Source organism: Arachis duranensis, chromosome 4 (genome assembly GCF_000817695.3).
Source record: "Arachis duranensis cultivar V14167 chromosome 4, aradu.V14167.gnm2.J7QH, whole genome shotgun sequence".
Taxonomy (NCBI): Eukaryota; Viridiplantae; Streptophyta; class Magnoliopsida; order Fabales; family Fabaceae; genus Arachis; species Arachis duranensis.
Window position 1 is genome coordinate 1 of NC_029775.3, and position 59,791 is coordinate 59,791.

The following is a 59,791-nucleotide window of genomic DNA, read 5'->3' on the forward strand; positions in this document are numbered from 1 at the left end:
GAAAAACCATAGAAAACCCTAAAAATCCTAGAAAATCCTAGAAAAAGCCTTGAAAACTGTAGAAAACCTTTAAAAACCCTCGAAAACCCTAGAAAATCCTAAGAAAACCTTATAAAACCGTATAAATCCATAGAAAATCCTAGAAAAATCTAGAAAAACCCTAGAAAATCCTAGAAAATTGTAGAAAACCATTAAAGACCCTAGAAAACCCTAGAAAACTCCTAGAAAAACCTAGAAAAACCTTAGAGATCCCTAGAAAATGCTAGAAAACCCAAGAAAATCGTAGAAAACCCTTGGAAATCCTAGAAAACCCAAGAAAACCCTAGAAAACCCTAGAAATTCCTAGAAAACCTTTAGAACTCCCTACAAAACCGTAAAAAACCCAAAAAAACCCAAGAAAATCTTAGAAAAACCAAAGAAAACCCTAGAAAACCTTAGAAAATTATAGAAAAACCCTCGAAAATAATAAAAAACTCTCGAAAACCCGAAGAAAATCTTAGAAAACCCTAGAAATTCATTGAAAACTCTAGAAAACCCTAGAAACACCATAGAAAATCCTAGAAAACCCTAGAAAATGCCAGAAAACCCTTGGAAATCCCTAGAAAAATCTAGAAAACCATTAGAAATTCCTAGAAAACCCTAGAAAATCCAAGAAAACCCTAGAAAACCGTAGAAAATCCTAGAAAAACTCCAAAAAACTCAAGAAAATCCTAGAAAATCCTAGAAAAACCCTTGAAAACCCTTAAAAACCCTCGAAAACCCTGAAAAACCTTAAGAAAATTTTAGAAAACCGTATAAATGCATAGAAAACTCTAGAAAAATCTAGAAAAACCCTAGAAAATCCTAGAGAATTGTAGAAAACCCTAAAAAACCTAGAAAACTCCAAGAAAAACCTAGAAAACCCTCAGAAATCCCTAGAAAATCTTAGAAAACCCAAGAAAATCCTTGAAAACCCTTGAAAATCCTAGAAACCCTAGAAAATCCTAGAAAAAAACCTAGAAATCCCTAGAAAACCCTTAGAAATTCCAAGAAAACCCTAGAAAATCTGAGAAAAACCCTTGAAAACCATAGAAAACCCTAAGAAAATCATAGAAAACCCTATAAATCCATAGAAAACCCTAAAAAATTCTAGAAAATCCTAGAAGAACCCCAGAAAATCCTAGAAAATCATTGAAAACCATAGAAAACCCTAGAAAATCCTAGAAAACTCCTAGAAAAACTAAGAAAATCCTAGAATACCCTTAGAAATCTCTAGAAAACCTTAGAAAACCCAAGAAAATCCTAGAAAACCCTAGAAAATGCTTAGAAATCCCTAGAAAACCGTAGAAAATTCAAAAAACCCTAGAAAACGCAAGAAAATCCTAAAAAACACTAGAAAATCCTAGAAAAACCACAGAAAACCATAGAAAATCCTAGAAAATTATAGAAAAACCCTAGAAAACATAGAAAACCCTAAAAAACTCTCGAAAACCCTAGAAAATCGTAAGAAAATCTTAGAAAACTATAGAAATCCCTAGAAAACTCTAGAAAACCCTAGAAAATTCCTAAAAATCCTATAAAATCCTAGAAAAACCTAGAAACCCTTAGAAAATTCCTGGAAAATCCCAAGAAAAATCTAGAAAACCCTTAGAAATTTCTAGAAAACTCTAGAAAATCCAAGAAAATCCAAGAAAACCGTAGAATATCCTAGAAAAACCCTAAAAAATTGTAGAAAATCCTGGAAAATCCTAGAAAAATCCTTGAAAATCGTAGAAAACCCTTAAAAACCCTCAAAAACTCTAAGAAAACCTTAGAAAATCGTATAAATCCATAAAAAACCCTAGAAAAAACTTTAAAAACCCTAGAAAATCCTAGAAAATCGTAGAAAACCATAAAAACCCTAGAAAACCCTAGAGAATCCTAGAAAACTCTTAGAAAAACCTGGAAAACCCTCAGAGATCTCTAGAAAACGCTAGAAAAACCCAAGAAAATCCTTAAAAATCCTAGAAAACCCTAGAAAAACCTTAGAAATTCTTAGAAAACCCTTAAAAATCCTTAGAAAATCATAGAAAACCCAAAATAACCCTAAAAATCCAAGAAAATCCTAGAAAACCCGAGAAAATCTTAGAAAAACCACAAAAAACCCTAGAAATCCTTAGAAAATTATAGACAAACCCTCGACAACCATAGAAAACCATAAAAGAAACTCTCGAAAACTCTAGAAAACCCTAAGAAAATCTTAGAAAAACCCTAAAAATCCCTAGAAAATTCTATAAAACCTTAGAAAATCCCTAGAAAATCCTAGAAAACCCTAGAAAACTACTGAAAATCCCTAGAAAAATCTAGAAAACCATTAGAAATTCCTAGAAAACCCTAGAAAATCCAAGAAAACCCTAAAAACTGTAGAAAATCCTAGAAAACCCTCAGAAAACCCTAGAAAATCCTAGAAAAATATTTGAAAACCGTAGAAAACCCTTAAAAACCCTCGAAAATCCTAGAAAACCCTAAAAAAACCTTAGAAAACCATATAAATGCATAGAAAACCATAGAAAAACCTAGAAAAACCTTAGAAAATCTTAGAAAATCATAGAAGATCATAAAAAAACCTTAGACCCCTAGAAAACTCCTAAAAAAACCTAGAAAACCTTAGAAAACCCAAGAAAATCTTAGAAAACTCTTGAAAATCCTAGAACACCTTAGAAAACTCTATAAAACCCTTATAAATCCTTAGAAAATCCTAGAAAACCCGAGAAAATCCTAGAAAATCCCAGAAAACCCTAGAAAATCCTAGAAAATCCTAGAAAAACCTTAGAAAATCCTAGAAAATCGTAGAAAACCATAGAAAATCCTAGAAACCTCCTAGAAAAACCTAGAAAATCCTAGAATAATCATAGAAATCCCTATAAAACCTTAGAAAACCCAAGAAAATCCTAGAAAACCCTAGAAAATCCTAGAAAAACCCTCGAAAACTATAGAAAATTATAGAAGAACCTTAGAAAACCCTAAAAAACTCTTGAAAACCCTAGAAAATCGTAAGAAAATCTTAGAAAACCAAAACAAATCTCTAGAAAACTCTAGAAAATCCTAGAAAATTCTTCGAAAATCCTATAAAATCCTAGAAAACCCTAGAAAACCCCTAGAAAACCCCTGAAAATCCCTAGAAAAATCTAGAAAACCCTTAGAAATTCCTAGAAAACCCTAAAAAATCCAAGAAAACCCTAGAAAACCGTAGAAAATCCTAGAAAAACCTTATAAAACTGTAGAAAATCCTAGAAAAATCATTGAAAATCGTAGAAAACCCTTAAAAATCCTCGAAAACCCTAGAAAACCCTAAGAAAACCTTAGAAAACTGTATAAATCCATAGAAAACCCTAAAAAAATCTAGAAAAACCCTAGAAAATCCTAGAAAGTTGTAGAAAACCATAAAAAACCCTAGAAAACCCTAGAAAACTCCTAGAAAACCCTAGAAAACTCTAGAAAAACACTAGTAATCCCTAGAAAACCCTTAGAGATCCTTAGAAAATCATAGAAAACCCAAAATAACCCTAAAAAACCCAAGAAAATCCGAGAAAACCCGAGAAAACCCTACAAAAATCACAGAAAACCCTAGAAAACCTTAGAAAATTTTAGGAAAACCCTCGAAAACCATAGAAAACCATAAAAAAACCCTCGAAAACCATATAAAACCATAAAAAAACTCTCGAAAACCCTAGAAAATCCTAAGAAAATCTATGAAAAACCCTAGAAATCCCAAGAAAATTGTAGAAAATCCTAGAAAGTTCCTAGAAAACCTTAGAAAACCCCAGAAAACCCCTGAAAATCCCTAGAAAAATCTAGAAAACCATTAGAAATTTTCTAGAAAACCCTAGAAAATCCAAGAAAACCCTAGAAAACCGTAGAAAATCTTAGAAAAACCCCAGAAAACCCTAGAAAATCCTAGAAAGACATTTAAAAACTGTAGAAAAACCCTTAAAAACCCTCGAAAATCCTAGAAAATAGTAAGAAAACCTTAGAAAACACTATAAATCCATAGAAAATCCGAGAAAACCCTTAGAAATTCCTAGGAAATTGTAGAAAACCAAAAAAACCGTAGAAAACCCAAGAAAACCCTAGAAAACCATAGAAAATCCTAGAAAAGCCATAGAAAACCCTAGAAAATTATAGAAAAACCTAGAAAACCTTAAAAAAATATTAGAAAACCATAGAAATCCCTATAAAACTCTAGAAAACCCTAGAAAATTCCTAGAAAATCCTATAAAATCATAGAAAAACCTAGAAAACCCCTAGAAATTCCCTAGAAATCCCTAGAAAAATCTAGAAAACCCATAGAAATTCAAAGAAAACCCTAGAAAATCCAAAAAATTCCTAGAAACCAAAGAAAATCCTAGAAAAACCCTAGAAAACCCTAGAATATCCTATAAAATCCTAGAAAAACCCTTGAAAATCGTAGAAAACCAAAAAAACCCTAGAAAACCCAGGAAAATCCTAGAAAACCTGAGAAAATCCTAGAAAAACTACAGAAAACCCTAAAAAACCTTGGAAAATTATAGAAAACCCTTAAAAACTATAGATAACCATTAAAAACTCTCGAAAACCCTTGAAACCCTAAGAAAATGTTAGAAAAACCCTAAAAATCCCTTGAAAACTCTAGAAAACCCTAGAAAATCTCTAGAGAATCCTAGAAAACCCTAGAAATCCTAGAAAACCCTTGGAAATCCCTAGAAATATCTAGAAAACCATTAAAAATTCCTAGAAAACCCTAGAAAACCATAGAAAATCCTAGAAAAACCCAGGAAAACCCTAGAAAATCCTAGAAAATCCTAGAAAAACCCTTGAAAACCGTAGAAAACCCTTAAAATCCCTCGAAAACCTTGGAAAATCCTAAGAAAACCTTAGAAAACCGAATAAATGCATAGAAAACACTAGAAAAACCTATAAAAACCCTAAAGAATCCTAGAAAATCGTAGAAAACCATAAAAAAAACCCTAGAAAACCCTAGAAAACTCCTAGAAAAACCCTCAAAAATCCCTAGAAAACCAAAGAAAATCTTAGAAAACCCTTGAATATCCTAGAAAACCCTTAGAAATCCATAGAAAACTCTAGAAAAACCCTAGAAATCCCTAGAAAACCCTTAGAAATCCATAGAAAACCGTAGAAAATCTAAGAAAACCCTAGAAAACCCTAAAAAATCCTAGAAAAACCCTCAAAAACCATAGAAAATCCTAAGAAAACCATAGAAAACCCTATAAATCCATAGAAAACCCTAAAAAATCCTAGAAAATTCTAGAAAAACCCTAGAAAATCCTAGAAAATCGTGGAAAATCATAGAAAACCCTAGAAAACTCCTAGAAAAACCTAGAAAATCCTAGAATACACTTAGAAATCCCTAGAAAATCCTAGAAAACCCAAGTAAATCCTAGAAAACCCTAGAAAATCCTAAAAAATCCCTAGAAAACCGTAGAAAATCCAAAAACCCTAGAAAACCTAAAAAAACCTAGAAATCCCTAGAAAATCCTAGAAAACCATAAAAAACCATAGAAAACCCTAGAAAATTATAGAAAAACTCTCAAAAACCATAGAAAACTCTAAAAAACCCTCGAAAACCCTAGACAACCTTAAGAAAATCTTAGAAAACCATAGAAATCCCTAGAAAACTATAGAAAACCCTAGAAAATTCCTAAAAAAATCCTATAAAATCCTAGAAAATCCTAGAAAATCCCTAGAAAACCCTAGAAAATCCAAGAAAACCCTAGAAAATCCTAGAAAAATCGTAGAAAACCGTAGAAAAACCTAGAAAATCCTAGAAAAACTCTTGAAAACCGTAAAAAACCCTTAAAACCTCGAAAACCCTAGAAAACCCTAAGAAAACCTTAGAAAACCATATAAATCCATAGAAAACCCTAGAAAAACCTAGAAAAACCCTAGAAAATCCTAAAAAATCATAGAAAATCATAGAAAACCCTAGCAAACCCTAGAAAACTCCTAGAAAAACATGAAAAACCCTCAGAGATCCCTAGAAAACGCTAGAAAACCCAAAAAATCCCTAAAAAACCCTTAAAAATCCTAGAAAACCGTTGAAAACCCTAGAAAAATCCTAGAAATCTCTAGAAAACCCTTAGAAATACTTAGAAAATTGTAGAAAACCCAAAATAACCCTAGAAACCCCAAGAAACCCCTAGAAAAACCTGAGAAAATCCTAGAAAAACCACAGAAAACCCTAGAAAACCTTAGAAAATTATAGAAAAACCCTTAAAAACTATAGAAAACCATTAAAAACTCTCGAAAACCCTTGAAACCCTAAGAAAATGTTAGAAAAACCCTAAAAATCCCTTGAAAACTCTAGAAAACCCTAGAAAATCTCTGGAGAATCCTAGAAAACCCTAGAAAATCCCAGAAAACCCTTGAAAATCCATAGAAATATCTAGAAAACCATTAAAAATTTCAAGAAAACCCTAGAAAATCGTAGAAAATCCTAGAAAAACCTAGAAAATCCTAGAAAAACCCTTGAAAACTGTAGAAAACCCTGGAAAATCCTAGGAAAACCTTAGATAACCGAATAAATGCATCGAAAACGCTAGAAAGACCTATAAAAACCCTAGAAAATCCTAGAAAATCGTAGAAAACCATAAAAAAACCCTAGAAAACCATAGAAAACTCCTAGAAAAACCCTCAAAAGTCCCTAGAAAACCAAAGAAAATCTTAGAAAACCCTTGAAAATCCTAGAAAACCCAAGAAAACCCTAGAAAAACCCTAGAAATCCCTAGAAAATCCTTAGAAATCCATAGAAAACCCTAGAAAATCCAAGAAAACCCTAGAAAACCCTAAAAAAACCCCAGAAAACCCTAAAAAATCCTAGAAAAACCCTCCAAAACCATAGAAAATCCTAAGAAAACCATAGAAAACCCTATAAATCCATAGAAAATCCTAGAAAATTCTAGAAAAAACCCTAAAAAATCCTAGAAAATCGTAGAAAATCATAGAAAACCCTAGAAAACCCTAGAAAACTCCTAGAAAAACCTAGAAAATCCAAGAATACCCTCAGAAATCCCTAGAAAACTCCAGAAAACCCAAGAAAATCCTAGAAAATCCTAGAAAATCCCTAGAAAATCGTAGAAAATCCAAAAAACCTAGAAAACCTCAAAAAACCCTAGAAAACCCTAGAAAATCCTAGAAAACCCATAGAAAACCATAGAAAACCCTAGAAAATTATAGAAAAACTCTCAAAAACCATAGAAATCCCTAGAAAACTATAGAAAACCCTAGAAAATTCCTAAAAAATCCTATAAAATCCTAGAAAACCCTAGAAAACCCTTGGAAATCCATAGAAAAATCTAGAAAACCCTAGAAAATCCAAGAAAACCCTAGAAAACCGTAGAAAATCCTAAAAAAACCGTAGAAAACCGTAGAAAAACCTAGAAAATCCTAGAAAAACTCTTGAAAACCGTAAAAAACCCTTAAAAACCCTCGAAAACCCTAGAAAACCCTAAGAAAACCTTAGAAAACCATAAAAATCCATAGAAAAACCTAGAAAAATCCTAGAAAAACATGGAAAACCGTCAGAGATCCCTAGAAAACGCTAGAAAACCCAAGAAAATCCTAAAAAACCCTTGAAAATCCTAGAAAACCCTTGAAAACCCTAGAAAAATCCTAGAAATCTCTAGAAAACATTTAGAAATACTTAGAAAATTGTAGAAAACCCAAAATAACCCTAGAAACCACAAGAAAACCCTAGAAAAACCTAGAAAATCCTAGAAAAACCACAAAAAACCTAGAAAACCTTAGAAAATTATAGAAAAACCCTCGAAAACCATAGAAAACCATAAAACACTCTCGAAAACTCTAGAAAACCCTAAGAAAATCTTAGAAAAACCCTAGAAATCCCTAAAAAACTCTAGAAATCCCTAGAAAATCCTAGAAAACCCTAGAAAACCCCAGAAAATCCCTGGAAATCCCTAAAAAATCTAGAAAACCATTAGAAATTCCTAGAAAAGCCTAGAGAGTCCAAGAAAACCCTAGAAAATCCTAGAAAAATCCAAGAAAACCCTAAAAAATCCTAGAAAATCCTAGAAAAACTTTTGAAAACCGTAGAAAACCCTCGAAAACCCTAGAAAACCCTAAAAAAAGTTAGAAAATCGTATAAATGCATAGAAAACCCTAGAAAAACCTAGAAAAACCCAAGAAATCCTAGAAAATCGTGGAAAACCATAAAAAATCCTCGAAAACCCTAGAAAACCCTTAGAAATCCCTAGAAAATCTTAGAAAACCCAAAAAAATACTAGAAAACCCTTGAAAATCCTAGAAAATCCTAGAAAACCCTAGAAAAACCCTAGAAATCTCTAGAAAACCCTTATAAATCCATAGAAAACCCTAGAAAACCCGAGAAAACCCTAGAAAACCCTAGAAAATCCCCAGAAAACCCTCGAAAATCCTAGAAAAACCTTCGAAAATCCTATAAATCCATAGAAGACCCTAAAAAAACCTAAAAAATTCTAGAAAACCCTAGAAAATCCTAGAAAATCGTTGAAAACTCCTAGAAAACCTAGAAAATACTAGATTACCCTCATAAATTCCTAGAAAACCTTAGAAAACCCAATAAAATCCTAGAAAATACTAGAAAATCCTAGAAAAACCCTCGAATCCATAGAAAACCCTAAAAAACACTCGAAAACCCTCAAAAAACTATAGAAAATACTAGAAAAACCCTAAAAAACCCTCGAAAACCCTAGAAAAATCCTAGAAAACCCTAGAAAATCGTAGAAAACCATAGAAAATCCTAAAAAATCCTAGAAAACTCATAGAAAAACCTAAAAAACCCTAGAATACCCTCAAAAATCTCTAAAAAACCCTGAAAAACCCAAGAAAATCCTAGAAAATCCTGGAAAATCCTAGAAAAAACCTCAATAATTACAGAAAACCCTAAATAACCCTTCAAAACCCTAGAAAAACCTTAGAAAACACTAAAAATGCTATAAAAACCCTAAAAAACCTTGAAAACCCTGAAAATCCTAAAAAAACCCTAGAAAAACTTAGAAAATCCTAAAAAACTCTTAAAATCCCTAGAAAACTAAAAAAACCCTAAAAAACCCAATTAAACCCTAAAAACCCTAAAAAATCCTAGAAAAACCACAAAAAATCCTAGAAAACCTTAGAAAATTTTAGAAAAACCCTCGAAAACCATAGAAAACAAAAAAAAAAACCCTAGAAAATCCCTAGAAAATCCTAGAAAATCCTAAAAAACCATAGAAAACCCAAGAAAACCCCTGGAAATCACTAGAAAAATCTAGAAAACCCTTATAAATTACTAGAAAACCCAAAAAATCCTAGAAAACCCTAGAAAATCCTAGAAAAATCCCAGAAAACCCTAGAAAATCCTAAAAAAATCCTTGAAAACCGTTGAAAACCCTAAAAAAACTTCGAAAATCCTAGAAAACAGTAAGAAAGCCTTAGAAAACACTATAAATACATAGAAAACCCTTAGAAATTCCTAGAAAACCGTAGATAATCCAAAAAACCTATAAAACTCTAGAAAACCCAAGAAAACCCCTGAAAATCCCTAGAAAAATCTAGAAAACCCTAGAAAACCCAAGAAAGTCCTAGAAAACCCTAGAAAAACCTAGAAAAGCCCAAGAAAATTCTAGAAAATCCCAGAAAAACCTTTGAAAACCGTTGAAAACCCTAAACAACCCTCGAAAACCCTAGAAAACAGTAAGAAAACCTTATAAAACGCTATAAATACATAGAAAACCCAAGAAAACTCTAGAAAACCCTAGAAAATCCTAGAAAAACCACAGAAAACTATAGAAAACTCTAAAAAATTATAGAAAAACATTCAAAAACCATATAAAACCCTAGAAAACCTTAAGAAAATCTTAGAAAACCATAGAAATCCCGAGAAAACTCTAGAAAACCCTAGAAAATTCTTAGAAAATCCTATAAAATCCTAGAAAAACCCTAGAAAACCCCTGAAAATCCGTAGAAAAATCTAGAAAACCCTTATAAATTCCTAGAAAACCGTAGAAAATCCAAGAAAACCCTAGAAAACCATAGAAAATCCTAGAAAAACCCTAGAAAACCGTAGAATGTCCTAGAAAAACCCTTGAAAACCGTAGAAAACCCTTAAAAACCCTAGAAAACCCTAGAAATTCCTAAGAAAACTTTAGAAAACCGTATAAATCCATAAAAAACCCTAGAAAAATCTAGAAAAACCCTAGAAAATCTTAGAGAATCGTAAAAAACCATAAAAAACCTAGAAAACCCTAGAAAACTCCTAGAAAAACTTGGAAAACCCTCAGAGATTTCTAGAAAACACTAGAAAACCCAATAAAATCCGAGGAAAACACTTAAAAATCCTAGAAAACCCTAGAAAAATCCTAGAAATCCCTAGAAAAAACTTAGAAATCCTTAAAAAATCGTAGAAAATCCAAAATAACCCTAGAAAACCCGAAAAAATCCTAGAAAAACCACATAAAACCCTAGAAAACCTTAGAAAATTATAGAAAAACCCTCGAAAACCATAGAAAACCATAAAAAACTCTTAAAAACCCTAGAAAACATTAAGAAAATCTTAGAAAAACCCTAGAAATCCCTAGAAAACCCTAGAAAATCCCTAGAAAATCTTAGAAAATCCTAGAAAAATCTAGAAAACCATTAGAAATTCCTAAAAAATCCAAGAAAACCCTAAAAAACCATAGAAAATCCTTGAAAAAACCCAGAAAATCCTAGAAAATAGTAGAAAATCATTTGAAAACTGTAGAATACCCTTAAAAACCCTCAAAACCCCTAGAAAACCCTAAGAAAACCTTAGAAAACCGTATAAAACCCTAGAAAACCATAAAAAATCCTAGAAAACCCTAGGAAACTCCTAGAAAAACCTAGAAAACCCTGAGAAATCCTAGAAAACCCTAGAAAACCAAGAAAACCCCTAAAAATCCCAAGAAAAATCTAGAAAACCCTTAGAAATTCCTAGAAAACCCTAGAAAACTCAAGAAAACCTTAGAAATTCCTAGAAACCCCAAGAAAACCTTAGAAAATCATAGAAAACCTAAGAAAACCCCTGAAAATCCCTAGAAAAATCTAGAAAACCCTTAGAAATTCCTAGAAAACCCTAGAAAACCCAAGAAAACCCTAGAAAACATTAGAAAATCCTAGAAAAACCAAAGAAAACACTAAAATATCCTAAAAAAAACCCTTGAAACCCATAGAAAACACTAAAAAATCCTCGAAAACCCAAGAAAACGGTAAGAAAACCTTAGAAAACACTATAAATCCATAGAAAACCCTTGAAAACCTTTAGAAATCCCTAGAAAATCGTAGAAAACCTAAAAACCCTAGAAAACCCAAGAAAACCCTAGAAAATCCTAGAAAAACCACAGAAAACTATAGAAATTCCTAGAAAATTATAGAAAAACCCTCGAAAATCATAGAAAACCCTAAAAAAACTCTCGAAAACTCTAGAAAACCTAAAAAAATCTTAGAAAACCATAGAAATCTCTAGAAAACTCTAGAAAACCCTAGAAAATTCCTAGAAAATCCTATAAAATCCAAGAAAACCGCTAGAAAACCCGTGGAAATCTGTAGAAAAATCTAGAAAATCCTTAGAAATTCCTAGAAAACCGTAGAAAATCCAAGAATACCCTAGAAAACTGTAGAAAATCCTAGAAAAACCATAGAAAACCTAAGAATCCTAGAAAAACCCTTGAAAACTGTAGAAAACCTTTAAAAACCCTCGAAAACCCTAGAAAATCCTAAGAAAACCTTATAAAACCGTATAAATCCATAGAAAACCCTAGAAAAACCTAGAAAAATCCTAGAAAATCCTAGAAAATTGTAGAAAACCATTCAAAACCCTAGAAAACCCTAAAAAAACCTAGAAAAACCTCAGAGATCACTACAAAATGCTAGAAAACCCAAGAAAATCGTAGAAAACCCTTGAAAATCTTAGAAAATCTAAGAAAACCCTAGAAAACCCTAGTAATCCCTAGAAAACCTTTAGAACTCCCTACAAAACCGTAAAAAACCAAAAAAAAACCAAGAAAATCCTAGAAAAATCACAGAAAACCCTAGAAAACCTTAGAAAATTATAGAAAAACCCTTGAAAACCATAAAAAACTCTCGAAAACCCTAGAAAACCCGAAGAAAATCTTAGAAAACCCTAGAAATCCCTTGAAAACTCTAGCAAACCCTAGAAAAACCATAGAAAATCCTAGAAAACCCTTGGAAATCCCTAAATATCTAGAAAACCATTAGAAATTCCTAGAAAACCCTAGAAAATCTAAGAAAACCCCTAGAAAATCGTAGAAAATCCTAAAAAAATTCTAAAAAACTCTAGAAAATCCTAGAAAAACCCTTGAAAATCCCTTAAAAACCCTCGAAAACCCTGAAAAACCCTAAGAAAACCTTAGAAAACCGTATAAATGCATAGAAAACTCTAGAAAAATCTAGAAAAACCCTAGAAAATCCTAGAGAATTGTAGAAAACCCTAGAAAACTCCAAGAAAAACCTAGAAAACCCTCAGAAATTCCTAGAAAACCTTAGAAAACCCAAGAAAATCTTAAAAAACCCTTGAAAATCCTAAAAAACCCTAGAAATCCCAAGAAAAACCCTAGAAATCTCTAGAAAATCCTTAGAAATCTCTAGAAAACCCTAGAAAATCCAAAAACCCTAGAAAACACTAGAAAAATCACAAAAAACCCTAGAAAATCCGAGAAAAATCCTCGAAAACCATAGAAAACCCTAAGAAAATCATAGAAAACCCTAAAAAATCCTAGAAAATCCTAGAAGAACCCCAAAAAATCCTAGAGAATCGTAGAAAACCATAGAAAATCCTAGAAAATCCTAGAAAACTCCTAGAAAAACTAAGAAAATCCTAGAATACCCTCAGAAATCTCTAGAAAACCCTAGAAAACCCAAGAAAATCCTAGAAAACCCTAGAAAATGCTTAGAAATCCCTAGAAAACCGTAGAAAACCCAAAAAACCCTAGAAAACCCAAGAAAACCCTAAAAAACCCAAGAAAATCCTAGAAAAATCACAGAAAACCATAGAAAATCCTAGAAAATTATAAAAAAGTCCTAGAAAATCATAAAAAACCCTAAAAAACTCTCGAAAACCCTAGAAAATTGTAAGAAAATCTAAGAAAACCATAGAAATCCCTAGAAAACTCTAGAAAACCCTACAAAATTCCTAAAAAATCCTATAAAATCTTAGAAAACCCTAGAAACCCTTAGAAAATCCTTGGAAATCCCTAGAAAAATCTAGAAAACCCTTAGAAATTCCTAAAAAACTCTAGAAAATCCAAGAAAATCCTAGAAAATCCTAGAAAAACCCTAGAAAACTGTAGAAAATCCTAGAAAATCCTAGAAAAATCCTTGAAAACCATAGAAAACCTTTAAAAACCCTCAAAAACCCTAAGAAAATCGTATAAATCCATAAAAATCCCTAGAAAAAACTAGAAAAACCCTAGAAAATCCTAAAAAATCGTAGAAACCCATAAAAAAACCCTAGAAAATCATAGAAAACTCCTAGAAAAACCTGGAAAACCCTCAGAGATCCCTAGAAAACGCTAGAAAAACCCAAGAAAATCCTAGAAACCCCTTAAAAATCCTAGAAAACCCTAGAAATTCCTAGAAAACCCTTAAAAATCCTTAGAAAATCGTAGAAAATCCAAAATAACCCTAAAAAATCCAAGAAAACCCTAGAAAACCGGAGAAAATCTTAGAAAAACCACAGAAAACCCTAGAAAACCTTAGAAAATTATAGACAAACCCTCGAAAACCATAGCGAACCATAAAAAAACTCTCGAAAATCCTAGAAAACCCTAAGAAAATCTTAGAAAAACCCCAGAAATCCCTAGAAAATTCTATAAAACCCTAGAAAATCCCTAGAAAATCCTAGAAAACCCTAGAAAACCACTGAAAATCCCTAGAAAAATCTAGAAAACCATTAGAAATTCCTAGAAAATCGTAGAAAATCCAAGAAAATTCTAGAAAACCGTAGAAAATCTTAGAAAACCCTCAGAAAACACTAGAAAATCCTAGAAAATCCTAGAAAAATATTTGAAAACCGTAGAAAACCCTTAAAAATCCTAAAAAACCCTAAAAAACCTTAGAAAACCATATAAATGCATAGAAAACCATAGAAAAACCTAGAAAAACCTTAGAAAATCTTAGAAAATCATAGAAAACCATAAAAAACCTTAGAAACCACTAGAAAACTCCTAAAAAAACTTAGGAAACCCTAGAAAATCCAAGAAAATCTTAGAAAACTCTTGAAAATCTTAGAACACCCTAGAAAACTCTAGAAAACCCTTATAAATCCCTAGAAAACCCTAGAAAATCCGAGAAAACCCCAGAAAACCCCAGAAAACCCTAGAAAATCCTAGAAAATCCTAGAAAATCCTAGAAAAACCTTAGAAAATCCTAGAAAATCGTAGAAAACCATAGAAAACCCTAGAAACCTCCTAGAAAAACCTAAAAATTCTTAGAATAACCTCAGAAATCCCTATAAAACCTTAGAAAACCCAAGAAGATCCTAGAAAAGCCTAGAAAATCCTAGAAAAACCCTCGAAACCATAGAAAACCCTAAAAAACACTCCAAAACCCTAAAAAAACTCTAGAAAATACTAGAGAAACCCTAAAAAACCCTAGAAAACCATGGAAGATCGTAGAAAACCATAGAGAATCCTAGAAAACTCCTAGAAAAACCTAAAAACCCTAGAATACACTCAAAAATCTCTAGAAAATCCTAGAAAACCTAAGAAAATCCTAGAAAATCCTAGAAAAATCCTCAAAAATCATAGAAAACCCTGAATAACCCTCCAAAACCCTAAAAAAACCTAGAAAACCTAGAAAATACTATAAAAACCCAAAAAATCCTTGAAAACACTAGTAAATCCGAGAAAAATCCTAGAAAAACTTAGAAAAACCTAGAAAACCCTTAGAAATCCCTAGAAAACCGTAGAAAACCCTTAGAAATCCCTAGAAAACCGTAGAAAACCCAAGAAAACCCTAGAAAACCCAAGAAAACCCTAAAAAAACCTAGAAAATCTTAGAAAAATCACAGAAAACCATAAAAAACTTTAGAAAATTATAGAAAAACCCTCGAAAACCATAGAAAACTATAAAAAACTCTCGAAAATACTAGAAAACCCTAAAAAAATCTTAGATAAATCCTAGAAAACTCTAGAAAACCTTAGAAAATCCCTATAAAATCCTAAAAAATCTTAGCAAATCCTAGAAAACCCAAGAAAACCCTTGGAAATCCCTAGAAAAATCTAAAAAACTCTTAGAAATTACTAGAAAACCCTATAAAACCCAAGAAAACCTTAGAAAATCCTAGAAAACCCAAGAAAATTCCTGGAAATCCGTAGAAAAATCTAGAAAACCCTTAGAAATTCCTAGAAAATCCTAGAAAACCCAAGAAAATCCTAGCTAGAAAACCCTAGAAAATCCTTAAAAAACCCCAGAAAATTCTAGAAAATTCTAGAAAAACCCTTGAAAATCGTAGAAAACCCTCGAAAACCCTAGAAAATAGTAAGAAAACCTTAGAAAACACTATAGATCCATATAAAACCCTAGAAAACCCAAGAAAACACTAGAAAACCCTAGAAAATTCTAGAAAAATCACAGAAAACCATAGAAAATCCTAGAAAATTATAGAAAAACCCTCAAAAACAATAGAAAACCCTAAAAAACTCTCGAAAACTATAGAAAACCCAAGAAAATTATAGAACCCTAGAAAACCATAGAAAACCCTAAAAAACTCTCGAAAACCCTAGAAAACCATAAGAAAATCATAGAAAACCATAGAAATCCCTTGAAAACTCTAGAAAATCCTAGAAAATTCTTTGAAAATCCTATAAAATCCTAGAAAACCCCTAGAAAGCCACTGGAAATCCCTAGAAAAATCTAGAAAATCCTTAGAAATTCCTAGAAAACCCTAGAAAATCCAAGAAAACCCTAGAAAACCGTAGAAAATCCTAGAAAAACCCTAGAAAAATCATTGAAAACCTTAAAATCCCTCGAAAACCCTAGAAAACCCTAAGAAAACCTTAGAAAACCGTATAAATCCATAGAAAACCCTAGAAAAATCTAGAAAAACCCTAGAAAATCCTAGAAAGTCGTAGAAAACCATAAAAAACCCTAGAAAACCTTAGAAAACTCCTAGAAAAACCTGGAAAACCCTCAGAGATCTCTAGAAAATGCTAGAAAAACCCAAGAAAATCCTAGAAAACCCTTGAAAATCCTAGAAAACCCTAGAAAACTCTAGAAAAATACTAGAAATTCCTAGAAAACCCTTAGAAATCCTTACAAAATCGTAGAAAACCCAAAATAACCCTAAAAAACCCAAGAAAATCCGAGAAAATCCTACAAAAACCACAGAAAACCCTAGAAAATTTTAGAAAAACCCACGAAAACCATAGAAAACCATAAAAAAAACTCTCGAAAACTCTAGAAAACCCTAAGAAAATCTTAGATAAACCCTAGAAATCCCAAGAAAATTTTAGAAAACCCTAGAAAGTCTTTAGAAAATCCTAGAAAACCCTAGAAAACCCCAGAAAACCCCTAGAAATCCCTAGAAAAATCTAGAAAATCATTAAAAATTCCTAAAAAATCCTAAAAAATCCAAGAAAACCCTAGGAAACCGTAGAAAATCCTAGAAGAACACCAGAAAACCCTAGAAAATTCTAGAAAAACATTTGAAAACCATAGAAAACTCTTAAAAACCCTCAAAAACCCTAAAAAACCCTAAGAAAACCTTAGAAAACCGTATAAATGCATAGAAAATCCTAGAAAAACCTAAAAAAACCCTAGAAAATCTTAGAAAATCATAGAAAACCATAAAAAAAACTAGAAAACCCTATAAAACTCCTAAAAAAACCTAGAAAACCCAAGAAAATCCTAGAAAACTCTTGAAAATCCTAGAAAACCCTAGAAAACCTTATAAATCCCTAGAAAACCCTAGATAACCCAAGAAAAAACTAGAAAATCCTAGAAAAACCATCGAAAACTATAGAAAACTCTAAGAAAACCAAAAGAAAACCATAGAAAACCCTAAAAAATCCTAGAAAATCTTAGAAAAACCCTAGAAAATCCTAGGAAATCGTAGAAAACCATAGAAAACCCTAGAAAACCCTAGAAAACTCCTAGAAAAACCTAGAAAATCCTAGAATACCCTCAGAAATCCCTATAAAACCTTAGAAAACCCAAGAAAATCTTAGAAAACCCTAGAAAATCCTAGAAAAACCCTCGAAACCATAAAAAACCCTAAAAAACACTCGAAAACCCTAAAAAACCTTCGAAAATCCTAAAAAACCCTAGAAAATCTTAGAAAATCGTAGAAAACCATAGAGAATCCTAAGAAACCCTAGAAAACTCCTAGAAAAACCTAAAAAATCCTAGAATACCCTCAGAAATCTCTAGAAAACCCAAGAAAATCCTAGACAAAACCTTCAAAAACCATAGAAAACCCTAAGTAACCCTCCAAAACCCTAGAAAAACCATAGAAAACCCTAGAAAATACTATAAAAACCCTAAAAACCCTTGAAAACCCTAGAAAACCCTAGAAAATCCTAGAAAAACCCTAGAAAAACTTAGAAAACCATAGAAAACCTTTAGAAATCCCTAGAAAACCGTAGAAAACCCAAAAAAACCCTAGAAAATATTAAAAAACCCTAGAAAATCCTAGAAAAACCACAGAAAACCCTAGAAAACCTTAGAAAATTATAGAAAAACCCTCGAAAACCATAGAAAACCATAGAAAACCCAAGAAAACTTCTGGAAATCCCTAGAAAAATCTAGAAAACTCTTAGAAATTCCTAGGAAACCCTAAAAAACCCAAGAAAACTTTAGAAAATCCTAGAAAACCCTAGAAAACCCAAGAAAACCCATGGAAATCCCTAAAAAATCTAGAAAACCCTAGAAAACCCAAGAAAATCCTAGAAAACCCTAGAAAATCCTTGAAAAGTCCCAGAAAATTCTAGAAAATCCTAGAAAAACCCTTGAAAATCGTAGAAAACCCTAAAAAACTCTCGAAAACCCTAGAAATTAATAAGAAAACCTTATAAAACACTATAAATCCATAGAAAACCCTTAGAAATCCGTAGAAAATCATAGAAAACCCAAAAAACCCTAGAAAACCCTAGAAAATCCTAGAAAAACTACAAAAAACCATAGAAAACCCTAAAAAATAATAGAAAAACCTCGAAAATCATAGAAAACTTTAAAAAACTATCGAAAACCCTAGTAAATCTTAGAAAACCATAGAAATCCCTACAAAACTCTAGAAAACCCTAGAAAATCCTATAAAATTTTTGAAAACCGTAGAAAACCCTTAAAAAACCTCGAAAACCCTAGAAAACCCTAAGAAAACTTTAGAAAATCAAATAAATGCATAGAAAACCCTAGAAAAATCCAAGAAAATCCTAAAAAATCCTAGAAAAACCCTCGAAAATCATAGAAAAACATAACAAAACCATAGAAAACCCTATAAATCCATAGAAAACCGTAAAAAATCCTAGAAAATTCTAGAAAAACCCTAGAAAATCCTAAAAAATCGTTGAAAACCCTAGAAAACTCATAGAAAAACCTAGAAAATCCTAAATTACCCTAAGAAATTCCTAGAAAACCTTAGAAAACCCAATAAAATCCTAGAAAACACTAGAAAATCCTAGAAAAACCCTCGAATCCATAGAAAACCCTAAAAAACACTCGAAAACCCTAAAAAAACTCTAGAAAATAATAGAAAAACCCTAAAAAACTCTCGAAAACCCTAGAAAAATCGTAGAAAACCATAGAAAATCCTAAAAAATCCTAGAAAGCACATAGAAAACCTAAAAAAACCCTAGAATACCCTCAGAAATCTCTAGAAAACCCAAGAAAATCTTAGAAAATCCTGAAAAATCCTAGAAAAAACCTCAATAACTATAGAAAATCCTAAATAACCCTCCAAAACCCTAAAAAGACCTTAGAAAACCCTAGAAAATACTATAAAAACCCTAAAAAACCTCGAAAACCCTAAAAACCCTGAAAATCCTAGAAAAACCCTAGAAAAACTTAGAAAACCCTAGAAAACCTTTAGAAATCTCTAGAAAACTATAGAAAACTAAAAAAAACCCTAGAAAACTCTAAAAACCCTAAAAAATCCTAGAAAAACCACAGAAAATCCTAGAAAACCTTAGAACATTTTAGAAAAACCCTCGAAAACCATAGAAAACCATAAAAAACTCTCAAAAACACTAGAAAACATTAAGAAAATCTTAGATAAACCCTAGAAATCACTTGAAAACTCTAGAAAACCCTAGAAAATCCCTAGAAAATCCTAGAAAATCCTAGAAAACCATAAAAAACCCAAGAAAACCCCTGAAAATCCCTAGAAAAATCTAGAAAACCCTTAGAAATTCCTAGAAAACCCTAGAAAACCCAAGAAAATCCTAGAAAATCCTAGAAATTTCTAAAAACCCCAGAAAATCCAAGAAAAATCCTTTAAAACCGTTGAAAACCCTAAAAAACCCTCGAAAACCCTAGAAAACAGTAAGAAAACCTTAGAAAACACTATAAATCCATAGAAAACCCTAGAAAATCCTTACAAATCCCTAGAAAATCGTAGAAAACCCAAAAAACCCTAGAAAACTCAAGAAAACTCTAGAAAACCCTAGAAAATCCTAGAAAAACCACAGAAAACTATAGAAAACTCTAGAAAATTATAGAAAAACCCTCAAAAACCATATAAAACCCTAAAAAACTCTCGAAAACCCTAGAAAACCTTAAGAAAATCTTCGAAAACCATAGAAATCCCGAGAAAACTCTAGAAAACCCTAGAAAATTCCTAGAAAATCCTATAAAATCCTAGAAAACCCTTGGAAATCCGTAGAAAAATCTAGAAAACCCTTAGAAATTCCTAGAAAACCCTAGAAAATCCAAGAAAACCCTAGAAAACCTTAGATAATCCTAAAAAAACCCTAGAAAATCGTAGATAAATCTTAGAAAAACCCTTGAAAACCGTAGAAAACCCTTAAAAACCCTCGAAAACCCTAGAAAACCTTAGAAAACTGTATAAATCCATAGAAAACCCTAGAAAAACCCTAGAAAAACCTAGAAAAATCCTAGAAAATCTTAGAAAATCGTAGAAAACCATAAAAAACCTAGAAAACTCTAAAAAAACCTAGAAAACTCCTAAAAAACTTGGAAAACCCTCAGAGATTCCTAGAAAATGCTAGAAAACCCAAGAAAATCCTAGAAAACCCTAGAAAAACCCTAGAAATCCTAGAAAACCCTTAGAAAATCATAGAAAATCCAAAAAAAACCATAGAAACCCCAAGAAAACCCTAGAAAAACCATAGAAAACCCTAGAAAACATTTGAAAATTATAGAAAAACACTCGAAAACTATAGAAAATGATAAAAACTCTCGAAAACCCTAGAAAATCCTAGAAAATCCCTAAAAAATCCTAGAAATCCCTAGAAAATCCTAGAAAATCCCTAAAAAAATCCTAGAAAACCCTAGAAAACCCTAGAGTGTCCAAGAAAACCGTAGAAAATCCTAGAAAAACCCCAGAAAACTCTAGAAAATCCTAGAAAATCCTAGAAAAACATTTGAAAACTGTAGAAAACCCTTAAAAACCCTCGAAAACCCTAGAAAAATCTAGAAAAATCCTAGAAAATCCTAGAAAATTGTAGAAAACCATAAAAAACCCTAGAAAACCCGAGATTCATAGAAAACCCTAGAAAAACTCTAAAAAGCTAGAAAAATATAGAAAACCCTAAAAAAAACCTTAGAAAATCCTAGAAAAACTCTAGAAAACCTTAGAAAATACTAAGAATCCTAGAAAACCCTAGCAAATAATAAAAAAAACCCTAGAAAATTATAGAAAAACCTTGGAAAACCCTTGAAAATTGTTGAAAACCCTAGAAAAATGCTCGAAAACCCTAATAAACCCTCAAAAACCCTAGAAAACCCTCAAAAATAATAGAAAACCCCTAGAAAACCTTAGAAAATACTTATAAAACCCCTAGAAAAATCCTCGAAAACCCTAATAAACCTTAGAAAATCCTAGAAAATCTTAGAAAAACCCAAGAAAATCCTAGAAAAACCCTCGAAAACTCTAAAAAACCCAATAAAACCCAAGAAAACTCTAGAAAATCCTTGAAAACCCTGGAAAATCTAACAAAAACCCTAGAAAACCCTAAAAAAACATAAAAAAATCTAGAAAACCATAGAAAAACAAAGAAAATCTTAGAAAAACCTATAAAACCCTAAGAAAACCCTACAAAAACCTAGAAAACTTTAGAAAAATGCTCGAAAACTCTAATAAACCCTCAAAACCGTAGAAAACCATAGAAAAAACCTAGAAAACCTTAGAAATATGCTCGAAAACCCTAATAAACCCTAAAAAACTTTAGAAAACACTGGAAAACCCTAAAAAATCTTAGAAAAACCATAGAAAACCTAGAAAATCTTAGAAAATCCTAGAAAATCGTAGAAAATCCTAGAAAATCCTAGAAAACTCTAGAAAAAACTAGAAAACACTAGAAAAACCCTCAAAAACCCTAGAAAACACTAGAAAAACCCTTAAAAAACCTAGAAAACCCTAGAAAATCCCAAGAAAATCCTAAAAAATCCTGAAAAATCCTAGAAAATACTAAGAAAACCCTAGAGAATCTTAGAAAACCCTACAAAAACCCTCGAACGCCCTAAAAACCCAAGAAAACCCAAGAAAACCCAAGAAAACCCCAAGAAAACCCTAGAAAATTCTAAAAAAACCTAGAAAATCCTAGAAATACCCTCGAAAATCCTAGAAAACCCTAAAAAAATCCTAGAAAATCCTAGCAAAACCCTAGAAAATCCTAGAAATCCATAGAAATACCTTGAAACCCGAAAAAGCCTTAAAAAACCCTAAGAAAACCCTAAAAACCCAAGAAAAATATAGAAAATCTTAAAAAATTATAGAAATCCCTAAAAAATCCTAGAAAACCCTAGAAAATCCAAGAAAAACCTAGAAAAACCCTCGAAAATCCTAGAAAACCCTGGAAAATCCTAGATAATTCTAGAAAAACCATAGAAAACCCTAGACCCTAAGCCCTTAGCCTTTAGCCCTTAGCCCTAAGCCCTAAGCCTTAAACCCGAAACCCTAAACACTAAATCCTAAACCATAAATCCTAAACTATAAACCCTAAAAAATTAAAAAAACATTAGAAAATCCTAGATAAAGCTTAGAAAACCCTAAAAAATACTAAAAACCCTAGAAAGTCTTGGAAAATCTTAGAAAAACCCTAGAAAACCCTAGAATACTTTAGATAATCTTAGAAAAATCCAAAAAAATCCTTAAAAATATTAGAAAATCATAGAAAACCCTAAGAAAATCCTAGAAAATCCTAGAGAAACCTAAAAATCTTAGAAAAGCCCTCGAAAACCCTAAAAAAACCCTAAAAAACCCAAGAGAACCCTAAGAAAACCCTAGAAAATCCTCGAAAACCCTAGAAAACTCTAGAAAACCCCTCAAAATTCCTAGAAAACCCTAAAAAACCCTAGAAAACCCTAAGAAAATCCTAGAAAATCATAGAAAAACCTAGAAAGCCATAGAAAAAACCTCAAAAACTCTAAAAACCCCTAGAAAACCCAAGAACACCCTAGAAATCTCTAGAAAACCCTATAAAATCCTAGAAAACCCTAAGAAAACTCTAAAAACCCTAGAAAAACATAGAAAATCCTAAAAACTTCTAGAAAAAGCCTCGAAAACCCTAAAAATACTAAAAAACATAGAAAATCCTGGAAAACCCTAGAAAAACCCTAGAAAATCCTCGAAAATCATAGAAAATTCTAGAAAACCCTGAAAAACCCAAAGAAAACCCTTGAAAATCTTTAAAAAACTTAGAAAACCCTAGAAAAACTCTTGAAAATTCTAGAAAACCCTAAAAAATCTAAGAAAAATCCTAGAAAACCTTAGAAAACCCTAAGAAAACCCTAGAAAATCGTAGAAAAACCTAGAAAATCATAGAAAAGCCTAGAAAATCTTAGGAAAACCTAGAAAATCCAAAGGAAATCGTAGAAACACATAGAAAACTCTAGAAAAATCTAGAAAACCTTAGAAAAACGCTCGAAAACCCTAATAAACCCTTAAAAACCCTAGAAAACCATAGAAAACCTTAGAAAAATGCTCGAAAACCCTAATAAACCCTCAAAAACCTACAAAACAATAGAAAACACTAGAAAATCCTAGAAAAACCTTGAAAATCTTAGAAAACCTAGAAAAATCCTAGAAAAACCATAGAAAATCATAGAAAAACCCTAGGAAAACCGAGAAAAACCCTCGAAAATCATTAGAAAACCTTACAAAATCCAACAAAACCCTAAAAAACCCTTAAAAAACCATAGAAAATCCAAGAAAAATCTAGAAAACCATAGAAAAACCAAGAAAATTTTAAAAAAACCTATAAAACCCTAAGAAAACCCTAGAAAACCTTAGAAATATGCTCGAAAACCCTAATAAACCCTCAAAAACCTTAGAAAATATTAGAAAACCCTAAAAAATCCTAGAAAAACCATAGAAATACCTAGAAAATCTTAGAAAATCCTAGAAAACACCTAGAAAATTCCAGAAAATCGTAGAAAAACCTAGAAAAAATTAGAAAACACTAGAAAAACCCTCAAAAAGCCTAAAAACACTAGAAAAACTCTCAAAAATCCTAAAAAATACTAGAAAAACTCTCAAAAACCTAGAAAACCCTCTAAGAAAACCCTAAAAAATTCTGAAAAATCCTAAAAAACATTAAGAAAACCCTAAGAAATACCTAGAACACCCTAGAAAATTCTAGAAAACCCTAGAAAATCCTAGAAATATCCTCGAAAATCCTAGAAAACCCTAAAAAATCCTAGAAAATCCTAGCAAAACCCTAGAAATCCTTAGAAATCCCTTGAAACCCGAAAAAGCCTTAGAAAACCCTAAGAAAACCCTAAAAACTCAAGAAAAATATAGAAAATATTTAAAAATCCTAGAAATCCCTAAAAAATCCTAGAAAACATTAGAAAAATCCTAAAAAGCCCTAGAAAATCCTGAAAAATACTAGAAATACCCTAGAAAAACCCTAGAAAATCCTAAAAAATCCAAGAAAAACCTAGAAGCACCCTCGAAAATCCAAGTAAACCATAAATAAACCTAGAAAATCATACATAAGCCGAGAAAAACAATAGAAAACCCTAGAAAATCCTAGAAAATCATAGATAATCCGAGAAAAACCATAGAAAATCCTAGAAAAACCTAGAAAAACATAGAAAAACCCTCAAAAACCCTAAAAAACGCTAGAAACCCCAAGAAAACAATAAGAAAACCATGGAAATCCCTAGAAATCCCTATAAATCCCTAGAGAATCCTAGAAAATCCAAAGAAAATCCTAAAAACCCTAGAAAATATAGAGAATCCGAAAAAATTCTTAAAACCCTAGAAATTCTAGAAAAAGCCTAGAAAACCCTAAAAAATACTAAAAATCCTAGAAAGTCTTGGAAAATCTTAGAAAAACCCTAGAAAACCTAGAAAACCTTAGAAAACTCTAAGAAAATCCTAGAAAAATATAGAAAACCCTACAAAAACCCTCGAAAACCATACAAATTCCTAGAAAATCCTAGAAAAAATCTTAGAAAATCCTAGAAAACCTTAGAAAACCCTAGAAAACTCTAAGAAAATCCTAGAAAAACCATAGAAAAACCCTTGAAAACCCTAAGAAAATCCTAAAAATTCTTAGAAAACCCTAGAAAAACCCCTAGAAAGCATTAGAAAACCCTAAAAAAACCCTGGAAAATCCTTAGAAAACCCTAGAAAATCCTAGAAAACCTAGAACATTCTAAAACACCCTAGAAAATCCTAGGAAAACCCTAGAAAATCCTAAGAAAACTCTAGAAAATCCTAAAAAATTATTGAAAACTCTAGAAAACCTTAGAAAATCCTAGAAAAATCCAAGAAAACCCGAGAAAACCCTAAAAGATCCTAAGAATACCCCCGAAAATCCTAGAAAAACCTAAAAAAACATAGAATGCCCAAGAAAACTCTAAGAAAACCATAGATTATTCTATAAAAAGCCTAGAAATCCCTAGAAAATACTAAAAATCCTAGAAAATCCTAAAAAACCATAGAAAACCTTAGAAAAACCATAGAAATTCCTAGAAACTCCTAAAAAATACTAAAAAACCCTAAGAAACTCCTAGAAAACCCTAGAAAAACCATAGAAATCCCTAGAAAAACCTTCGAAAATCTTAGAAAATCCTAAGAAAATCCTAGGAATCCCTAGAATTCCTAGAAAACCCTAGAAAAACCCTAGAAAGCCTTAGAGAACCCTTAAAAATCCTAAAAATCCCTCGAAGTTCCTAGAAAACCCTAGAAAACCCATTAGAAAACCTTTGAAAACCTATGAAAACACTAGAAATCCATAGAGATCCGTAGAAACCCCTAAAAAACCCTAAAAAAACTAGAAAAATATAGAAAACCCTAAAAAAACCATGAAAATCCTAGAAAAACTCTAGAAAACCCAAGAAAATACTAAAAATCCTAGAAAACCCTAGAAAATAATAGAAAGACCCTAGAAAATTGTAGAAAACCTTGGAAAACCCTAAAAAATCACAGAAAACCCTAGAAAGCCCTAGAAAACACTAGAAAAACGCTCAAAAACCCTAATAAACCCTAGAAAACCCTAAAAAATCCTACAAAAGCCCTAGAAAACCCTAGAAAATCGCAGAAAACCTTAGAAAATCCCTAGAAAACCTTAAAAAATCCTTATAAAAACCCCTAGAAAAATCCTCAAAAACCCTAATATAAACCTTAGAAAACCCTAGAAAATCTTAGAAAAACACAAGAAAATCCTAAAAAATATTAGAAAATCATAGAAAATCCTAAGAAAATCCTAGAAAATCCTAGAGAAACCTAAAAAACCTAGAAAAGCCCTCGAAAGCCCTAAAAAACCCAAGAAAACCCTAAGAAAACCCTAGAAAACTCTAGAAAATCCTCGAAAACCCTAGAAAATCCTAGAAAAACTCTAGAAAACCCTAAGAAAACCCTAGAAAATCCTAGAAAAATATAGAAAATTATAGAAAAACTAGAAAATCTTAGGAAAACCTAGAAAATCCTATGAAAATCGTAGAAAACCCTAGAAAATCCTAAAAAAATCTAGAAAACCCTAGAAAAATGCTCGAAAACCCTAATAAACCATCAAAAACCCTAGAAAATCCTAAAAAAACCTTAAAAAATGCTCGAAAACCCTAATAAACCCAATAAAACAATAGAAAATCCTAGAAAAACCATAGAAAAACATAGAAAATCTTAGAAAACCTAGAAGAATCCTAGAAAAACCATAGAAAACCGTAGAAAAACCATAGGAAATCCGAGAAAAACTCTCAAAAATCCTAGAAAACCCTAGAAAATCTAACAAAAACCTAGAAAACCGTAAAAAAACCATAAAAAATCCTAGAAAAATCTAGAAAACCATAGAAAAACCAAAAAAATCTTAGAAAAACCTATAAAACCGTAAGAAAACCCTAGAAAACCCTGTAAAAACCTAGAAAACTTTAGAAAAACACTCGAAAGCCCTAATAAACCATCAAAAACCTAGAAAACCCTAGAAAACCTAGAAAACCTTAGAAATATACTCGAAAACCCTAATAAACTCTCAAAAACCCTATAAAACACTAGAAAATCCTAAAAATCCAAGAAAAACCATAGAAAAACCTAGAGAAATCCTAGAAAACCCTAGAAAATCATAAAAAACCCTAGAAAACCCTAGAAAATTCTATAAAAAAATTAGAAAAACCCTCAAAAATCCTAGAAAATACTAGAAAAACCCTCAAAAACCCTAGAAAACACTAGAAAAACCTTCAAAAAAATAGAAAACCCTATAAAATCCCAAGAAAACCCTAAAAATCTTGGAAAATCCTAAAAACACTAAGAAAACCCTAGAGAATCCTAGAAAACCCTACAAAAACCCTCGAACGCCCTAAAAACCCAAGAAAACCCAAGAAAACCCTAAGAAAACACTAGAAAATTCTAGAAAAACCTAGAAAATCCAAGAAATACCCTCGAAAATCCTAGAAAACCCTAAAAAATCCTAGAAAATCCTAGCAAAATCCTAAAAAATCCTAGAAATCCTTAGAAATCTCTTGAAACTCGAAAAAGCCTTAAAAAACCCTAAGAAAACCCTAAAAACCCAAGAAAAATATAGAAAATCTTAAAAAATCCTCGAAATCCCTAAAAAATTCTAGAAAACCCTAGAAAAATCTTAAAAAACCTTAGAAAATCCTTAAATTCCTGGAAATACCCTAGAAAAACCTAGAAAACCCTAAAAAATCCAAGAAAAACCTAGAAAAACCCTAGAAAAATAATAGAAAACGCTAGACCCTAGACCCTAGATCCTAAGCCCTAAGCCCTAGACCCTAGATCCTAAGCCCTTAGCCCTAAGCCCTAAGCCCTAAGCCCTAAACCCGAAACCCTAAACCCTAAACCATAAACCGAAAACCCTAAACCATAATCCTAAACTCTAAACCCTAAAAAATCTAAAAAAAACCCTAGAAAACCCTAGATAAAGCTTAGGAAACCCTAAAAAATACTAAAAAACCCTAGAAAGTCTTGAAAAATCTTAGAAAAACCCTAGAAAATCCTTGAAAACCCTAGAAAACCCTTAAACTCTAAGAAAATCCTAGAAAAACATAGAAAATCCTAGAAAAACCCTCGAAAACTCTTGAAAACCCTAAGAAAATCCTAGAAAATTCTTTAAAAACCCTAGAAGATCCTAAAAAACCTAGAACATTCTTAAAAACCCTAGAAAACCCTAGGAAAACCATAGAAAACCCTAGAAAACCCTAAGAAAATTCTAGAAAACCCTAAAAAATCATAGAAAATTCTAGAAAATCCTAGAAAATTTTAGAAAAATCCTAAAAACCCTAAGAAAACCCTTGAAGATCCTAAAAAACCTAAAAAAACCCTAGAAAGCCCAAAAAAACCCTAAGAAAACTCGAGAAATCCCTAGAAAACACAAAAAACCCTAGAAAACCCTAAAAATCCTATAAAACCTTAGAAAATTCTATAAAAATCTAGAAACTCCTAAAAAATACTAAAAACCCTAGAAAACCATAGAAATCCCTAGAAAAACTTTTGAAAATCTTAAAAAATTCTAAGAAAATCCTAGAAAATCCTAGAAAAACCTAGAAAACCCTCGAAAACCCTAGAAACCCCTAAGAAGTCCCTAGAAATCCCAAGAAGTTTCTAAAAAATCATAGAAAAACCCTAGAAAGCCTTAGAGAACTCTAATAACCCCTAAGAAAATCCTCAAAAGTTATAGAAAACTCTAAAAACACCTAGAAAACCCTTGAAAATCCTATGAAAATGCTAGAAATTCTTAAAGATCCCTAGAAAACCCTAGAAAAATCCTAAAAAACTAGAAAAATATAGAAAACCCTAAAATAACCTTAGAAAATTCTAGAAAAACTCTAGAAAACCCTAGAAAATACTAAAAATCCTAAAAAACACTAGAAAATACTAGAATAACCCTAGAAAATCGTAGAAAAACCTTGGAAAACCTTAGAAAATCGTAGAAACCCAAAAAAAACCCTAGAAAAACCTAGAAAACCCTAGAAAATGCTCAAAAACCCTAATAAACCCTAAAAACCACAGAAAATCCTCGAAAATCCTAGAAAAGCCTTAAAAAAAACTTAGAAAATCATAGAAAACCTTAGAAAACTTTAGAAAATCCTTATAAAATTCCTAGAAAAATCCTCGAAAGTCCTAATAAACCCTAGAAAACTTTAGAAAATCTTAGAAAAATCCAAAAAAATCCTAAAAAAATATTAGAAAATCATAGAAAATCCTAGAGAAACCTAAAAAACCCTAGAAAAGCCCTCGAAAACCCTAAAAAACCCTAAAAAAAACCCATGAGAACCCCAAGAACACCCTAGAAAATCCTTGAAAACCCTAGAAAACTCTAGAAAACCCCTCGAAAACCCTAGAAAACCTAGAAAATCCTAGAAAATCATAGAAAAACCTAGAAAGCCATAGAAAAATCCTCAAAAACTCTAAAGAACTCTAGAAAACCCAAGAAAATCCTAGAAATCTCTAGAAAACCCTATAAAACCCTAAGAAAACTCTAAAAACCCTAGAAAAACATAGAAAATCCTAAAAACTTCTAGAAAAAGCCTCGAAAACCCTAAAAATACTAGAAAATCATAGAAAATCCTGGAAAACCCCAGAAAAATCCTAGAAAATCCTCGAAAACCCTAAAAAATCTTTAAAAACCCTAAAAAACCCAAAGAAACCCTTGAAAATCTTTAAAAAACTTAGAAAACCCTAGAAAAACCCTCGAAAATTCTAGAAAACCCTAAGAAAACCCTAGAAAATCCTAGAAAAACCTAAAAAATTATAGAAAAACCTAAAAAATCTTAGGAAAACCTAGAAAACCCTAAGAAAATCGTAGAAACCCCTAGAAAGCCCTAGAAAAATCTAGAAAACCTTAGAAAAATGCTCGAAAACCCTAATAAACCCTTAAAAACACTAGAAAACCCTAGAAAACCTTAGAAAAATACTCGAAAACCCTAATAATCCCTCAAAAACCTACAAAACAATAGAAAACCCAAGAAAATCCTAGAAAAACCTTGAAAATCTTAGAAAACCTAGAAAAATCCTAGAAAAACAATAGAAAATCGTAGAAAAATCCTAGGAAACTCGAGAAAAACCCTCGAAAATCATTAGAAAACCCTAGAAAATCCAACAAAACCCTAGAAAATCCTTAAAAAACCATAGAAAATCCAAGAAAAATCTAAAAAACTATAGAAAAACCAAGAAAATTTTAGAAAAACCTATAAAATCCTAAGAAAACCCTAGAAAACCCTAAGAAAACCCTACAAAAACCTAGAAAACTTTAGAAAAATGACCCTAATAAACCCTCAAAACCTAGAAAACCCTAGAAATATGCTCAAAAACCCTAATAAACCCTCAAAAACCTTAGAAAACACTAGAAAACCCTAAAAGAATCCTAGAAAAACCATAGAAATACCTAGAAAATCTAGAAAACCCCTAGAAAATCCTAGAAAATCCTAGAAAAAATTAGAAAACCCTAGAAAACACTAAAAAAACCTCAAAAAGCCTAAAAAATACTAGAAAACTCTCAAAAACCCTAGAAAATACTAGAAAAACTATCAAAAACCTAGAAAACCCTAGAAAATTCTAAGAAAACCCTAAAAAATATTGAAAAATCCTAGAAAACATTTAGAAAACCCTAGAGAATCCTAGAAAATTCTAGAAAAACCCTCGAATGCCCTAAAAAACCTAGAAAACCCAAGAAAACCCTAAGAAAACCCTAGAAAACCCTAGAAAATTCTAGAAAAACCTAGAAAATCCTAGAAATATCCTCAAAAATCCTAAAAAACCCTAAAAAATCCTAGAAAATTCTAGCAAAACCCTAGAAAACCCTAGAAATTCTTAGAAATCCCTTGAAACCCGAAAAAGCCTTAGAAAACCCTAAGAAAACCCTAAAAATTCAAGAAAAATATAGAAAATCTTTAAAAATCCTAGAAATCCCTAAAAAATTCTCAAAAACCCTAAAAAATCCTAAGAAGCCCTAGAAAATCTTGGAAAATGCTAGAAATACCCTATAAAAACCCTAGAAAACCCTAAGAAATCCAATAAAAACCTAGAAAAACCCTCGAAAATCCTAGAAAACCCAAGAAAATCATAGATAATCCGAGAAAAACCATAGAAAATCCTAGAAAAATCTAGAAAATCATAGAAGAACCCTCAAAAACCTTTAAAAAACGCTAGAAAACACAAGAAAACAATAACAAAACCCTGGAAATCCCTATAAATCCCTAGAAAATCCTAGAAAATCCAAAGAAAATCCTAAAAACACTAGAAAACAAAGAATCCGAAAAAAATTCTTAAAACCCTAGAAAATTCTAGAAAAAGCCTAGAAAATCCTAAAAAATACTAAAAAACCCTAGAAAGTCTTGGAAAATCTTAGAAAAACCCTAAAAAATCTAGAAAACCTTAGAAAACCTTAGAAAACTCTAAGAAAATCCTAGAAAAACATAGAAAACCCTAGAAAAACCCTCGAAAACTCTCAAAAACCCTACAAATTCCTAGAAAACCCTAGAAAAAATCCTAGAAAACCTTAGAAAACCCTAGAAAACTCTAAGAAAATCCTAGAAAAACCATAGAAAAACCCTCGAAAACCCTGAGAAACTCCTAAAAAGTTTTAGAAAATCCTAGAAAAACCCCTAGAAAGCACTAGAAAACCCTAAAAAACCCTAGAAAATTCTAGAAAACCTAGAACATTCTAAAACACCCTAGAAAATCCTAGGAAAACCCTAGAAAATCATAAGAAAACTCTAGAAAACCCTAAAAAATTATAGAAAACTCTAGAAAACCTTAAAAATCTTAGAAAAATCTAATAAAACCCGAGAAAACCCTAAAAAATCCTAAGAAAACCCCCAAAAATCTTAGAAAAATCTAAAAAACCCTAGAATGCCCAAGAAAACTCTAAGAAAACCATAGAAAATTCTATAAAAAGCCTAGAAATCCCTAGAAAACACTAAAAACCTCTAGAAAATCCTAAAAAAAACCATAAAAAACCTTAGAAAAATCATAGAAAGTGCTAAAAAATACTAAAAAACCCTAAGAAAATCCTAGAAAACCCTATAAAAACCATAGAAATCCCTAGAAAAACATTCAAAAATCTTAGAAAACACTAAAAAAATCTTAGAAATCCCTAGAAGTTCCTAGAAAACCCTAGAAAAACCCTAGAAAGCCTCAGAAAATCCTAAAAAATCCTAAAAATCCCTCGAAGTTCCTAGAAAACCCCCTAGAAAACCCTTGAAAACCCTATGAAAACCCTAGAAATCCATAGAGATCCCTGGAAAACCCTAGAAAAACCCTAAAAAAAACTAGAAAAATATAGAAAACCCTAAAAAAACCCTTGAAAATCCTAGAAAAACACTAAAAAACCCTAGAAAATACTAAAAATCCTAGAAAACCCTAGAAAATAATAGAAAAACATTAGAAAATCGTAGAAAATATTGGAAAACCCTAGAAAATCGTAGAAAACCCTAGAAAGCCCTTGAAAACACTAGAAAAACGCTCAAAAACCCTAATAAACCCTCAAAAACCCTAGAAAATCCTCAAAAATCCTAGAAAAGCCCTAGAAAACCCTAGAAAATCGTAGAAAACCTTAGAAAATTTCTAGAAAACCTTAGAAAATCCTTATAAAAACCCCTAGAAAAATTCTCGAAAACCCTAATATAAACTTTAGAAAACCCTAGAAAATCATAGAAAAACCCAAGAAAATCCTAAAAAATATTAGAAAGTAGAAAATCCTAAGAAAATCTTAGAAAATCTTAGAGAAACCGAAAAAACCTAATAAACTCTCAAAACCCCTATAAAACACTAGAAAATCCTAAAAATCCTAGAAAAACTATAGAAAAACCTAGAAAATCTTAGAAAACCCTAGAAAAACCCTAGAAAAACCATAGAAAACCCTAGAAAAATCCTAGAAAACCCTAGAAAATCATAGAAAACCCCAAAAAACTCTAGAAAAAACTAGAAAAACCCTAGAAAACACTAGAAAAACCCTCAAAAACCTTAGAAAATACAAGAAAAACCTTCAAAAACCCTAGAAAACCCTAGAAAATCCCAAGAAAACCCTAAAAAATCTTGAGAAATCTTAGAAAACACTAAGAAAACCCTAGAGAATCCTATAAAACCCTACAAAAACCCTCAAACGCCCTAGAAAACCTAGAAAACCCAAGAAAACTATAAGAAAACCCTAGAAAACCCTAGAAAATTCTAGAAAAAACCTAGAAAATCCTAGAAATACCCTCAAAAATCCTAGAAAACCCTAAAAAATCTAGAAAATCCTAGCAAAACCTTAGAAAATCCTAGAAATCCTTAGAAATCACTTGAAACCCGAAAAAGCCTTAGAAAATCCTAAGAAAATCCTAAAAAATAAAAACCCAAGAAAAATATAGAAAATCTAAAAAAACCCTAGAAATCCCTAAAAAATCCTAGAAAATCCTAGAAAAATCCTAAAAAACTTTAGAAAATCCTTAAAAATCCTAGAAATACCCTAGAAAAACCTTAGAAAACCCTAAGAAAACCCTAGAAAATCTAAGAAAAACCTAAAAAAACCCTTAAAAATCCTAGAAAATCCTAGACCCTAGACCCTAGACCCTAGACCCCAAGCCCTAAGCCCTAAGCTATAAGCCCTAAGCCCTAAGCCCTATGCCTAAGCCCTAAGCCCTAAGCCCTAACCTCTAAACCCGAAACCCTAAATCCTAAATCCTAAATCTTAAATCCCTAGAAAATCCTTCGAAAATCTTAGAAAACCCTAAGAAAATCCTAGAAAAAACTGAAAAAAATCTAGAAAACCCTAAAAAAAATCCTCGAAAACCCTAGAAAACCCTAAGAAGTCCCTAAAAATCCATAGAAGTTTCTAGAAAACCCTAGAAAAATCTAGAAAGCCTTAGAGAATCCTAAAAAACCCTAAGAAAACCCTCGAAAGTCCTAGAAAACTTTAAAAACACCTAGAGTTTTCTAGGATATTTTAGGGTTTTCTAGGTTATTTTAGGATTTTCTAGGATTTTCTAGGCTTTAGGGTTTAGGGTTTAGGAAAATTGCAAAAGGAAAACTTCCATTGACCTACACAGTTCAACCGACGAAGGCCATGTCATACCGAAAGGAAAAGGGAAACTTAGTCTTGTTGTCTGAACAGTTTACTGCAGAGACATAGCAAAAATAATTGCAAAAGTTCCTTTTTATAAAAGAAGAATAAGAAGATAAAACTCATGATCCCTAATGGCATGCAGGGTTTTAGCACTTCAGAGAATAATTTTAAAATATTTTAAAATTTCTTACCTCTTTAGATATTGGACATATCAGTTCTTATGTGATTTTCGTTGCGCTGACTTATTCATTCAATTTTTTAATAATTTGCGAAAAGAGCTTTTATTATTTTTATTTTTTACTTTTTGTTCTTAAAAATGGTAATATTTTGTTATTAATTTATTATAGTTTTGATGAAAATAGAGGTTTTTTTGTAACTAAAATAAAAGAGAATTTATCTAATTTTTTTTATTTTTTTGGAATTTAAAAATTAAAGATAAACCATGTACCTAAATTATTTTAACATTGACAAAAATACTCTAATTTTTTAAAACGTATTTAACAAGCCAGAAAAATTAATAGAAGTTATGGTTAGAGTTTCAACGTTATATAATTTGACCCCAACAAATTCAAATTTCGAGATTTCATCACTTTGGTAATTGATTCACTAAAACTCGAAACTCAATGTTTTAAGTCCCTCCTTAAAAGGCCAAATGCTTGGGATGAGATCTGAAATATGGAATGACTTTTTTGAGAAAAAGACATATCGAATTTGGAGGTATGTTATGGACTATTTTTCTAGACCCAACACGAAAAACCAGACTTAAGAATATCTAAAGTCCTAAGAAAATAGTTCCAATGATTATCTCGAATTCCAAAAAGATTCTATGGAAGATGTTATAACGATAATAATTCCTCTTCAATGGACATAATATCTAGTACCTCAGTTTTATGAGTTTAATGACTCAACATATAATGAAGAATCAAGTATCTTATAAAGAGAGTAATTCATGAAAAAAACAATCCATACAAGAGAGACTCATAATCTCACAATATATACGTTATTTTAAATACATGCATATAAATATGATCTCTAACTTACTATGTGATTAAAAATAATTTTAACTGTATATTATAATTAGTAAAAATTAATATCTATATTATTACCCTTTTTGTATAGAGAAGAGAATAAAATCAAATACATTATGTCAAATATTTATTTAAAAAATGTTATATAATACCTCTCATGATTCATGCTAATTTGAGCATCGAAATTTTTGCAGATACACTTTCTACAATGAGAAGGACAAGCTCAAGACATTAATGACAACATCGTGACTTTCTCTACAAAATTTGTTCAAATAATTAGTCAATTCGAAAGAACAAAAGTACTTTTGAACAACATCAAACAAAATTTTAAAAATAAATATGAAATTTTTTTTCTCATGATAAATGGTGACTTGATAACAATCCATTTACATTGAACGATGTAGGGTACTAATACAAATTACTCATGTGGACTATTAGCAGAGTGCTTCTATCGCTCTAACAGCAATTGACCCTTGTTTCACAAAATACACCCTTGTTTAGATCGATAACTCTTGGCATATTCATCACCTCCCTCCCTCTAGTAATTTGAATATTAGGGCAGGGAACAAATTTAGCTATATATTTTCATGTTTTATAAGTGGTGTATACACCTCAACGTGTTACTGTTATGTGCTGTTGATATTATTTAGACTTGACAAACTGTCACGCAGATCTTGGCCCATAGTCTCAACAGGAAAGAACATAACACAAACTCCAGAAAGAAGAGCTACAATCTCAAACAGGAGGACAGCAAGAACTTGATGACAACCATGCACTAAACCCACCGCCACCAAAGGGCATATCATTCCACCAATTCTGCCCACTGAGCTTGCCATTCCAACTCCTGTTGTTCTAACGGAAGTTGGGTATATCTGCAGTTCCATCACGTATGACGAAGCATTATTTACTAGCCTTATTGAGTTGACATGTACTAATACTAGTAGTACACAATTTCTCTCGAGTATAATTTTTCAACAATCTCGTTTAAATTACTGTGCAATAAGTATGTTACCTCTGGTGCATATATATACACAACCGTGAACGTCACTGTGATGCATATGCGAGCACCAAATAAAAGGCTTGTTGTTAGGCCTTCAGGCTGATGGAACATTAATGGGAGAAGGAAAATGCAACACAGGAAGAACATAGTTGACATTGAGAGCTTCCGACCAAGTTTATCTACTGCAGCAGCTGACAACAGGAGCCCAGGTAGCTCTATGCACAAAGAGATGTATTAGTTGTGCGTTTTGCTTCATGGGTAGATTGAGATAATTCTGGAAACCCGTAGAAAACATACCTGCAAAACTAGCAATAAAAACGTCTTTGTAGCTAACATCCGGAGACTTCCCTCCGTCCAAATTATGTGGCACACATTTACTGCGCCCACTGTTCAACTCAGAGGTCAACAAAACAAGGCCATAATACGAAAAAGCATTACCAAAGAACACTGCCCATAATAGAAGGGTTGACCTTGCCAATTGGGTTACCAGTGTCATACAGCTCAATTTGATTGTCAGAAACAAGGATCCCAGAAGGCAGTTCCCTACCATTTAATCTTGCTATTTTCTCCAAAACATTAACTGCATCAGTTGTTCTACCTTTCAAGCATAGGTATCTAGGTGACTCAGGTGTCACCTTGTAGAACAAAAGAAGGAATGATGAGGGTAGGGAAGATAGTGCAAGTAGCCATCTCCAACCCAGTTTCGGCATCACAATCTGCAAGCAACATTGCAATTGATGAACCTATCAGCTCCATGATTGTCATCTTCAACCATCATGCAACACCAATTGAAACTACAAAATAATACCCAAACTAAAATTGACAGGACATTTGCAAAATCATTATGAATTAAGATGCATACATTCCTTATGAAGGAGATATTATTATAAGGTCTAAAATAGGCTTCAAGCACAATGGAAATTTTTGGAGTCCTCATAACAATTAACAAATAAACTAAGTTAGGATTATAGGTTTTAGCTTAATTGCTAAAGGGTTGAGCTCATAATATTTATTCGATATAAATATAGAAAAAATGACATATGTATCTAGACCCATGGGCAGGGCAAAGGAGATATCTAGATTCAGGGTCAACAGCAAAACCTAGGAAAGACACATTCATAATTGGCAACACATTTCGTCTCCTTGTTTTGTTTGTTATGTGTGCTAAGGGGTTGTGAGGGTGTGGAATACAGCTTCATCATTCTAAAATCTTAAGGAGATAAGCAGAAATATACCATTAATATAAGGTAAGGCATCAACTTATTAGTGTTCTAAAATAATGAGAAATTATAAGGAAATGAACAAATTTTACCCAGGCAAGTGAAGCCTCAAAAATTGTACCAAGAGTCCAAAATGCCGAAAAGACAACCATCCAGGTACCTCTATTGGGGGCTGGAACAAACTCTAGAAACCATGATGATAATACAGGGCCCCCTCCCAAGCCAATACCCACTAGACAACGAAGGGAAATCAACAATAGGTAGTTAGGAGCAAATGCACTCAAAAAACCAGCAGCTGCAGTAACTGTTGCAGTGATAAGGAATCCTTTCCTGAAATCATTGTTGAAGCCAGGGAAAAAAAATTAACAAAAATAGTAAGTAGTAAGCTAGTGGAGAAAGAGAGCTAACAGTTACCTCCTTCCATGTTTATCTGAAACAATGCCCCATGAGTATGCCCCTATTAGCATGCCAGCAAAAACAGCACTGGTTATGAAACTCTCTTGGTGAGGGGAAAGATTCCATGCAGATTGTACTGCTGGTCCTACAAAAGAGAGTAGCATCATTTCCATTGCTTCTGAAACCCAGCCAATACCAGCATAAGCAAGCACAAGAATTTGGAAATTCCCAAAACCCAAAGCCAAGAGAGCATCGTCGACCGTGTAGCACAAGCCTTCATCCCCCATCTATAATTTAACAGTAATTGAAACTTAGTACATATTTATATTAACAAGGAAAAAAAGACTGATATTTGTATTCACAAATAGCAAACAAAAACCAAAAAGAGGGGAAGAATAGCAGCAAAATAAGGAGGAAAACACACATATGCTGCTTGTCAAAACAACAAATCTATCATAAGCAAGGAATCGAACCAAGTACTCCGTGACTGCAATCGAACAAATAAAGGAGACAGGTAAAACGGTTTCGTTTATATATCCCAAAACGCAGGCGTGATAATAACAATAATAAATCAAGTCATCTTATTTATACCATTTTCGTTTCCAAAATAAGAGAAAGTCAGAAAGGTATGCTGGAGATGTGGGATCTTCCGTTTGGTTTTAATCGGATCTTCTTAGAGTGATCATACCGCGACACACAGAAATAATGCCGAGGAGCTATCGACCTTAGTCATGTTCTTGCTTGTTCTACTATTATCATTGTCTTTTTTTAATTGACAACCGGTTGTAATTTAATCCCACATTTTAACATTTTATTATAAAATTTAGATTTTATATATTTATTGGTTCACGCATTTTTTAACTAAATAATCAATAATTAAAATAATTAAATTTGTCATAGTAGAATAATTAAACATCTAATAGACAAATAATTAAATTGATTTACAATAATATAAAAAAAATTTGAAATGTCAAATACATATTTCTATAAGTTGTAACTGATTTATTTTGCATTAGTACCATGATTGATGTTATATATATAGAATACTAGGGTGAGCATTTTTAGTAGACAAATAAAAAATATGTTATATACATATAAAAAATCAGTAATCACTGAATCATCTTTTATATAAATACATATTTTGCATCTCAAATTTTTTTTTATTATACTTCTATAAATAAGTTAAATTATTCTTTTATTATAGATTTAATTATTTTACTATGATAAGTTTGATTATTTTGATAGCTAATTCTTTAGTTGAAAAATATGTAAACGTAAAATTAATATATAATAACTAATTTAATGGCTAATTTTTAGTATTTACGTGATATTTTTTAATAAAAAAATTTATATTGAATCAAATGCAAGAAAAATAGTTAGCCCGTGTATATTACATACACACACGCCTTTTCATAATAAGTATCTTATATTAGAAGAAAATGTTTTTTAATACTTTTTTGGTGTTAAAAAGAATTAATAACAGATATTTGACACATTCAAGAATAAATGCTACATATCTAATTACTTGTATAAATATTATTTAATCTAACTAAAATAAAATGCAACTAGAAATGGCCAAAAATTAATATAAACGACATGATTTTAATTTTAAACATCATTAGTTCTAAATGAATTTTTTTTTTCAACCAAATCCCCAATCAAGTATTCATTTTTCAACTTTTAAACACCAGCACTTTTTGTTGTTTTTGCAAAATTTGTGTTACTTTTAAAAATGTGTTCTTTTTCAAGTTTTTTTAAAAATGAATTAGCTTAAAATTTAACAAAAAATAGGTGAAGAAAAAGAATTTTTTGGAAACTTGGTTTAAGATTTAATTAAAAAAATATAGTATTTCTCTTTATCAAATTAAAGAAATTATACATATCTAATTTAAGTTTTTTAGTTTTTACCTTACATTAGTATCTATCTCTTTTCTTTTTACAAATTTTATTTAAAATAAATTAGCTTAAAATTTAACAAAAAATAGATGAAGAAAAAAGAACTTTTTAGAAAAAAAAAAACGATATTTCTCTTTATCAAATTAAAGAAATTAAACTATACTTATCTAATTTAAGTTTACTTCACATTAGTCTCTCTTCTTTTGCATTTTTATTTATTTAACAAGGTCCAATTTTCCTTTTCACGTTATCAAATTATACCCTACCTAAATAAATAAAAAAATAACCTCTTTTTTGGACTGGTACCTAATTTTACCTTACATTAGTCTCTTCTGTTTTGTAATTTTACTTAACATGGCCAATTCCCGACCAAAGAAAAAAGGCCAATTTCAGCAGAACAAAAATCCAAAATGATCATTATGAAAAACTAAAGACTAAAACGAAATTAACGAATCATGATTGCTGAACGAACCAAAAAAAAAATTTCAAAATATACTATTAGATTATTTGATATTATCACTCTGATCTCTCCTAGTGTTATATTTACAAGAAAAGATGTCATGTTTTACAAAATAATATCATCAAAAGCTCAAGTATTTTTACAAATCGAACCGATCCTTAATTCCTTATATATTGTATAAGATCTGGACAGGCTACTGTATACACTGAAACCTTCCATTGCGGTAAATCATAGAGGAATAATAATCAATAACAAGAAACTGATCTGCAGATGCTATCCAGCAAACAGCAATAATTGTTTATTAAATGCGAAACATGCTAAAAGATACTAAACTATTTACTTTTAAGCTTTAAATAAAGGATACTACAAACAATCAATAGAAGATGCACTATGTATTCCCACAAAAAGAAATCATCGCTGTCAGAACATAGGTGTACGGTGTACCTAATGTCTACCTCCATTTGGACTTAGCATTATCCTTCGTATCTACATAACAAATTGCTCATCCAGCGTTGTTGGCAACTTCTGCAGCTCTTTGCCTCATCATCTCCATTACAGCAGCCCTACGCCGTGAATCAGACTGTTGCTGCAATCTCCTTAAATGCTCTTTCAAATCCCTGATTTAACACAGACAAGGAAAAAAGTTAACGGATGAAAAATTTGAGAGAAGGAGATAATGCCCAACCCACAAACCTGCAACGCGGCACGTGGCATTCCGATTCCTTGCAAGCACGAGCATGGAGTTGAAGCAAATACCACATTTTCTTACAAAGAACACAACCTCCAGAAGCTCGTGTTTTGCAGTGCATCCCGTGGCGGAAAAGCCCCTTTACTTTGCGGCAATTTGGATATTGGCAATGTGCGGAACGACATTGGGATGCATGCACAAGTAGATCAAGCATTTTCCGTAGCTGTAAATACAAACACAAATTCATTTAAATCAAAAAGCATATACAGAAAGATAGTTACTATGGACAAAAGAAGCAAGCAATTTAAAAAAATCCTCTTTTTTTCTTTTTTTACCATGTAACGATTGATGAAACTCCTAAAATTCGAATAATTTTTTCCTTTAAATATTTCAATTGTTAGAATAAGGAAACAAAGTATCCAATTTTACTAGGGAACTAACAGAGTGATACATGTCCAATTCAGAGGAACAAAAAATAAAATTAAATATTGTGCAATACCTGCAATACTCGAAGCTGCCTTGCTTCTTTGTTCTGAGCATCACGATCTGCCATTGATGGATGATTTGTCAACTTATGGGGATGGTCAATGCCTCCATCCTTTTGATAACAAGCATTACATACATCATACTCGGGGCAAACCTCACAGCGCCACCCTTGGCCAGTTTCTATGTCGAGATAGCATATATTACAGGTAGTCACAAATGCAGGAGCGGTTGGATTATGAAGATGATATAGAACCATCATTGATGAATGCTTGGCTCGCCTAAGTGTATCATATTGATAATGATTTCCCTGGCAGAGACTGAGAAATGCTTGTCTAGTATCAAAGAATTCACTCTCGAGAATATCATCTTTGTCCTTTGTATCAACTGGAACATCATTGATTTCAATCTGCAAGACAGTGCAAGTTATTTTTTTTAAAATATTTAAATAAAACCCAAATTCACTTCCAATCAGTTAGTGCCACACGATAATCTGTACTATTTTTTCACCCTTTTTTCTGTGAATATACAGAAAAATCTACAATTAAAATGCTCAAGGGGAAGTTGTGGCTGAAAACACAATCACTGTGAGTTCAAATTGGAACTCCATAATGTCTGACAACTTAATACCTCCTAGTAGTAATTACTAATTAGGCAGACATTAAGGTGAGTAACAAGCAAGTACTAATAAAATTATCACATGATAGAACAAGGGAAATGTTCTAATTAGGTAGAACTCTTTACTTACTGGATAAAGGGTATGTTTCTCCCTCTGATTAATAGGATGCCTTTCTCTCTCTTCACGTTTTAATTCCACTTCATAGCACCTAAGAAACCATTTATATTAGATCAAGGTATTGAATATTTTGTAACAAGGATCAGGCAAACAACATAAGATGTTATTGACACAACTGCACAAAAACAACAACAATGGGGCTGGGGCGTCAAATAGATAATAATCAGATACAATGTTGAGAAACACAAATCTGTTATTGAAACAATATCCATATTCCATAGCACTTGCCCAGTCTGAATTAAAACTGTTTGTAATACAAGAGAGTTTAAGCATGGCATAAGGCAGCAAGCAAAAAATCTTGTCATCTAGTTATAACTCAAGACCTGAATAAGAAAAAACTGGCAACTTAAATAAATAAATCAACTATACTAATACTTTCCAGCTATCCACAATAATGAAAGTATTCCCAACTCTGCAACAAGAAAGGTTTATCCCACCAGGTGGGGGTTTGCTACATAGATCAATAGATGTGGTCAACCCATTCATATTTAAATATCTGTGATATTTCTTCCAAAGTTTCCTTGAGTTTCCAGACTAAAAGTATTACCAACTCTAATGGTGGAATTTGAAGTGGATGACTAAGTGAAATAGGATGAGTGGTGTGGCTGTGGGTGACCTTCAATGTCCATAGTCAATTGAGTTGAAAGCAAAAGGAAGAGGCTAGAAGGGAGAATACTACATCAAGGCTGGAATCACACCAGGGAAGACAGGAGGACAGAGGACTCCAGCTGCAGATAAGCATGAGCTGTTCCTCACATCAAAACCACTAGATCTTGAGGCTGCTATGACAGTTGCCTAGTCACAACAGCATACATGGGAAATAGAAAAGAATGACAGAGAAAGAGAATCTCGGAATTTTAATTAATATTTGACCAAATGGGCCAGCCCAAAAGGATGCCAGCAAGAGAATCTTATTCAGAAAGCAGAAGAAACCTGCTGAAATTTTATTTGGGATAATAGATGGTTTCCACCTATTCAATCCCAGTTGTCAGATGCAGATTTGGGGGAGGGGGAGGGGAGGTCTCTTGCACAGTCAAAAGGTTTGCATTATCCTGCACGGAGGAAAACTCAGCTATCATATTTCAAGCAGACCCCAGAGGTGCTTCAAACTGTTAACAGGACACTCAGAAGTCAGAACTTCACTCTGAAGGCAAGGAGAGAGGGAGGGAGTTTTGGCTAAATGTTGGTAAAGAAAGGTTGCGTTTGGAAAGTTAACAGCTAACTGCTTGTAAGTTGTAACTGATTGAAGTGATTACAAAATGTAGTTCATAGTTAATAACTGATTATGCAGGAGAACTCTACAAATGGGAGAATGGAGTGATAGGGAATAGTTCAAATTAGTTAGGCAGAATTCGAAGAGTGGAGCAGAGAGGAAATAAAATATTTCATTTTCCTTTCTCTGTTCTTGCATCCTTTTCTGTGGTTTTACTGTTTACCCTACAACTGTATGGTAATGCATACACTGAGATAGTATGTTTAACCAATTGCAGTCAACAGAATCATATGGCAAACGGAGATAGAAGTGAACAATACTTACCTATCACAAATCTGAAAATTCTTGCACTGGTTGCAAACCCAACGGTTGCCAGACACCATTAGAATACAACAATGACTGCATGCATGCTGTAGATGAACCATGATAAAATCCTCCTTCATTGGGCAAATGGTTTCACCAAGCTGGAGAAAGATAAGCATTGTAGGAAGAAAACCATTATTACACATATGGATTAGATATTAAAAGCACTCAACCAAGGAACACGCCTATATAAGTGAATTACTTTGTGCATGAGAAGCAGATCTTTCGAGGCATTGCCAGAGAGATCTGACTGACCAGATGCTTTTAAGGCCCTTTTTGTTATAGTTTTTTTAGTTGTTCCTTTCTTATTTTGTTTCCTTCCATCTTCCTCTTGGCGAAGCTGATAAATCAAATCCTCAGCAGCCCCAGGCCAGTAGTCACCATCAAAATATGGGAGTCTGGCAGCTGTAACCTTAGCCCTAGATTCACCAGTAGATACAAAGAAATGATCATATAAGTTGGTGAGATCAACCACAATATTCTCCTTGATAGCTTTTCTCAGCATGGACAGATACCTGAAGAAACATCCACAAAAGAAACTGAAGTTAGGGATGAATAAAAGCAGTAAAATTGCATAAGCAAAAGAGAGCCCACTTCTCTTTCATTTTGTTTATACTGAAGCTATTTTGCTCACCATTCCCTAAGCTTATCAGATTTTGGTGTTTTCTGAATTTCTGGATGGCAATATAAAATATAGTCTTCACCCTTCAATGGTGGACATGCCCATATATAGCAGCTTGTAAAACCACGTTTCTTGCAATATTCAAGGTATCCAATCTACAAAAAAATTATATTGTACACTCCTCAATTATAATAAAATATTGTTTACAGGAAGAAAATAAGAACTTGACTAAAATTTACCAGAATTTCATGGTAAACAAATGTCCGAAGAGCCTCTCCAGTTACGGCCTTAACCTCAGGCCTAAAATACTTCACAGAGTCAAGATATGAAAGATACACTCGGCGCTGGTTGGGCAACTGACATTCAGATCCAAATTCTTGGACATACATGCCAAATAGGCAGACTTCCACACCTTCAATCTTTTGAAACAGCAAAATTACCTGGGATAGCAAGATAAGGGTGTTAAATTTAATATTTTAACAATCCCGCTATGCATACTCACCATTTTAACACCAATATTTTCTTAACCACCAACACACATTCTCTTTGTTTTATTACTTAAAACATAATTTAAATATATAATTAATTAGTAACAATTGTATTTTTATACAGGTGTCAAGAGTGTTTGGTTTACGAATAGTGTTATTCATGTTTTAATTAGCACCAGATCAACAGAACTACGAAAGCAACTCCCCATACCTTGGATTTATATGGGAATTCTGTTGGATAATTTTCTTCCTGAAAAATCTCCAAAAATCGCTGTTTCACTTCTAACTTCTTGTCAACAGATGACACAACTCTTATAACAAGCGATTCAGCTCCTGGAACCTGGCAATATCCAAGTCGAAATGTTTATTAATCTCCAGCATAACACATACCAAATAAATTTAGTAGTCCACAAATAATCAGGATTTGCTAAGAAGGAATTTCATCAGTATCAATTGAACAGAAAAGATAAGGTTTAATTCATGTAACTGACTCCGAATAATTGAACAAGGCTTGGTTATTTTATTTATTTAAAAAATAAACAACTGAAATATATTTTAAAAATATTTTAACAAAAAGGACTAGCACATTTTTCTTCTACTAATCAGTAAATGAATCACCTCTTCATAAGATTTTCCATGAAGCCTTGCCCTCTCCTGCCTTTCTTGCTTTAGTCTTTTAAATAATCGCTGTTCTATGTGGTCACTGAGAATGGTTCGCGGCAAATCTTTGGCTCCAAGAACAGCACTTTGGGGTAAAGGCTTGCGCTCTCCTCTTTCTACCTCTTGAATATAGCAGTTAGGGCAAGTGTATTCAGCTTGTCCACCGTCATTTCTTCTTCCGTTAAATAAGGCACAAATTTGATGTTGCCAGGCTTCACATTTATCACATTGAACCCACTGCACACAGAAAATATATACCGTCAATTAACAAATAGAATGCCAATCAAACAACAAAAGGACACACATGCCACGCACCCATTCCTCAGTTTCTTCATCATTCTTCTTCTTTTCCAATCTTGACTTCGGAATTGGAGTCCCGTCAACGTTAATGTTCTCTGAACGAGCATCATTATAGCATGGAATACAAAAATAATGCCGTGTATCACCAGCCCCCGTGGTATAATACATATTGTTTCGTTTAATACGAACACCACAGGTTGTACAATAGATTGGTGGGGGTTCAAAAGTAAGCTTCTCTACAGCACACAACTGACAAGAATTCTCACTCATCGAATGCTCCATTGCTTGGTTCTTCTCTGCTTTTGATTTGCTCTGTCACAAGAAAATAGATGACCAACAATAGATGCACCACAGTCAGATGTGGGTAACAGATAAATTTGAGAAATGTTATAGTTGCAATCAGGAACCCAAGTTTTCCAATAGCCAAATAAGCATAGTACAAGCTTTGTCCAGTTGATACATTTAGAGTATACCTTTTTGTTTGTTTTGTGAATTTAAATATTTCCAATGCCCTAAAAAATTAGAAAATTTCCTTTGTAGGAGAAAGGAGGCATATTCTTGTGGCAGGGTATTTTACCTGCTGTTCTTTAGTGCCTTTTGCTTTATTGAAATACCTACTACCTTTAAAAGAAAACCTTTGTCTCTAGGCATTGGATTTTTGTCTATCCATGCAAATTGTGCAGAGAATCACACTGCCAGTTTTCTAGTGGGAATGAAGTTCTAGCTTAATGTATAGTTCAGATACATTTTCTTCTCTAATGGATACCCAAAACAAATAAATAAATTTCCATTGTGATATTGAAAAACCAAGTCATATATGCCACAAAATAACAATGGATTCCCCACTTTTGTTTATTTCCGTATAATTTTTTAAAATTAAGAGACCTCCACAACTTAAAAATAACTTTGAAGTTTGAACTTTTGATCACCCAGCCATGTTCTTCAAGGAAATGATAAGCCCAGATGAATTACATGTTCTTCAAACAATAGATGCACAAACTTTAGGAAGAAACATAGAAACGAAATAAACTAAAGCAATGGAATAATTTATCATCATCATCATGTGAAAAGTTGGTATGAGAATAAATAAATAACTTACTTGACCAACCCATTGCCTTAGGCCAGTGATATGTTCCCTGACTTGCTCAGGCGTAAATAGTTCAGTTAACGAGACACCCTTTATTTTTGGCTTGCCAGACTTGGTTCCAGCTGCATTTTCAGATGGCTGCATCACATTTTCTTGCTTATCTTGTGCACTTTCTTTCTCAGTTTTAACATGTTCTGACCTACATAAATTAGCAGGTTCATCATATTTGGCAGGTTCACCACCCAACGTTTTATTATCTGAACGATTGCTATCCATTTTCATCTCACTAAGCTTTTCATGTACCAAATGTGCTGAAGCTTCAGCCTTAACTTCAGCAATCTCAGACTTAATTGAGATAGATTTCTCAGCATTTGGATAGGCCAGGGACTGTGCATCCCTGGAAATAAGAGATTCACAATTTGCAGAAATGGATGAAGAATTGTCATTTTCAGGATTCATGGATTGCATGGTGCAATGCTCAGTCTTTATACGTTTTAGAGATGGATGTAGATCTTCTGAAGTTTCAGCAGCTAATGGAGGCTTTGAGATCAATCTAGCCAACGGGGCCACAGTATTATATGTTTTACAGGACCCGTTTGCTGTAATTGGCAAACTTGATTCATGCTCTGACCGAATCTGAGACTTAAGTTGCACTGCACGTCGATAATTTCTTACGAAAACACAAACAGGGCAACAAGGATCCTTGCAGTTCATGTAATGACGAATCAAAAGCCTGGTATGATGACACCGAGCATATGAACAATGAACCTTGTTACAACCATCTATGTGCTTACATAACTTCTGTGCATTAGAACAAAAGCGTTCTGGGCACTGTCCTTCAGGGGCAGGACACCGTCGGGCATGAAGTAGAAATAAAAGCCACCTCTGCTGATTCCTGTGTTCCTTTTTGACCCCACTTCCAGAGTCTATCAGATCAACTGAAGCTCTAGGAGCAACTGCTTGACCAATAATCGATCCATCTGAAGATAAATTATTGCACTGAGCTTCACCCTGCACTGATATTCTTTGGTGGAAATCCCTGTGGACATGCTGCTCATGTGAAATATTCGCAGGCATATGGTTACTATCTTGTGACTGAGGCCATTGATTTAGAACTAAAGATTTGGATTGCAGCCCAACCGTAAGACAGTTAAGATTATTCTGAGGCTCTGCAACCAATTGGTGCATGTGCAACATTTGTTGTGAATTTTGAGGTGTTGACGAGGCTAAGTCATGTACACCAGATGGATATGCAAGATGTTGATCACTCCTAGAGCAATCTTCAGCTGAGTTCTGGTGGAAATGACTCTGCATCTCAGCCAAATGAAACTGTTCAGGAACATGAGAGCTGAGTACTTCCTTATGGTGTTCAACCCCCGGCTCAGGCTTCACTCGGTTCTCTAGATGAGAAGACAGTTGAGACTGACTGCAAGTATCGTTGTTCACCATATGCTGAGGTTGCTGATTTTGCATCTTCAATTGGCATTGCTGCTGTGCATACTGGTCTGGCTGTTGATATTGTTGGGGCCTTTGCTGATGTTGCTGTTGCGAATGCAGAAGTCCATCTCGTGAAGACAATGAAGACTGGAAACTCAACTTTTCCAGTTGATTAATTGCTTGAGACTTTATATGAGCAGCCTGCTGGATACCATGCAAATTTGAGTGACCACTTATCAATGAACTAGTTTTGGGTATTGATGGCAATTTTACTGAATTTGTGTTCTGAGCATTAATCATGGACCCAGAGGTTGTTGCAGATGCATAAAAATTTCCAGAAGCGAACGTGTCAACATTATTCAATCCATATCCATCACCTAATAATAAAATCATCACTCTTTCAGATATGTCACTTCTAAGGAGAAAAAGTGCACAGTACATGCATAAAACCGATTAACAAGAATGTGCAAAAGACCCTAAAATACATTGGTGCAGGGTGAGGTAAATGACATAGGCTAGCTCCTCCCCCCCACCCAAAAAGAAAAAGAAAAACAGAGAGAGAGAGAGAGAGAGAGAGAGAGAGAGAGAGAGAGGAAAACAGAAGAGGTAAAAAAGAAACAACAATAATGAAGAAATAAGAAACATTACCCTGAACAACTGGTTGCTGATTTTGATCGAAGTGCTGCTGTAAGTGTTTAGGGGAATTAACGTAGGTTGGCGCATAACCATCAGTAGTTCCAGGTTCATTTGCAAGTTGCATATTGTTTCCAATCAAGCCAAGTCCACTATTTACAGCACCATTTGAGTTCCCAAATGATTTTTGCAGTAAAGCAGATCTCATTCCACTACCCATTTGGCTGCCAATGTTCTGCAAAACATGACTATTTTGCCCATGCTGCTTCGTCTGCTGCAGTGATGGCTGCGATACCATTGTAGACTCTACACCAGAAAAGGAACTGCCAGTAGTGGAAGAATCTATATTCATGTGTGAATTATTACTGCTGACACTAAAACCAGGAGTGGGAATCATTTGGCTAGCAATTCTCTGCACCCCCATTGCTGACATATTCCCCCCTGACCCAACAGAAAAGCTGGATGAAGACTGCTGATAACCATTGGACAAACCTGCAATAAATATAGACTCAATAATGCAGTAAAATAATGTAAATTGTAAAGCAACAGGGTTGGTAAATAACCATAACACCCAATATTACCATCAGATCGATTTACAGAACTTCCAAGCATACCACCAGATGGTAACATGCTTACACCATTGAAAGATGTTGATCCTATGCTATTGCAGCCACTGGTAGAAATCACTGAAGCATCCATAGAAGAGGGAACCAGCATGCTAGAATTAGGAACTTGGGACATACCAGGAGTTGGTATCATTGTACCAATTGGAGCAGAGGTAACAAGCTGTTGATACTGTTGGTTGTGATTATTCATGTGTGCTCTTCTTAGGAAATTAGATAAACGACTCTCTAGAGTTTCCAAGTTCATGTAGTCCTCCTAAATAATGAAATACAAAGCAATGTCAATGCAAAAGTAGTAACTGTTGATAAAAAAAAAAAGCCAGAAAGTAGTACAGTCATCCTGAGAATTAACATGTTTCTGATTCCACAATGGAAAACATTGGCATTATAATAATAAATAAAATTAGGTAGAGGTACAAAAAGTATTTTAACATAAAAAACAACCTTAGAGAGAGCAGCTTTTAACATGCCCTCCTCCAAGCGTTTTGCAAGATCCTTAACTTTCCTTCTATGTACTTCTGTAACTGGATGCTGTTGTCGTTGCAATAACATATCATATCTGGGAGTAAAGATTGAATCAGTGTTAAAGTTCATGGCAGAAAAAAATACAACAAACCTTATCCCACTAGATCGTATCAGCATCATGGATCAAATGGCAGCACAAAATAAACATTAATAAAAATAATAGATTCATAGGTGATGCAAAATATTGAGTTACAACTACATTTGCAAAAGCAGCATCTGCAACGTGAATAGAATTCCTTAACTGCTTAAATTAATATATCATATCATGTACAAGTTAACCACAGTGCATAAATTATAACTTGGACGCAAAAAGAATAGTTTCATCATGATCAAGGTCAAAGAAAATTATTTTCCTTTCCCCTTTTGATTTTTAATAATACTGTGGTTCCTCTTGTTTGTGAACTAATCAATATTACATACACTAATTTTCAGGATTTATTTATCACTAGTTGGTCGTAAGTAAATATCCATCTCCACTTGTTACCTCCACTGACAAAATTTCTCATAAGTAGTAAAGTCACCAGATTATTGAATTTGAAAGCAAATAAACAAATACAAGAACTTACATCTTCTCTTGAATAAACGATCGTGCTCTAAGTAATTCAGGGTCCATATTAATTGTTGGACGCGGAACACCACCCATAATTGGCATCTGAGGAGGAACATTCCCATTCAATTGGGTCAGTCCAGGTAACTGAGATCCTGCTTGATTAGGTACCTGACCCGATATCTGACCCGGAATATGTGCCTGTAGCTTCATCTCCTCTATTCTTCACATAACCCAAAAATGTTACAAGATTTCCACCATCAGGTAGCACTTCTCCCGCACCAAAGCTTATAATGAAGATAACAAAACAAACGCCCTTATAACTGTGAGAATTCTGCAAAGGAAAAGAAAGTAGATTCGGTTTATCTACAAATCCCCCCAAAACCACGATAAATCAAAAGTCAACAATTTTATTAGTAGCAATAACACCAAAGACTGGGAAGAAACCCTCGTAATCGCAATATACAATTCCTTCTAGGAGAAGCCAGCAAACATCGAATGCAAGAGATCATTTTAAACTTTGCCCAATTATATCAACAAAAGAAGGGGGACAGTAATAAAAAGAAAAAAAGGAAAACGTATATCAAATCACCCTAAGCTGATCCCCCTCTAGACGTTATTGGAAATTGAAAGACTAAATTCAAGTTATCCAAATACAGATTCAATCAAACACAATAACTCTGAGAAGCCGAAGGTAGCGAATCAAATCAATGAAATAATAACACAAAACCCTAATAGATTGATGATGGGTTACGACGAACCTAAACCGGCGAAAACGTGTACAAATAGCGGAACACAACCTCAAATTCGCTATATTGAACCGGAGAAGGAACCCGAAAGCATGTACGACCGCGCCGACGAAGACTGAGAAGATTTCCCCGTAGAGAAAGATAGAAAGGCCGGTGACACCGTCTCCAACTATAGGCACGTGCGTAAATTTGCCACGAACGAACTAAAATAACGGAAATATAAAGCAGTGATTTATACCCTTCCCAACAAAATAATAATATAAAAAAAATTAATTATAAATTTAATTTTTACATACTAATAACGTAAAAAAATTTTATATAAATATTTAATTATATATTATTATCATATTATAAAAACAATTAATTCACTTAAGCAAGTATTTGGAGTTTGAATTTAGCTTTGTGCGTATAACAATTCATTGGTTAGCGAGACCCTTAATGAATAGAACATCAATATGTGGTGGATTAGTCCTCGACTTGCAGAATTAGGAAATCCGTAGAAAAAAATTATATTTGTCTTTAAAATATATTGATTTTTCATTAATAGCAATACTTATGGACTTTTGCCTTTGTTAAAATTTATTTGGGACAATTTTATTTGTTAGTATCGTATTCATTCTGGAAGTCAAAATAATATGATCAACATTATTACTTGTTAAAACTTCATATTTTATGAAATAATTTTTAAATTTTCAAATTCATGAATTTATGTCGTTACAAAAGTTATTAGATCGATTAATATTTTTTAGTAACATGATGTACTCAAATACCATCATTGAATATTAGTTAGTGTGAAGAGAAATCAATAACAACTTTTGTTATTTAATATATAATTTATCCTATTGAAAAATAAATCAAAATTTCTTAAACTTGTAAATAGATTTTCTTCTAATTTCTTACACTATTTTAGTTTACAAAATTTACTATTAAAAAATAGCAAATGATCATACTATCCTATAATATATATGAGGTATAAAGTAATTTCTTATCTTAAAATTACTTTTGGTTAGTGAGATAAAATTTAAAATATTTTTTTATTTTTTTACTCAAATTTAAATTTAAATTTAGAATTGATTAACAACTCATTTTTTTAATTTTAATAAAAAAATAAATTGTATAGATGCAAAATATTCAACATTTAATAATTTCAATCATTTAAATTTTAATTACCAAAAATTAGATTAAAAATTAATTATAAACTTAATAATCAATAATATATATTATATTAGTACGTAAATAATAATATCTAACGTATTCATTTTTTTAAACAGAATTAATGTATAATTTATTGAGAATTGATTTATTATCTAAAATTTTTTTCATAAATTTTATAATATGTGAAAATAGTAATCTTATTTTTTATTATTATTTAAGAAATGATTCACAATTTTTTAATTATGTAATTAACTTAATTAATAACTTTTATTATTGGTTTTATACTAAAAAAATATCAATTTATATTATTTACATATTTTTCACTACTAATAAATAAATAAGTATTTATACTATTATACTTATTGTCCTATATGATGACTTAAGTTATTTATTTTGTATGTTAAATTTATTAAATATTAAGATGAAAAGATTGTTCAATAAATTATATAAATAGTCATTACAGAAAAGAAAATATATATATATCATATATAATAATGCTTGATATATATAGTGCCATGTATATATTAAGATTATCTAATTTAATTATATGAGTGATTATTGTTATTTTCACTTTTTTGTTACAGTAGAAAATAATATTTAAAACTAAAAAAAAGAGATAATTAAATTTTTTAATTTGAATTAAAAAATACCTTCCAACTTTATATATATTAAGTGTTATAATATTAAATAGTATAGTATTTGCTATAACAATGACTCAAAATATTAATTCAAGATATATTTGGACCTAGTAAGACCTCAATACAAGCAAGATCAACTAAAATCTATTGTTAGGATCTTAAATCCGACTTAGGTTCATCATATTAAAGGCTCAATGCAGATGAAGTCCACGCGTTCCCTCTTAAATGGGCTCAGATTGGATCACCATTGTTAGTTAGATATAGTAATCAGTACTCAGGGAAGCATGAGAAGTCTCATTCCCATCCCTCACTCCTATTTAAAAAAAATGTCCCCGTTCCTTCTCTGTCATTATAAGTTATTGTTTAATTACCCCTTAGGGAATACAGATCTCCTCAGTTATCTACGAATATTCTTTGAAAACTTTTGAAAAAAATTAACACAAAAAGACATAATATAATAATCATAAAATAATCAATTCAATATAATTCAACATAATTTATAACATATTCGATATGAAAAATAACATTTCAAAAGGAAAAAACATAAAAATATATTCCAACATAATAACATAACATAATTTTTGGAACGATACTGAACGACGTAGTGACGGACTTGAGAGGCAGAGAAAGTGAGTTAGAGAGAGAATTGAGACTAAAAATGAGTCTGAAAGAAAAGGAAGAATTTGAATTGGAGGGAGAAATTAGGGTTATTAAATTCAAGAAATGGATTGATGTATATATAAATTAGGATAAATTAATAATTGTATATTCGCATATATTTAATAGGTTCTATGGGCGGGTACTTATGTTCGTGTCCCCATTAGGGATAGCAAACGGGAAAGTCCGCCCTGTTTCGTCAAAAGCTTGCCATCTGACGGGTTGGCCCGCCCCACTCTGCCTAATGGTAGGCTAGCAGGCCCTCTTTTTTTATAAACTATTAAATATTAAACAACATATATAATTTTTAAAGACATAAAAAAATTATAATTTTTAAATTCACACACATTAAAATCTTTATAATTATAAATATGTAATGAATATAATTATAAATCAATTTTTTTAAAACAAAATAATAAAACCAACATTGTCCAAAGCAAAATAAATATTGTCCAAAATATATAATTAAACATCTTTCCATTTACAAACAATCAAACATAAAATATAATCTAAAATATAGATTAGAACATCTTCAATTATCATCTTCATCCTCTTGTAGATCAATAATATCATAGAAGTTTGTAAAAAAATGGCCCTGAAAAAATAAATGTTTGGCCCAGCGGAAAAGCCCGCCCCGTCCTGCCTCGCCGAAGCCCGCCAAAGTCCATGGATTAGGCGGTGCGAGGTTGGCAGGCTTTTTAAGTTTAGCGGTCTCAAATTTTCAGATAAACTCGCCTTTTTAACGGGTTATGCAGGCTAGGCCGATGGGTTTCGGCCCATTTGCCAACCCTAGTCCCCATCCATTTTCGCGTGGCAGGTCGTGAGGATTTCACGAGTCTCCGTCTAGCCCCCAAAACAGGAGTAATCCCTGCAAATACACGTTTCGACTGTTTTTGTAATCATCCCTATTACTAGCATTCATTGGTTCGTGACGTGGAGCTATTCTAGCCACTTAATAAATTCTCAGATAATCAAAGTTTATGTTATATCATTTTTATAAAGTCACATGTATCCTTGTTATAACAATATTAATAGAAAATAAATGGATAAACACTAAGCTATTGTTTATATATAAGATGGAAAATAAGAGGAAAGAAAATAAAAAAAAATTAGGAGAAAAAAAAAGTATATTTTTTTGTGTGTTGTTTAGATGAGGAAAAAATAAATGAAAAGAAAATAGAAAAAAAATTATTTTGCTTTGATGGAAAGGAAAAGTAAGAAGAGAAAAAATTATAATAGAATAAAATTATATTAATGTTTTTATATATTATATATAAATTATAATTTAAATGGTAACTTTATAATTTTTCCTATGTTTACATTTCTTTGTCAGTTTTCTTCTCAATTTTGAAAAGAAAAAATTTACATGAATTCCACATACACTTTTATGTTTTTTATTTAAATTTTTTGTTGATCTAAACAATGAAAATTTGATTTTTCTATTCATTTTCTTCTCCAGCATTTTATTTTCTTACAAATTCTTTTAATCCAAATAATGCATAAATAAGTCACATTTTTCATATATATAACAATAACTAATATAACATATTAGGTTAATTTACGTTGATAAACCAAAGCCACCCCAAAATTATCTAAATCTCTCAAATCCAAAAACGTTAACTAATTGTATTCATTTATATTTTTACATAAATCGAATTCAATCAATTCGAATTAGGGAAATAAGTAGTAAATCGAATCTATAGGATTTGAATGACTTGACATTGTGATTCGAAAGTAAATTGAATTCAAATAATTCGAATGATGTCATCTTCTGCTAAATCGAATCTATAAATTTTGATTTATATGGTGTATGCTAAATCGAAACAATAAGGTTTAATTTATACTCACTTAATACCAATCCAGCTCATTATAAATCGAATCTCCTTCATTCGATTTAGTAGCATAGATAGTATCCAAGTAATTCGAATCTTATAGATTCGATTTACTACGAAAACACATAATTCAAACTCCATAAATTTGATTTACATAGATATGTAAATTGAGACATGTAGATATGTAAATTGAGACATGCGCATAGCCTTTTTTACTTTGGGGAATACACTTAAAATTGGTTTGTAAATGATTTATAAAGGTGATTTACCCCCACATATTATAACTTGTGAAATCATAATATTTTGAGAAGTGATGTATAGACAACTTAAATATTGATAAGTTTAAAAAATTTTAGAAAAAAATATAAAAAAATTACATGTTAATCCATAATTTAAAAAAAATGTCCATAATCTAATTAATAACCTTAAAATTATATAGGTTATTTATTTTATATATTTTTTATTTTATAGAGACTTATAATTTTCTATCGGCAATATTTGTGGTCAGAGACGGACTCAAAGAGGGGAAAGTAGTGGCCTTGGCCCCCAACAAATTTTAAAAACTCATATACTATTATAATAGATGTATTGTATATAGTAAAAGTTAATAGTGCAGTGATAATAAAAAAGTTACTATTCTTTATGTACTAGAGTTTAAATGTCTCTACATTTTTACCCCTATTATTATATAAAAATACTTTAATATATTTTAAATTCACTTAACAAAATTGTTAGTGCAATTAACTTATATTATTTTATGTTATATTTTTTAGGTTTAATTATTTTGTTGGTCTTTATAGTTTTGCAAAATTTTCAATTAGATTCCTATACTTTTTTCCTTTTAATTGGATTCCTGCACCCATTTTTTTTTAATTAGGTCCCTCTTGGCAGTAATTGGCTTAATTTTATAGGGATCTAACTAAAAAAAAAATTGGTGTAGGGATCCAAATAAAAGAAAAAAAGTGTAAGGACCCAATTAAAAAAAATTTGGTGCCAGGACTCAATTAAAAGGAAAAAAGTATAGGGACTTAATTAAAAATTTTGCGAAACTATAGGGACCAATAGAGTAATTAAACATATTTTTAATGATATAAAACATAAAAATAACTTACTGTGACATAAATACTTAATAAACTAAATTAATTAACAAAATATTTAAAAATATATAATTTTATATTTATTAGATATAAAACCATAAAAAATTTTGAAAAATTTATAAAAATTGAGATAATTCTTTTATTTGACAAGTATTTATTAATTTTTTTTAATTAAAAAACTAATTATAATTATATCTATTATTAAATATATAGCATTATATTTGATTATACAAGATTTTAATTTTCGCCCCTCCACTCTTAGATTTCTGAATTCGTCCCTGTTTGTGGTTATAGAGAGATTTTTACCTTTAAATAAATTATAGAAAAATAAAAAACAAAATTGGTTGTTATTTTTCTGACAATTTATTTAGTTTTTAGTTTAAATTAAAATTAAATTATATATTCAATTTATATGTGTTTGTTTATCTTAATGATTGTATATAATAGATAATATATTTAAGCATGTTTTGAAAGAAACTATTGAATTTTGTATAATTAAAAGTTAACTATAAAATTAAAACTAAGATGAAGTGAAATACAATAAACATATGAGGAGTGAAAGTAAAATAAATAATTAAAAATAAGGTAATAAAATAATTAAAAAAAAGTAAAAAAAGATAGAAAACCAATACGTGTAGTTGTAAAAATACACTTAAAAAATTAATATAATCAATAAATATAAAAGATGAAAGACAAAAATTAAAATATATTTTTGTTAAAAAATTTAAGAAAAGCATTGTGAAAAATAACCTATTAATCAAGTTTTATATAAATATTATAAAAATTTTAAAATATTAGTAAATAAAATAGTAACTCCCTTAAAAACTATTAATCAAAATACATAAAAGTACATTCTGATTTTTAGATATAAAAAATAATAAGAAAAAAATTTAATTAAATTTATTTATTTTATTTATTATTTATTATTTATTAAATAATTTGATGTTTATTTAATTTTGGTCAAATCAGATAATATAATTGATTAATTATAACTAATATTGCTCACACTAATGGTATAATTGAAATTCTAAATGTAAAATTAAAACTAAATGTTAAAGATAAAATTAAAATAAAATAACATTTGCTATCTTGTAATTTTTTTTAATAAAAATCTCATTTATACATCTTTAAAATGTATCACTTTAACACAATGATATTTTTATTAAAAATAAAAATTATGATAAATATCTCATATATTTGTTAATAAATTATATAAAAATATTTTTTGAAGCATATCACTTTTATTATATGAAAATTACTTAAATACCTTTAAATGTGATTATGATAATTCATTAAGTATTATATTTTTTTTACTAATTTATATTTAATAATTTGTCTTTAACTTTTAATTATAGTAAAAATTTAAGATATGATGCTAAAAAAAAAAGCTAAAGCAACATATATTTTTTACTAACAAAAAAAATATATTTTTATTTTTCAGACATGTATCTATTTTTTTAAGATATACATTTGAATTTATATAAATTAATGACAATTAAATGTACAAAAAAATACTAATTAATAAAAAAAAATTTAATATAAACATGTCCTGAACAAATTTAAATAAAATAAAAACTTTTAATTATGACCATTAATTATAATCACATATATTTACTTCAAGATTTATACTTCAAAAATTTAGTATATTAATATTTTGTATTTTTATTTTTCAATTTTAGACTATCACAAATATTAGTTACTCTCCAATAATAACAATGCTTTAAAAAAAACATAATTAAATGATCTTAAAATTACATAATAATTTTTAAAATAACAAAAAAAATATACAATTACCTAAAATATAATATTTGTGTAGTAACTGAAATTTAATTGCCAATATAAAAGTAACATATAATATCATTTCGTAATCAAATAAATGTTTAATCAAAGAATTTAATATTTATATAATAATATGACAAAATAAATTAAAGTTTGAGTTTAACCATAGCAAACTCTCAAATTTAAATTTTCATAAATTAATTTATTTTTTTTAAAGTGAGTTGCGCAATAAAAAAATCATATATTAAAGTAGAAAACAATTTTTTTATAAATACAAAATTAAAAAAATTATTCTTAAAAGTTGAATATGCAAATAAAAAAATTTATAATTTGTAAAAATTATCTCTAAAATTTATTACAATAAATAATAAAACTGTAATCATTTCTAAATAATGTAGAATTAGATCAATCTTTTACTTAAATCATTTCAATTTTACTTTAATGTTAAAGATTGATTAAATTAATTTAAATTTAGATTAATACTAAAACATCATAGATAAAATTTAAACTGTCGAACAACAACAAAATCTATTTTCTATTTCTATTTTATTTACAAAGGGAGTTAAAATAAATTTGATGCATTTTGCTATTTATAAAATTTGAATAAAGTCTTCTTATAATTAGAGGGTCAAGTACTTATTATTCTTATATTTATTATTATTATACACATATCTTTATCTTTATTTTTATAATAATAATAGTAGTAATAAGGAATTCTTTCCGAAAAAAAAAGTAATAAAGAATTCTTAGGTATTTATGCATTGAGTTTGAGAATTTATTTACTTAAATGTCATCACTAAAATTTTTTAAATTTTATTTATAAATTATAATTTATTATTTATTTAGATTGTTAACTTTTAAATTTTTAAATATACCATTTTAGGCTGTTAGGTATTTAATTTTTAATATTGTTGAACCAATTATTTTTTTCGGTGTCATCACTAAAGTTTTCTAAAATTTTATTTATAAATTATAACTTATTATTTACTTAGGTGGTTATTTTTTAAATTTTTAATACGATTTCTTAGGTTGTTGGGTACTTAATTTTTAATATTGTTAAACCAATTATTTGCTTAGGTGTCGTCACTAGAAATTTTTAAAAAATATAAATTATTATTTGTATAGGTTGTTCACTGAAAATTTTTACAATTTTATTTATAAATTATTATTTGCTTAGGTTATTACTTTTTATTTCAAGTTATTTTGCTTAGGTTGTTATTTTTAAAATTTTAAATTATTTACTTAAGTTGTTATTTTTAAAATTTAAGTTATTTGCAGATTACTCTTTTTAATTATTGATTATTGTAGTTAACTTATATTCCTAAGCTAATAAATTAAAATTTTCGAAAAAAACTATTTTAAATTTATTTTAATTTAAATTTATTCCTAAGTTAATAAGTTCACGTAATTATTGTGATTTTTAAAAAAATTAAGTTCTATTTAAACAAACTAAATAAAAAAAATAAGAGTCTCTTTTATTTAAATTTACAGATGAATTAACTAACTTCATGTAATAACAATAGGGCTGGAAGTAAGTTAAGCCAACTCATGAGCTAGTTCGAGTTCGACTTGTTAATGGCTCAATAAGTTAGATTCGTGAGCTAGTGAGTCGAGTTTGAGCTCAGAATTGAGCTCATAAATTAAATGAGTTGAGCTTGAGTTTGGATAAACTCAGCTCATTAGCTTGTAAGTTTGCTCAATTATATATATCCTATATGCATTTAATCTATATTTTTAATATTATATATACATATAAAATAATA

At 31.1% G+C, this 59,791-nt stretch overlaps 2 protein-coding genes across 2 annotated transcripts; both read right to left on the minus strand.

The window, feature by feature from the left end:
* Positions 1-35,055: 35,055 nt before the first annotated feature.
* Positions 35,056-38,061, minus strand: LOC107482530 (organic cation/carnitine transporter 7). The gene is given in 7 exon segments (XM_016103067.3): positions 35,056-35,556; positions 35,697-35,899; positions 35,982-36,166; positions 36,168-36,400; positions 36,997-37,234; positions 37,319-37,587; positions 37,892-38,061. Coding segments are annotated over 7 exon segments (1,377 nt in total). The 5' UTR covers positions 37,895-38,061; the 3' UTR covers positions 35,056-35,310.
* A 1,673-nt stretch (positions 38,062-39,734) lies between these two features.
* LOC107482529 (histone acetyltransferase HAC1) lies at positions 39,735-51,059 on the minus strand. The gene is made up of 17 exons (XM_016103066.3): positions 50,883-51,059; positions 50,141-50,455; positions 49,494-49,608; positions 49,008-49,305; positions 48,442-48,918; positions 46,369-48,170; positions 45,285-45,581; positions 44,928-45,206; positions 44,521-44,649; positions 44,061-44,261; positions 43,834-43,976; positions 43,402-43,714; positions 43,161-43,300; positions 41,576-41,654; positions 40,844-41,236; positions 40,350-40,567; positions 39,735-40,273 (listed from the first exon to the last, which is right to left on the minus strand). Exons 2-17 carry the CDS (start codon positions 50,332-50,334, stop codon positions 40,159-40,161), a joined length of 5,193 nt encoding a protein of 1,730 aa, XP_015958552.1. The 5' UTR covers positions 50,335-50,455; positions 50,883-51,059; the 3' UTR covers positions 39,735-40,158.
* Positions 51,060-59,791: the final 8,732 nt, after the last annotated feature.

Excerpts from the sequence above, each read along its gene's own strand:
- LOC107482529 (XM_016103066.3), bottom strand. The coding sequence starts at position 50,334 with ATGAAGCTACAGGCACATATTCCGGGTCAGATATCGGGTCAGGTACCT. Across the intron at positions 49,306-49,493 it reads TAAAAGCTGCTCTCTCTAAG|GAGGACTACATGAACTTGGA; the intron begins GTTGTTTTTTAT and ends TTCATTATTTAG. Across the intron at positions 40,274-40,349 it reads TGCCACGTGCCGCGTTGCAG|GGATTTGAAAGAGCATTTAA; the intron begins GTTTGTGGGTTG and ends GTGTTAAATCAG.